This window comes from Malus sylvestris, chromosome 7 (genome assembly GCF_916048215.2).
Source record: "Malus sylvestris chromosome 7, drMalSylv7.2, whole genome shotgun sequence".
Taxonomy (NCBI): domain Eukaryota; kingdom Viridiplantae; phylum Streptophyta; class Magnoliopsida; order Rosales; family Rosaceae; genus Malus; species Malus sylvestris.
In genome coordinates, this window is record NC_062266.1 from 12,368,792 (window position 1) to 12,440,880 (window position 72,089).

At 38.1% G+C, this 72,089-nt stretch overlaps 2 protein-coding genes and 1 long non-coding RNA gene across 6 annotated transcripts; 1 reads left to right on the top strand and 2 right to left on the bottom strand.

Annotated features, from left to right (window-relative positions):
* The first annotated feature begins 4,754 nt into the window (after positions 1-4,754).
* Positions 4,755-7,140, top strand: LOC126629404 (squamosa promoter-binding-like protein 8). Of its 2 annotated transcripts, none has more exons than XM_050299439.1 (4): positions 4,755-5,059; positions 5,178-5,930; positions 6,455-6,630; positions 6,716-7,140. In XM_050299439.1, exons 2-4 carry the CDS (start codon positions 5,233-5,235, stop codon positions 6,883-6,885), a joined length of 1,044 nt encoding a protein of 347 aa, XP_050155396.1. In that variant the 5' UTR covers positions 4,755-5,059; positions 5,178-5,232; the 3' UTR covers positions 6,886-7,140. The 2 variants fall into 2 exon arrangements, with proteins under 2 accessions (XP_050155396.1, XP_050155397.1); XM_050299440.1 differs by having other exon boundaries at positions 4,755-5,049.
* Positions 7,141-22,391: 15,251 nt separating this feature from the next.
* Positions 22,392-26,726, bottom strand: LOC126629406 (uncharacterized). 2 transcript variants are annotated; one of them, XR_007625750.1, is made up of 5 exons: positions 26,574-26,726; positions 23,712-23,963; positions 22,941-23,161; positions 22,656-22,835; positions 22,403-22,499 (listed from the first exon to the last, which is right to left on the bottom strand). It is a non-coding gene; the product is annotated as an uncharacterized LOC126629406 (long non-coding RNA). The 2 variants fall into 2 exon arrangements; XR_007625749.1 differs by having other exon boundaries at positions 22,392-22,835; positions 22,923-23,161.
* Positions 26,727-57,886: 31,160 nt separating this feature from the next.
* LOC126629403 (squamosa promoter-binding-like protein 7) lies at positions 57,887-62,065 on the bottom strand. 2 transcript variants are annotated; one of them, XM_050299438.1, is made up of 3 exons: positions 61,102-62,065; positions 59,436-59,554; positions 57,887-58,563 (listed from the first exon to the last, which is right to left on the bottom strand). In XM_050299438.1, the coding sequence occupies exons 1-3, from the start codon at positions 61,773-61,775 to the stop codon at positions 58,127-58,129; spliced, it is 1,230 nt and encodes a 409-aa protein (XP_050155395.1). In that variant the 5' UTR covers positions 61,776-62,065; the 3' UTR covers positions 57,887-58,126. The 2 variants fall into 2 exon arrangements, with proteins under 2 accessions (XP_050155395.1, XP_050155394.1); XM_050299437.1 differs by having other exon boundaries at positions 57,887-58,611; positions 61,102-62,062.
* Between the last annotated feature and the right edge of the window lie 10,024 nt (positions 62,066-72,089).

A 72,089-nucleotide genomic window follows, 5' to 3' on the forward strand; every position in this document is an offset into this window, starting at 1 on the left:
ATTCAAGTGTGCTTTGGAACTTAATACCAGCCTCTATAAAAATCTGCACTTGATGGAGCTTCAGAAATCGAAGAGGCGCCTGCTCAGAAATCGAAAAGGCGTTTGCTTTCTCAAAAGCTAGGCTGCTCAGAGACCATGAGGGCCGATCTCAGGAATCGAAGAGGAGTTTGCTTTCTCAAAAGCTGGGCTGCTCAAAGACCACGAAGGTCGATCGCAGAAATCGAAGAGGCGCTTGCTTTCTCAAAAGCTGGGCTGCTCAGAGACCACGATGGCTGATCTCAGAAATCGAAGAGGCACCTGCTTTTTCAGCCTTGTCAGCACCTGTCACATGCACACTCAACTTTGCGGAAATTACGGGCATTCTGTCGAAGATTTCTGGTGAAGTAGAAAGCACGTGAATGTTACTGTTCAATCATCCACTTTCCACACGCAACATCAGCTCACGGGTACCATAGATAACTTTGCCAAAAATCTCTGACAAAGTTTAGACACGTGAAGCTTGCAGCTCCCATTACATCGCTATGACCAAGAAGGGTAAAAGAATAGCAAAGAAACAGCACTAACAAAGTTTAGACACATAAATTTTGAAGGTCTAGCTACCATATTATTACCCACAAGAGTAAAGGAACAGGACCACTGCTGGATAATTGGAAAGTCTCTGTGTGTCAACCTCTGTGCTCCGTGGCAAGATAGACTAGCAAACAGGCCTAACCTTTATTCACATTCGAGAAAACACTCCCAACAAGATTGCTTGCTTCAAGATCGAAGAGGCACTGTCCTCCGAATCTCAAGAGCCAGACTCCCAACATGATTACTTTCTCAAAAAGCGACGAGACACCGCTCTCCGAATCTCGAGAGCCAGACTCCTAGCAGGATTGCTTTATCAAAAATCGAAGAGGCACCGTTCTCCGAATCTCGAGAGACAGATCCCTGACAGGATTGCTTGTTCGAAAACCGAAGAGGCACCGCTTTCTCAACTCCGAGAGCCTCTTAGATAAAGCTTGTCTGTAATCCTCACACCGCTTTCTCAACTTCGAGAGCCAGATCTCCTTGGATAAAGCTTGTTTGTAATCTTCACACGTAACATCTGCTTTCCAGATACCACAGACCACTTTTTCAAAGTGCTCTGACAGAATTAAAACACGTGAAGCTGGCAGCTCCCACTACCGTGCTATGACCAAGCAGGGTAAAAGAATAGTATTACTCATTCTTGTTAGGGAGACTCCTATATATGTCGACCTCCATTCTCAACGGACAGGCAGACCTGCAAAAATGCTTAACCCTTCCTCATATCTGAGAGGGCACTCCCAACGAAGCCTCTCAAAATACTCAGCTTTCTTTCCCCCCGAGAATACCTCTGCAAACAAGCTACACCAGAGCTAGAATATCTCATATCATCAGGGTTAAAAGCAAGAGTATCCCATATCATGCTTTTTCCCTGTCTTTTCCTTTGACCTTGTTCTTACCTGCAAGACAAGGAGAAAGAGAGCAATCAGTCAGCACTTGGAATCAAGCTTCCAGTCCGGAACTGACTGCCTGGAGCCCCATTGCTCTCGAGTACTCATCTTCAACATCTTATGCTTCCCGAGAAGATACCACATCTGCCTGAGGAACAAATAGGGCAAGTGAGAAGGATACAAGGAAGCATGTGGAGACAAGCGCAACAGAACACGTGCCGATACATCCACTACTTTGTCAACAGCAAAAGTATCCCATATCAGCAGGGTCGAACGTACTCTAGATTTGATGGACTTGTTTTGACCCTCAAATTCTTCAGTCAACCTTATACTCTGGCGGAAACAAGAAAACCCTCTAGCCCAGTTCAAGAATAAGCATGTGGAAAGTTACTTCTTCAAAAGCAAAAGTATCTCATATCACCTTTTCTCCTTTTCTTCTCTTTATCCTTCATGCTACCTGCAAGATAAGGAGAATGATAACAATCAGCCGGAACTCGAAATCAAACTTCTGATTTGGGACTGATTGCTTGGAGCTCTGATTGCTTACCTTGTCTGTCACCTCTTTCAGCAGATCCCCTAGCTCGGCGACTTGGGGGACTCCTACTACATGGTTTGTATCGCGCTTGACCAAGCCTGAAACTACCAGTAAGCGTCAAGTGAAATTGATACATTACCTTGTGCATCTCCACCAGTTAAAGATACCACCCCTGGATGGAGGAAGAGTACTTTCAAAGAAGATGCCACATCTACCTATGAGACAGATAAGGCAAGTGAAGACGATACCACACTTCGGTACTTAAAAGTTTCGTGATTACGAGATCATTCTTCCACAATATTTGTACTAAATCATTCACTTGTACTCACTAAATGAGAGCTTGAACCTATATACTGTGTAAACCTTTCACAATTAATGAGAACTCCTTTACTCCGTAGACGTAGCCAATCTGGGTGAACCACGTACATCTTGTGTTTGCTTCCTATCTTTATCCATTTACATACTTATCCACACTAATGACCGGAGCAATCTAGCGAAGATCACAAACTTAATATTTAAGATGATATTTTTTGGTGTATGCTTTTCGCAAACGATATAGTGTTGATAGATGAAACGCAGGAAGGGGTAAACGCGAAGCTTAACCTTTGGAGAGAAGTGTTGGAATCTAAAGGTCTTCGCCTAAGCCGATCAAAGACAGAATATATGGAGTGCAAGTTCAGTGCAAACGGAGGCCAAAATGAGTTAGGGGTGAGGATCGGAGATCAGGAAATACCAAAGAGCGACCGTTTTCGCTACCTATGATCTATCTTGCAAAAGAACGAAGAATTTGATGGAGATCTCACCCATAGAATACAAGCTGGATGGATGAAGTGGAATAGTGCATCCGGCGCGTTGTGTGACAGTCGTAGGCCACTGAAACTCAAGGGAAAATTTTATAGGACGGCAATAAGGCCGGCAATGCTGTATGGCATAGAATGTTGAGCGGTGAAGCATCAACACGTAGGTGTAGTGGAGATGAGGATGCTTCGTTGGATGTGTGGGCACACGAGAAAAGATAAGATTAGGAATGAGGATATCCGAGGTAAAGTAGGAGTAGCCAAAATTGAAGGAAAGAGGAGAGAAAATCTGTTACGGTGGTTTGGACATGTGCAAAGAAGGCCTACTGACGCTCCGGTTCGAAGATGTGACCACGGGACAGAGGTTCAGGGCCGAAGGGGTCGAGGAAGACCTAGGAAAACTTTGGAAGAGACCCTAAGAAAAGACTTAGAGTACTTGGATCTAACGGAGGACATGACACAAAACCGAGCGCAATGGCGTTCTAGGATTTATATAGCCGACCTCACTTAGTGGGAAAAGGCTTTGTTGTTGTTGTTGTTGTTGTATGTGTATCTGCCACTCAGGTTGGACTGAATCAACGATTAAGATTATTGATAACAAATATGATGCTTTTTCAGCGTATTTTAGGAGAGAATATTTCTGTTTGTACATAATAAAAAGAAAGTTAGTAACATAATTTGGTATTAGTTTTGTGAATGTGTTATGATTTAGAGGCACATGTTAGTTTTGTTTAAGTGATGCACAAGGCATGCTAAGTAACATCACTAATGTTTAATCAATACGCAAAGAAAAATAATGAAAAGAAAAGACTTATCCAACATCTATCTAAATACATGAAGAAGAAGATATTTAGTCTTTATCAACGCAAATTCATCCATATCAGTTTCAGCATACATGCATGCATATCCAGAAACGGACGATGTTCCTCTTCGGATTCTCTTTGTTAGGATCTTTAGGATATTCATATTCTATTCGTTTATTGTACATTGTGCGACAAAAAATCTTTAAATACTGTTTGTGTTTAATTTTAAATAAAATAATTCAAAATGATTTCTGAACATATAATGTACGAGAATGAACGAATAAAGGATCTAGATGGAATCTAAATCCTCACCAGAAACACAATTTTCTTTTTTAAATTGTTAAATTAATGTATGTGTACAATTTTAAGATTTGATTTTTTTTTCTTCCAAGAATTGAGAAACAAAAATCAAAAGCCTCATCAAAACGAAACAAGAAAACAAAACAAATAAAAAATAAAAAAGAAAGTAAAAACAAAGGATAAAGGGGTGGAGAGGAAATCCCGCAGATAAAAGGCGATGATGATCCTCTGCGCCAAACTGATGAAAACTCGACAAGGCAAAACAGATAGTGGGTCCCCTCACTGACTTTATTACCACAACCGCGTTACAGAGAGAGAGAGAGGGAGAGAGACTGACTTATTGCCCACGAGTCCACACAAGTACTCACTCACTTACAAGCAAGCACTGTTTGAGGCAAGGGTTCAAACCAAAGTCCAAACAAGTCCTCTCGTCCGCCTATCTAACTCGTAACTGGTTGGGACTTGGACACAGAATTCCATTGCATTTTGCAACCATATTTGCCAAAAAATTTATAGGCGTTTCAGAGCATAGAATATTTCGAGATGTATTTCATACTTTAGAGCACCGTAAAAAAAAGTCAACATTTTCAACGACTTTCAGTTAAATTACAGCTAAAATTTCAAAAACAAGTTAACAGCTTAGTACTAATCAAAATGGATATGTGAGCAGCCAAATATGTGTGTCAAAAAAATCCTGAAGCAATTAGTGAATGAAACGAATCAATATAAGAGGAATTTAACTAGACAAGATTTTGGACGTGGGACATACTTGAGAAAATAAATAGGAAGGGGACAAAATGGTAATTTAGGAGAGGAGAGCTGTGTGCAAGTGTAATATATTAATCTCACACTGTTGACTTACCCACCAATCAAAGTCTGCTGCAGCAAGCCGCCTCATAACTCTCCTTCTTCACTCCCCCTTTCCTCCCCTCCCCTCCCCTCAATTCAATTCCCCTTCCTTTGTTTATTTTTACCTTTTAGGTACCCTAGCTAGCCTTTAACCAAACTGGGAATTCAACTCAAATCCCACCCATGAATCCATGAATCCATGATTCCCATTCCCATCAGTAATGTCACGATTCCAGACCAAAGAGTAAGTGGAGGCGGAGGATATCGACAGCCACCGGAGATATCGACAGCCCCCGGAGAATAGTAAGGTAGCTACTGGTACGTACTACCATTCTCTCTCACTTTCATTCATTCATATGCTCAAAATTCAAGAGAGAGTGTGGATGTGGGTGTTTATGTTTGATCAACTGACGCGTCTTCTACCTTTTTGTTGCAGGTTTGTATTTTTCGAAACCACGTCCAACAACAGGATCATCAGCAACCCTTACGAAATGCTGGACTACGAATGGGGAAACCCCAACAACGTCGTCATGCTCTCGCCCGACACCGACTCCGATTCCATCCACGGATCCGACCCTACCAGACACCACCACCACCACAATCACGCCAGCACTTTTCTCGACCACTATGCGTCCTCGCAAGCCTCCGCCTTCAACAACCTCGTCCCCGCTCCTCCTCCTCCCCCGCCGCAGCCTCACCACCAAACCTCCACCTTCGCCAACCATTTTAACCCTACCCACCATCAGGCCCAACAGCTCCACTCCATCTACGACCCCCACGCCTACGCCAGCGCGTCCACCTACGCGCCTCCCCACCACCACCACCAGCACCACTCCATGCTCGGGCTCGACCCAGTCCACGGCGGCGCAGCCAATGGGCTTATGCTGATCCCCAAGTCAGAGGACATGTGCCCGCCCGTAGACTTCGCCTCCAGGATCGGCCTCAACCTTGGCGGCCGGACCTACTTTGCGTCCGAGGACGACTTCATGAACCGGCTTTACCGCCGGTCCAGGCCAGGCTCCGAGATCACCTCGACCCACTCGCCCCGCTGCCAGGCCGAGGGCTGCGCCGCCGACCTCTCCCACTCCAAGCACTACCACCGGCGCCACAAGGTCTGCGAGTTCCACTCCAAGGCCTCCACCGTCATCGCCAACGGGTTGACTCAGCGATTCTGCCAGCAGTGCAGCAGGTCCAACAATTACCCCTCCCTCCAATGGCAACGGCTATATTTGAAATGACGAAAGTGCTCCTTGGTTTTGCGCTATTTGTTCTCCCCATCCCCGCCAATTATTGGCGGTTCGTACCCCGTACACGGGGTCTATCCCGAGGGCATTTGCGTCCTACACTATTCCGTTTCCGTTTAAATTTTGCTCGTGACTGGCGAGCGGGGTTTTCTTTGGTCCGAAAGGACAAGAATGCCCCGGTCCTTCTGTAGTTTGACGATAATGGCCATGGGGGCGAATCATGTTGGGGTGCATGACCAATGATTGGGGGGGGTCCGTACGTGTGGAAATCCCGAGGGCATTTGTGTCCGTGCGAAAATATTTGACTCTTCTTGATAATTGCACTTTCCATTTATGGACTCTGTGGTTTACTAATTACGTACAAAGCTATTATTTAATTAGACAGTTAACCACCAACTAATTAAACAATTATTATAATTAGATGCTGTATTTTGATTATGTTATGTGATAAATGTTGTTGTTCTTGCAGATTCCATCTTCTCTCCGAGTTTGACAACGGCAAGCGCAGCTGCCGGAAGAGGTTGGCCGATCACAATCGCCGACGGCGAAAAACTCAGCAAACGATTCAAGAACATCACAACTCACAGCATCAACAACAACCACCGCTGGAAAAGGCCCGGAATTCATCCTCAGATAATGTTGCAAGTAATGTACCTTTCAATCTGAATTATTCACTAATTAATCCGTGCATGCATTCTTTGATTTGGTTTGTTGGGATCTGATTTTGTAGGTTCTCCACCGGAGTCGGCTGCTCTTTCTGTATCCTCGGTGACCGTGGCAGTGTCGCCGCCGCGAATGACGTTGGATTGTTTTAGGCAAAGAGCACCGTACCAAAATGCTGCCGCTACAACATCTTCAGGCTCTTCAGCTCACTTTTTTTCTCAAGTTGGTCAAATTTGAATAGTATGAGCTAGCTTTCCAGGAAGGAATAATCAAGACTTAATTTTCAGTTAATTAACTAGTTACATACGGAATTAATTAGTTAATCTCGACGTTATCTATTTTAAATCTTTCCCTAAAATTTCAGTCTTAGTCTGGATGAGTTTTAGTCACATTATATTATTATTACATGCACTGTTGGAGCATGAATTGGCCTATATCTATATATATGTTATTTGGAAAATGATAATTATACACATCATTTTTAGCATCTTATCCACCTCTGTTTATGCATATATGTTGTTTCCGTTTAATTTATTTAATTCGATGACCATAAATAAAGAGAAATGTGTAAGATGCTAAAAATGATGTTTGTTAGGATAGCATTCCTTTTACTTTCTATGCATATAGAGTTTTTAGTTATGTTTTTTAATACAAGCGATGTTGTATGCTAAATTCTTCAAAAGGAGATTCGTAATTGAGTGTAGAAGACGAAACACACTGCTCTAGTATCCTTAGTTACTGAGGTTTGTGTATGACTTTTTACTTTTTATTATTATTTTTAATGGAAAATGTCAATAAACAAATGCTTACCATACACCTAATTTATTTTCCATGTGTCACACATTAGATGTTGTACTTTTTCAATTTTGAAAAAAATTAACCAAAGTTAATTGAAAGGATACGTGTTAGATGATTAGATGTATGGTAATCATACACCAAAGTTTAGGGTGGTGAACAAAAATGCTCTCCGTAAATTTAGGGAAAGCAAGGTTGGTGGAAATGAAAATGGAAGATTCCAATACATGGGTGGTTCTGTTTGGCCACAGAGAAAGCTGTGGAATTTCCACAAGGGTACTAGTGGGTTTTGAGTGTGGGATTTTGTCACGGTGCTGGAATTTTCCGGGAAAATGCGGGAAAGGTAGAAAGGAAAATGACTGGTAGATCAGTTGTACTAAGATATATACGGTTTAAACTGAGGAATATGATGAAGGGATCGGAAGGGAACGTGAAGGCGTTAAGCTGTCTCCCAAATGGAAGCTGTAAAAACCAACTTAATTATTTGTGACCTAGCAACTTAAATTGATCAAAATCAATCCAATCAAATGGTCCCAATTACAATTTAATATATCTCTCTCTCTCTCTCTCTCTCTCTCTCTCTCTCTCTCTCTCTCTCTCTCTCTCTCTCTCGGATTAGGATCCCATCCGGATCCTTTTGTGAGGATCCTAACATCCTATCTATTTATCGTACATTATGCGGTTATACATTATTTTGAATTTTTTTTAATTAAACACAATCATTACCTAAGAATTTCTGGCCGCACAATGTATTATGAACAAATAGAATATGAGGATCTTAAGAGAATCATCATCCCTCTCTATAGGGCTTGGGACCTACTTAAGCAAGGGTCACGTTGCAAATTTTGAATGATGTCGTGCAATTATTTACCATAATATGATATATCTCCTCCGACATAAGGACATTTACGACAGTTTTTACTGCATTAACAGCTGTTTATTTCAAGTAAGTTTTCTAGAACCCTCTGCTCCAATATAGAAATATATTGAAACAAACCCTACATGACTAGTTAACATACACGTGAAAAATTAAAATTTGCTAGTTTCAGAGTTCAATAGGTTGACACGACGATATCTTGAAAGTTCATGTTAAAGGTGTGTGACTTACATTTTGCATTTGCACCGTCTTGAATTGTTTATTTGAATAGAGCAGTGTCGGCTATTGATGCAAATGAGTTTTAGATCACATCAACGGTCCATAATCACGTACACATGCTTAAGTGATTGATGCTAGCATTTGAAGATAATTGACGCTCTACAATGAAACCAATTAACAAAATGAAGAGTAAAGCGATTATTTTAAGCACATGCAAGACCCCTCTCGTCAAAGTAAAATTTGACACACTCGGATCCGGATATCTAGGTGGATGCCAAAATCCAAGCATGCTGGTCGACATCTGGAAGCTGACGAAGCCATGATATGCACTACAAAACTAAGAAGAAGTAGAGGCATTAGTTTTGCATCTATTAGATGATATTAGGGGCAAAAAATGAAAAAACTCTGCATCTAATAGTAAAGAGGAGTGGATTATTTAATTGCACTTAAAACTAGTGTTGCTAATAATAAATAGGGGCAAAAAGGTATGTATATCAACCCCTAATACTCTCATTACCAAGTCCGCCCCAAACATGTTTTCTGCATTCAATACTATTTATTTATTTATTTTTTTAAAAGGGACAACTGGTGGCAAGTCATAACTATCCATCATTTCCAAAACCTAGTTATGAGGGAAAATTATGCCACAATGCATCGGCATCAAAAGTTCCAAAGCCTACTAAATCCTGAAGAGGTGCAAAACAAAAGGTGAGAGTGGGCAAAAATAAAGATTTCTAAAAATCATTTATCTTTTTTTAACATACTTGCTGAAAAAATTTGTATAATAAACAAATTCGTACCACACCATAAGTACGAAAACCAAGGCAATAGTGGAACATTATTTAATCGAAGTAGACGGGTAAATCATGTAAATTCTCAATATAAATTCATTCGGAAGAAACCTACAGTTGTAAATCACGAATTTTAAAAACTTGTCTAAACCGTAATAACTATGAAATACCATGGCATCAGTGAAAAACTAATATTCTAAGTAAGCAGGTAATCACAAATCATCAATAAAACTGATATGGTTTGGTCATCAGATAATGCAAACACATGAGCTTATGCAGAGATATCTTGACATGAACAGGCTAAGTGTATTTACACTCTAGTACTACATATGCGTGCAATTGGCGTTTAGCGCTTCAGATACAAGTCTTAGTTGCCTAATGCAGACTAGTACAGGTTACCACCTACAATGGATTTAATGTGAGTGTAACGATGCATGTGAACATACATGTGAAGTTAGTCATCGCCCAAATATTACTATAAACAGGTTATATATGATGGTCGGATAAATCATATGAAAACATGTCATGCATAATCTCTCAAATCAATAGTGTCACACATCATAACATCGCATAAAGAATTGCAATTCCAAAAGTAATGCACAGTAGAAAAATGTTTCCCAAGAAAGGTTCTCAAGCTCATAAATCACATCGTCGTCATCGGATTTTAACACTTGCATATTCTAAGTAAATGCAAAGCATGATATAAAAGCATCACATAAAACTAGTTTCGATTACACACACACACACATTATATAGTTTAAAGCAAAAGTCTACTCACAGATACTTTGTATGGTCGTAATAGCCTTACCTTGCATGCTCTTTGTAAACTACGAGATATTTCTTCTAAAGTAAAACAATATTTACTTAGTAAACTCATCGAATACTATGAAGATTACTGAAAAATGATGATCGAACTACCATTTTCGGTGTCCAAAACCCATCGGCATTGTAGTATACCTCCATGCGCCGGCACATGGCTTCACACACAGGCTGGAGGTCGGCATGCGTCTCTACGCGCTGATACACGTCCAAAAGGAGAGGGTAGGCCTTAAATTAAATTACATGTCCGTCTCAAGGAGTCCTCATATGTCTCTACATCCATGGCATATAAATGGTGTATCCTAAGTAAGCATAAGATCACTCAATTTGAGGGTAACTTCAAATCACAAGTCCATGAATTATGTTTCAAGGTTCACAGTCATGTTCTTCATCAAGCTCGTGGAGGATCACCAAGCACAACAAATACACATGCCGGTTCATCCACATTAAAGCCAAAGGTCAATCGCCACATGAAACTCCTCGTGGTCCCATTTCATTCAAGATCAAGCATCGACGACCCTTGAAGAAATCACAAGTTTGATTCAAGATCAAGTGTCTTCCACCCTTGGATCAATTTTGACTCCAGAGAAATGAAGCAAGGCAAAACCTTTGGAGGAAAACAGAAAGCTCTCTGGCCAAAGCAAACACTAGTGTTCTTCATCAAACTCATGGAGAGTCAACAAGCACAACAAATGCGTGCCGATTCATCAACTACCAAAGTTGAAGCTCACTAACCACAACCACGTGAAACTCCTCGTGGTCCCGTTTCGTTCAAGACTAAGCTTCGACCACCTTTGAAGAAACTTCCAACCCAATTCAAGATCAAGTCTCGACGACCTTGAATAAACATCTATGTTGAGGGACTTCAAAGCATAGTGGTCAAAGTACAATCCCTATGCGGAGGGACTTCAAAATGCACCTTCTACACATGACAAGCACATGTATATGCCACGCCTTGAAGTGGGGGCATTTGTAGACATTGAAATTTCGGTGAAATAAATGTTTACCAACACATTAAATTTTGACATGCCAAGCTTATGTAGCATGTGCCGTGTGTCTCACAAATTGTACACATGGCATGTGACTCATCAAAACCGAACAAGTCTAAGGGCGTCACTCGACGACATTTAGCGGAAAATAATTAAAGAATTATCTTTACTAATTCTTTAATTAATTTTAATTTAAATAAAACAAATTAATTGATTTAAATTAATTGATGGAGTCAAATCATGAACCAAGCCTCAAATTAAGTCCTGGTTCTTTCGTCAATTAATTAAGGCCAAATCCATCCGTAGGCAAAACTTAGAGAGTTTATAAATACAAGGCTCCAAGACAAACAAAAGGGTCCATAAAATCATTCTCACACCTCAACTCTGAAGCTCTAAAGCTCCCAAAAACCTAAATCCCCAAACACTTAAAAGACTTAGAAAACTCTCTGCGTTCTTCGTTAAACATGTGAAGAATTGTCAAGCACCACTACACGCGCCGATTCTTCCATCGCCACAAGTCAAACCCTTGAGGCATCCGTTCATCCAAGATCCAGTCATTGTGTTCCTTGGATCAACAACACACACACTTTACATCTTCGGAGATCGAATAAGAGGATTCAAGTTTTGTAAACAGAATTGTAACCCCTAAACCTACAAATTTATTAATACAAATATTATTTTGTACACATGTTCTTACCTCATTTGTCACATAAATTTAGTGTTTACACAAATACTACAAGAGTATGCTAAATTAATAAGTCATATGTGTCACAAGCCTAAAAAGTCCATTGAGGTCAACACTTTTTCTCTAAAAGCATTTTGATCATTTCAAACTCTTAGAAAATAAAATAAATAAAATTAGAAACGGCCGTAACAAAATTCATGCTCAACAGTACTTACGTGAAAGAGTTTCGACAACTTTATATAAGCATGCATGTCATGCAACGATCGACATCCTCGTTGTCCTTTTCCGGAATATGCATGCAATTGTGTGGGGGATGATGATATTGATTTGAAAGTTGCGAATAAGTCACATGACATTCTAAGATAATAATGTAATACTCCTCTTTGTCCCAATTGATGATAACAAAGCTGCTTGATGTTGAAATTTAATATTAATTATTAGCTAGGTTTCTTCCATCCTTGTTTCTTTTAGGAAAATGCGATGGAGTGAGTGATGATGGGTAATGGAGTTTCCTTTTTATTATTTGATGTGGAAGTGGAAGCCTCCTTGCACTTTCCTGGAAATCTATTGTAGGGTTTTTCTTATGTGTCTTTATTCATCCTACTTTTCATATATATAGCTTCAATTAAATTCATGCAATTTTTTGTTCTAAATTAAGACAAGCAATTGATCTCACTCCATTATTTAAAGATTTTTTGTCTTCATATTCTCTTTTATTTCTGACTTTTGAATTGAGTAAATCAAAAGAAAATTGAATGACAAAAATAACAAAAAATGTGTAGAATAAGAAAAATGATATATGAAAATGATATCCTTTATTTATGTGCAAAATTACAATTTATTTGGTTGAGACCTGATGGTGAACGATCACCTCAATAAGCATACAAATAGGACTGTAAACGAGTGAAGTTGAATGTGTTCAAGTTTGGCTCGTGTAATTTCTTCCGAGCTCGAGCTAAGGTTTGCTTGCTTCTTACATGAGCTGAGCTCAAGCGAGCTTAAAAAGTTTGAGGCCGATACCAAGCTCGAGTTGTTTTGAGCTAACACTAGTAGGAAAAACAACTTGCGCAATGAAATAATTTTTGTCTCATAAGAGGTACTTGTGCGACGAAAAAACATTATCGTCGCGCAAAAAAGGCAGGAAAGAATTTTATTTTATTTTTTGAGCGACTAAGGAATTAGTCGCGCATGAATACTTCACGTGATGAACATTTATTGTCATCACGCAAAGTCAGTAAGAAAAACGCAGGATACTTTTTTTGGCGTGAAAAACATGAGCGACGAAGCAGGGGACCTTTTTGTGACAAAGGATTCGTCATGCCAGTTATTGTCAGTTTTCAGTCAAACCATTCATTGCATGTGAATATGAGGAATCAATACTGTATTTATTACAAAAGTTTGCACGACAAAGACATTCGTCGCACAAAGGCCCTAACTTTCCTATAAATATGCACTTATGCTCTCCTTATTCTTCACAATTCTTCTGTTTGTGCTAGGATGAATGATAAAAGTTTGTGTTGGGATGGATGATAAAAACCGGGGTCAGAGCATGCTCGCCAACCAGTACGATTTGAGGCAACGTGTGGAGTGATCGCATGCAATAGGTGTAGCCATGCGGAATAATTGTCCTACTGTGGAGTAGCGTTCTTGGAAATATGTGCCCAAGAATGTGAAGAAGGCGGTGATGGATCAATTATTAGTTCGCGCATGCAATAGGTGTAGCCATGCGGAATAATTGTCCTACTGTGGAGTAGCGTTCTTGGAAATATGTGCCCAAGAATGTGAAGAAGGCGGTGATGGATCAATTATTAGTAAGTATATTGTTGATGGATGAATAATTAATTTTGTGACATTTTTTTGTTATATGTTGGAATTAATTATTTGCATATATGTGTAACATTGTAAGTATACTCTTGATGATGATACAAATGAAGAGTTGATGGAGGCGGCATTGAAGGGAGGTTACAAGCGATGGCGTGAAGATGTGGAGCAGAATGGATGACCATCAAAATTGTAGCTTTAAATTTATGTTTTTGAGGAAAATATTTAAATTTAAGGTTTTGTATAAGTTATGTATTTGGAATTAATTAGGCTTTAATTCCTGTTTGGTTTTTTAAATAATTGAATGAATTAATTCAATTTATTTAAGGTATTAATTATTTTTAGAATAAATATTTAACTGAATATTTATTTATAATTATAAAGTTTACGTAAACATAAATATCTATGTTTACGTAAATTTCATAATTACAATCATTCACGTTCGTCGCTAAAGTGATTGCACAATGACAATATTCGTCGCGCAAGAGTGCTTCGCGCAATGCAACACTAGTGTCGTCGCGCAAGGGCGCTTCGCGCGACGAAAAACCAGTGTCATCACGCAAAGTTTCACTAAAATGGTCAGATTGCGTTCAATGCTCCCATTATTGTGCAGTTATGACGCATTTTGCACGACGAAAGGTCCAGTTTGCGCGACGAATGGGTTCGTCGCGTAAAGTGTTCCTAGTTCTATATAAACATAGTTTAAGAACCCTAGTTTTCAAAAAAAATTTGTTTCAAAAGCAATGGCTGATTATGGAGAAGGCTCTTGCGATAGGAAGGTTGTACTGCGCTAAAGAGGTACCGACGTAAGCAAGTGCCCTACTTTGAAGACAAAAGTATGGCTAATACGTACGCCGAACTTAGGTGTGATATTCGGGGTTTGGTGTGGAGGAAATGTTTTGCCGAGTTTGAGTCATAGAAAAGGTCCCTGAGGAGTTGAAGAAGTTCATGCTAGGGGAGTTATCGGTAAGTTTGTATTAAATAATGTATAATTATTTTTGTTAAAAAGTAGTATTTTTTAAATTACTAATTTATTGTTATTGGCATTAATGTAGGTTCATTGGCATTATATTTATATTATGTTGTTAAATTTGTACATGACGTACAAATATGTGTTGTGATGTACGGAGTTAATTGTAATTAACTTCATACTTGTTTTTTTTTAGTAAAACTTAGTTTCCCATTTGAGGATTAGTAGGATTACACGCATGGATGCGAAAGCATGACTGTGGTCCAATTGATTCTTGAATTGTTCCATTATTTGGATAGTTTGGGAATGTACAGTTATGGCACGTAGTTTGTGGTTAAATGATTAGGTTTCAGTTGTGGAGATTTGGTGTCATCTCTGTACGTTCTTTAGGTGGCACATAGGTATTTCATATCTACGTCGTTCATCTGAAAAACTGTACCGAGATGCTGTCGAAATTTATCCATGTCTAAATCTAATATGATGTAGCAGTAAATTACGTGACATAACTATACATTCTCGAATGAGATAGGGCCTTTACCGGAGGCATAAAGTAACACTATCATTTGTATGAAGTTGTTGTGATTGTTGTATTGTTATTGTGGTTGCAGAAATTATCGACAAAACTTGGATACCGAACCCGAATAGATGCGGATACAGATACTTAGATGTAATCAAGGATTTTATTGACTTTGCACGTTTACACAACCCGGGTGCAACTAGAATCCGGTGTCCTTGTAGGAGGTGTAACAACACGTTAAGGGACACAATTGAAAATGTTCAATTTCATTTAGTAAGGAATAGAATGGTTGAGACCTATAATACTTGGAACCATCATGGGGAACAATGAGACAATGCTTCGTCTTCAAATGCCACAAGAGTTGACAATGTTGAACCTATTGTGGATCTTAATGAACAAGTCATGGATATTATAAATGATGCTTTTCCATTTGCATCAACAAACACCAATTAGGAAAGGGAAGATGACATTCCTACACCAATGGACAATGCAGAATTTGAACAATATGAAAAACTATTAAAAAAATTTCAACCAAGAGTTATACCCTGGGTGCTAGAGCTTTTTGGTTCTCATAGCCATTGTGGAACTAATGCACGAAAAAATAAAGTATCGTATGTCGAACCAGTGTTTCGATTACTTTTTGGGGGTTTTCAAGAGAATGCTTCTAAATGACAATTGTTTGCCGAAAGATCATAGACATGCGTAAAAGGTGTTGAATGGTCTTGGATTTGGTTATGAAAAAATTCACGCTTGTAAAAACAATTGTATTTTATTCTACAAAGAGAATAAAACATTGGATAAATACCTTGTATGTAATGAGTCGAGGTTCAAAATGACATCTTAGAATAGAACGACTAAGATCCCACAAAAGTCATGCGTTATCTGCCTTTGAAACCTAGGTTACAACGATTGTATATGTCAATACGGGTAGACGACACTGTGATGAGGCATCCTACAGATGATGAGGCATGGAAAGAGTTTGATCGAATGTTCCCCAAGTTTGATGTTGATCCCCGGAATGTTAGATTAGGACTTGCCACTAACGGATTTAATCCATTTAGGGTTCTAAACAAACACCACAACACTTGGCCGATTTTCGTATTTCCATATAATTTGCCCCCTTGGAAATGCATGAAAAAAGAATACATGATGATGACTCTTTTGATAACTGAGGATCCTGGTAGGTTAATCGATGTTTACTTAAGGCTGTTGGTTGATAAGATAAAGGATTTATGGACAAAGGATGTGCGCACGTACGATAAGTGCACTGGGAAGATGTTCACTTTGCGGGCAGTAGTTATGTGGACTGTGAATAGGGATGGGCAACGATTATGGCGGGCGGGTAACCGCGGTTATTTTACCTATAACCGTTTATGCTCATATCAGCATAACCATTTACCCGTTGGGTAACTGCCTAAACGGTTATACCCATACCCCTACACATAACCGCATACCCATTTAACCGTAACCGTTTAATACCCGTTTACCCATTTACCCTTTTTAATCCGTTTATCATATTTTTTTTTTTACCATTACCCATTTTTCACCCATCTACATGTTTTTTAACAACTTGAAAACTAAAAAAAAATTTGTCATAATTTTTTTTTGACAATTAAACACCGTTATAGGTACATTCATCATACATTTTTCTATTTTAATTTTTTAAATCCTTATATCATTCCAATAATTGAAATAATAGTTTACGGATGATATTTTTAATTGATATAGAATGAAAAAGCAAGAAAATTAGTTTTAAAAAACAAAATTGGAATATAGGATATATAAATTATAGTAACAATGCTAACAAAAGTGAGGGATTAGCTGAAATGGCAAGTCGCAACATGTTTGAGGAACATGTCTTGGGTTGAATTAAGTGAGTGGGGTTGAGGGGAATTGTTATTTATTTTCCTAATCTTTTGGGAAAACTTTTACTACTAATCCATGTTACCAATGAAAGTAATATAATATTTGTTAAGTATTCTTGGGTTACAAAAACTGCTTAGAAGACAATATTTCTGGGTTATTTAACCCATAATGTAAAGTATTAACATAATATATAACGAGCTACATTATATAATAATTAGCTATATAAACCATGCACTATAGTCAATAGCATTGATCTAAATTTTGTTTGATAGAGAACATGGTTTGTGTTAATTTTACATATATAAAATAAATAGGTAAACAATTACCCGTTTATAACCACGGTTAGTACCCATAACCACCCATTTAAATTTTACGGGTTAATAGTTATACCGTTTATTTATCTAAACGGTTACTCATAACCGAAACCGTGAAAGTTAAATGAACGGGTAACCGCGGTTACCCATAACCACTGGTATTTAATGATTACTAAACTGAAGCCATCATGCGATAAAAATTCTTATGAATGTGCATGAAGAACATGTAATTCTTTTCTTTTCTTTTCTTATCAATACGTAATAGAGAAAATTGAATCGTGGTAATAATTAGTTCGTTTTATTTTTATTTTTTTAAAAATGAAATCGCATATTATTTTTAGTTTTCTGAAAATTGAAAAATCTAAAATCAAGAACTAGACGCTACTTCTTTTGAGCTTTCAAAAACTACTCGACATGGTTTCAAACTCGCACTAGGTTTAGCTCATGTTTAGCTAATCGAAGCTCAGCTCAAAGCCAAGCCTGTTCGGCTTGATTAAAAAACAAGTCAAGCTTGAACATTAGTATGTTTGGCTCGAAAAGCCTGTGAACATCTCAAAATTGTTTACGAGACAGCTCGGAGTAGGTTTGAGCTCAACTCGGTCATTGAAGCTTGACACGTAGTAATATTAAAATAAAAAATAAAAAAGAAAAAAGAAAAACATGTCATCAACTCTTGATTAAATATGTTGTAAGAATTTTTTTTATTTTTTTATTTCTTGTCTAATGCGTATTTTGGAGGCGCAAATCCAACTAATTCATTAAAAAAAACATAAAGATAAACGTAGATATGATAATTTGATAAAATTTCTTCTTTTTTGTAGGATGTGGTAGAAATGGCCAAATAAGACTTCAAGTTGTCGCATAGAACTCTAGAACTCTAAAACATATTACAAAATTTGAAAAGCCAAAGTCTTATTGCCGAATTGTTCCTTGTTCCCAGTGCTAGTATCTACCTCAAAACTTTTTAGAGGTAAGAAATTGCTGTAAAGTTTTTCTTCTACATGTTGATGAATATTTTTTGCAGGATGTTTACTTGTATGAAGATGAAGTGTTGAAATATTGCTTTTGAATCATTGTATCCTTCCTTTTCTTTTTGCTTCTAAAGAAACTACAAGTAAAGTTTTATGTTTGGGTAAATTACACAAAACTACCTCAACTATGGATCAAATGACACTATTATACCTTATCTTTTAAAAACGACAATGTCATACCTCATCTTACGAATTTGTGCCAAGGTCAGACCTACGTCAATTTTTCTGTTAAGTGCTGACGTGACTAGAGACAGGGCCTACTCATTAATCCAACTGGATTTAAAAATAATTAAATATTAAAAAATTCAAAATAAATTATTTTTTTATATAAAATTGTGGGATCCACCTCTACAAATCCTTCCCACCCGTCCCCCCCCAACCTACCTCCACCACCCTCTCTCTCATCTCTCTCTCTCTCTCTCTCGCCTCTCTTTCTTCTCTCTCCCTACAACCTACATCCCTAAAATCCCAAAACCCTTCCCACCCGTCCCTCCCCCCAACCTTCCTCCACCCATCCTTTTTGATGCCAAGGAGGTCGACGATGGCTTCACCGACAGCTCCTCGAGCTAGTCCCTATTCATGTACCCAAAAAAAAAAACCCAGTTCGTTTTCCCCACCCGAGCCCACTCCTAAATCAGACACACCCCTTCTCCCCACCCGAGCCCACCCTCAAATCAAAGAAACTCTTCTCTCTCTAATCCCTAGCCCCCAATCAGAGACACTCCATCTCTCTCTCTAATAGAAAGTGGGCTCTGAATCAAGCCACGTCAGCATTTAACTGAGAAATTCACGGCCAAGCTAACGGAAGATATAACATTGGACCAAATTCTAAAGATGAGATATGACATTGTTAATTTTAAAATATGAGGTATGATAGTGTTGTGATACCCATAGTTGAGGTAGTTTTTTGTCATTTACCCTTTATGTTTTGTAGTTGAATTGTTTATACCTGTTCAGGGGTAAAATTTTTAAGCAATCAAATCAAAATGTAAAATTACACTACTTCGTTTAACTATTAGCGTGGCGAACACAAGTTGGTCACGCAACGTGTATTTCCGTCGCACAAACGTCTGAGCGACAGAAACTTTGTCGTGTAGAATCCGTCGCACAAAGATCGTGAAGCAAGACTTTGCGCGACGAACAATAGCATTGGTCGGAAAGAACACGACACGACGGTTTGGACTTCGTCGCACAAAATTTTTAAGAACAAATGTATTCATCACACAAAATGTCAGGATACATACATGGGACGACTAATATTCGTCTCTAAAAACTTTGTAGGACAATAGTTTGTTCTTGTGCGACGAAATCTTGTGAGTCGCAACAATTATGCACGACGAATATATTCGTCGTGTAAAAAGAAAAATATTTTTTTAAATATATTTTTTTGTTCTATTTTTTATTTTGTAATAAAATTAAATTGCAATTAAAAAATGCAATGAAGAGAAAAATAATTTATTTAAATAAATATAAAATGTATGTACAAGGAAAATGTTTAAAAAGTAAGGGAGTAAAAAAACTAAGAAAATAATGCAGAGTAATCTACGGGGTCATCATTCACAGGCGGCTAGATGTCTTGGGGCAAGAAGGTCTTGGGGTTGGGGACGGGCTCAGAGGTCGAAGGGGCAGAGTTCTGGGCATGCTCGGGTTGGAGGGGCTCGAACGTCGATAGGGGATGAATATCCGGGAGACGAACGCCGGATTGACTGAGGGTATGTACGATCAGTGAGATCTGGCTCTTATACGAGGCGAGCTCAGTCTTGAGGCCGACTACCTCTGCTGTCAAAGTTGTCACCTTGCCCTTCGACTGCGATGAGGAAGGGGCTCTAAGGTCCCGTCGCCGGGCATTCCCCATCCCCCTACAATACGTCCTCGGCCTCCACCCAAGAGTTTGATCCAATGTGTCTGTAACGATCTGAAACTCCGCATCCTCGGGGGATCCATAGACTCCTGAAGAACCAACTGCCTTTTCTACATCATCGTCGATTGTGTAATATAACATGAAATATTAATAATAACATTCAAATAATAACCATGATGCTTGAATGCATAAGATACTAATTACAATTGAAGAATACTTACATGAAGGTGTTGGAAATGTGCCCTAAAACCAATCATATGATGATACTTTACGGACATTTCACATGTTAAACTAATCTAGTTTAATATCAAGGGCATAGATTATTGTTTGAAGCCGTCTCATATAAATGTTATATGCTTAAACGATGAGTCCAAGGAATATGTAATTAGGAGAATGTAATTTAAAGAAGTTAGATTCATGAGACCATTCTCTTTCGTATACATATCCTAAACGTTCCTGATCATAGGATTGCCAATTAGGCATTGACAATCCGTTAAGATCAGTATGTGCTATGTCTTCTCTTAGTGAGAGTGACTGGTCTCGAGTCATTGGTGTGACTGACACCAAGACAAGTACGTAGGTGCTCAATAAGGAATGAGTTCACTGAACACGATCAACGAAGAGTTCTCATACTCATGTCACATGAGAACTCATGGTTGGGATAATGCAAAGTAGTCATTTGACGTGAGGCATCATAGTTGTCTTGTGGTTAGGTCCTTGATCTTTGATTATGTCAAAGTCAATCCATTCGCGGGTGTCTACGACATAGTTGGGGTTAAGCCACTTAGCCATGGAAGCAAGTGAATTCGCAACAAGGGATCTCTAACCTTCAAACCGTTTGAGGGAGAATACTCTATGATATGATTAAGAATCTCTGGCCAGAGTATGAATGAGATTTAGGAAGTTGTTCCAAATCACATTCAAAGTAATCATATAAGTAAATGAATCACATTGGATAGTAGACATGAATAAACTATCAAACCAAACAATGTGGTCAAGAGTATTGTATTAGAGAAAGACCGTATTGCATTGTAATCCTAAACTGAATAGGTTCTCCACCTCTTTTGATTAGCTTGGGCAACCATGACATACTGCTAGGTGTCACTCATGGTTTGTGGAAGCCCTAAACGTGTATAATCACTAAAGGGAGAATTGAAAGTAAGTTTCAATTCACAATCGATTTGAAAGAGTTCTAATCGCCCACTGCCTCGCTAAAAGGAACCTAATGGATCGTACACCGTGTAAGGTAGAGATTGAAGAAACAACGGAGATGAGTAAGGATAATTAAATGGTTTAATTATTTATTTATGGCTAGAATTGATTAATATGTTAATTAATCAAACGAATAAGTTCGTTATAGCCTAGGGTTAGTTTTGGGCCACAAGGCCCCATGAGATTTGAATGTCAAACCCATTAACTCAAGTTGTATGACAACTTGAATAAACAAAGGGCTTGAAAGCCCAATAAACCCTTAAGGCCGGCCATTTAGAGGAGGGTAGTGAACTTGCTTTAATTACAAGTTTGCCACTCCAATGAAGGAAGGTATAAATATGACTTTATAGTCAAAATTCATTTAGGGTTTTTTTTTGGGGAAAGGATGAGAACACAAGCTCTCTTTTCTCTCTAAAGAGGCCGGCCACCCTAGAGGAAAAAAGCTTGCAATCTTACTTCCTCTAGGTCACTCATTTCTTCTTAAAATCTTACCTTGGTGTGGAGACTTAGAGGTTCTCAATTTTGAGAACTTGGAGACACCTATTCTTCCATCCAAATCCATGGATCTAAGAAGCAAGGAATGAATGCCCTATCTCTTGGGTGATTATCCTTTGCTTTTGCAAAGAGGAATCTACAAAGGTATAAATTTCTCAACTCACTTTCTTTTGAGTTGAGTCTTGGTTCACCTAACTACTAGGCTTTGAATTTCATGGGTAATGTTTTGTTTTGAGTGCATGCAAGCATGATTCCGCCTTTAATTGTTAATTGCATGCTATAGATGTTGCTCAAATGAACATGTTTTTCACAAAATTTCCTTCAGAAGGGACTCAGCTAACTCATCCCCAGGTTGAACATAAATGTCTCCAAAGACAACGATCTTCGGGAATTTTGAACCCCCCTGAATAGAACAAGATAAGAAAAATGTTAGTACAAAAAAAAAAATATTATTGACATATTAAAAATTGAATATGAAAAGCTTTATTATTACTTGTCGCCACGCCTCCATCCTATATAAGAAGAGCCTCAAACCCGAATGGTGGAGAAAAGTCTTCTTCCCCCGATTGATCTTATTGGCTTTCGCCTTCTTCTGTTATACAAAAAATAAATGTATTAGTTCTAATTTAAATGAAATATAAAAAAAAATCAATAAACATTAGTAAGAAATGTATAATACTTATAGACTTAATATAAAAAAAGGTATCGCATAGTCGGGCTCCTGAAAATGACTATAGAGCCACACCCAATTATATTCTAGGTCCTCAAACTCCTTCGGACAACTCTTCTCAAGAGCGACCTGCAGATCATTAAATGTCTCAAAATATTGGTGTCGGTCGCTCTTCCACTGCTTGTACCGTTCAGTGAAGAGACTGTTGACGTACGCCAACATATCGTCGTTGATGTCGTCGAAATTGTAGTTCGTCTGCAATGTAACAAATTAATTACATACATTAAGTAATATAAATATAAAAAAATTAAAGGAAAAGCAATAAAAAGGCAGGATACTTACCGACAAATATGAGCCCACATTCATCCTCACCTCGTCTGGCATCGCCTTCCAAGACTTCCATTGCATAGGGTAATAGGTCTGAATGACATGACCAATGTCGTGTGCCAATGCGCTATGCTGCTCGGCCGTTGGTGCAGCCCGATACCGATCGTCGCATCCGATCGTGATACGTCCGTTGGTCACCCGAGTGACCTTCGCCGTTTTCAACTGGCGAAAAGGTCCTCGGGTATTTTTCTCTGCTGCAAAAAATAAAAAATAGTCAAACAAGCACAACAAATTATACCGAAATTTCAGCAAAACCTCCCCCAAAGTTATAACAATTCCCAAACCATGGACATTGTAATAAATAATATAAAATATCCAACAACAATCACAACAGTTGAATGCTTCAGTAGTGAATGCCAAGTGAAATATTACATAGTAGAGCTTGAGAATTTAAGCAGCAAATTGAAATGCTATTATGAATTGCTTCAACACTTGAAGACTAACGGCCTTACGCCTACCATGATCATTCAGATGACAATCCTTTATATAAATGACATGCAGAGATCAAACTTAAAGTAGCTCCAGCTCAAATTTTGAACAAAATTAAACTAGTAAAACTCGGAATTAAGCAGAAAAATTGAACAAACATTTTCAGAGACACGTTGTTCCCTACAAAGAACTAATGACTACCCTCCTAGCATCATTAGGCAATCCAATATCACATAGAACAATCTATATGGAGAAATCGCCAAGGCACTATAGAAAAAAATAGTTATCAACATGCAAGGCGTTGTTTAACTTTACCTTGTTATGGCCCCGAGGCATCAATAGTGGATGTTGATGTTGTGTCAAGCGTGGGGGGGGCAGTGATGACCACGCCTGGCGCTAATAGGTAGCGCCACTAATGAGGTTGATGACGTTGGTGCCTAGGAGACCCGAGGACCAACCGGATCAACCGGCCTGTAGTCCATTTCTGCTAGAGCATAAATTCTGAAGTAGGAGACAGGGGAATTGAACGAGGTGCAGTCATCACCGCCTGCCAACTTCTAATAAGGTCTGACATCTGCACAATTAGAAAGAAAAAAATTCATTAAGTATACATAAATCCCATCACATGCCTAATTATGTGGCATATCACTCACACCAACCCCACGCATAACTAAATCAAGCATTTGAACTATATATATACCGTTAAACATTAACTAAAATAATCCCTAAATCCCTAATCTGAAATCAAGCATAAAATCAACAATTAAACCACAAAGGCATATTGACCTATATGCATTTCATTAAAGGAGAAACAAAAAATCAATCCACTTACCTATATGCATTTCCCTATTCAATTAAACAAAAAGAAAACAAAAATAGATACGGTACTTAAAGTCAATTGGCTTGGGCAGCAGCTGCCTTATGTAGGCCTCCAAACATATACACAAACATATCCTTCACTAGTTTTTCTCAAATTCATATGAGTTCCCCTCCTTTCAACTGAGATTAAAAAAATAATAATAAAAAAAATTAAAAAAAAAAAAAAACTACGAATCTCTCTCACATGTGTGGAGAAACTGCACTTTCAGAAAAAAGGGGAATGCTAAGGACTTTTTCAAAAGGAAATTTTTTTTTATAGACTATTCATCATCTTATAGTTTAACGCTAAATTTATATTATTGTGTCATGAGAAGTCAGATGAAAATTTTGACTTTTGAGAGAGTCACACTACCATTTCTCTTAATAGAGATCAATGTTCAAGAAATCACCCTAACTTTATTATTTACTGCCTAATGGTAATGCTATCTACATTATTTATACCTAAAGGTTATATTGTCTCTCTATGTCCAAGAAGCCTGAAAGGAGGGGAAATGTATAAACTATTTGAAATGCTTTTCTATTTTTAAAGTGAATATATCAAAATGTCACAGTGGCGACGAACTAGTTCTATGTAAATCCTACTCCTAATTGAGGGGAAACAAGCACATATAGCATTAGTAGGAGGGTAGGAGCGCACGACCTCGTCATTAGTTAGGCACCTATACCTATGCAATTCCACTCGTGTCAATTCGCACCTAAGTGACTTACAATTAAATACCACAATAATGTAAACACATTTGATACTTTGACATAAAGTACTATAAACAAATATTGGCAACCACCAAATTATGATAGTATTGTCTGCCATTTGACCCCTTAAGTTTAAATATACACAGCTAATGATCATCCTAAATGCTTGTAACATTGCCTCTACATTATTTATTATCAACGTTTCTGCAAGGGAAATTTTCCTTGCCAAGAAGGTGTGGAAGGAAAACCAAAAGTTGGAGTGGGCTAGCAACTTGTGTTTGTAGTTCTTATGGTTGCTGGCTAGGCTCTTTAAATACTCGAAATATCTAGTCCAAAAGGAATACCAAAAGTCAGAATGGCAAGTAAACTAGTGAAGCATTCACATAAGGAACAATCTTTCGGACTAGATAGTTCGAGTATTTAGAGAGTCTGGTCAGCAACCATAAGAACTACAAACACAAGTTGCTAGCCCAATATAGCACAGTAAATGACTATTACTAAATGACAACACATTTCCTAATTAAAACACCACTTAAAAAAAATCAAGTTACTAGGAATATTAAATCAAATTTGAAGCATATTTCCTATTTTTCCTACTAGGATGAAAACTGAACCTAAAAGCAGCCTCTATTACTTGAAGGCATAGAGGGAGATTAACAAAAAAAAGAAACGGAGGAGCTCTGCTATAACTTATTCCTGTAATTATTCAATCTCATCTCTGATATAATATATATATGTACCTTTCTCTCTCTCTCCTTTCTACACCCTGAGAATTTTTTATATGAACAGATGCATATGAAAGAGCTCAACTAACAGCTGAGATATGCGGAATAACATTTTACAACCCCCTTTATGCTATCAATAAAAGAAACAAATGCCAATGTAGACAATCAGACACATTTGCTTGCCATTCTTTCTCCCATCAAGTAAAAAGAGAAAATAAGTATAACACAGTGTACACAATTCACTGCCTATATGTGTGTTCATACGAGGGGGAAAATAACCATTGCGGAAAAGCAATAACCTTAAGCCTGTGCGCAAAAGCAATAACCTTAATCAATAGAACTAATATCGTATAGCTACATTGTACCACATGTTAAGAGATCCAACAAGCATTATGCACACGTATAGAAGAATACCATAAGCCTGTGCACACAAAGTACCAGCCTTCCAATCCTAAATAAACTTGAAGTGCAGATTAATCCTGGTGAACAATGCCAGTACAAAACCAAACGAAGACTTCAATAAACACCAATTAAACTAATTCGAAGTCAAAAAGTGTCAAACATTCAAATTTCAAACTATCAACTAGAGGGTATAGAGTACAAACTAAGAGATTCACTAACTAGCGTGCAACCACCATTTGTTCACCTGAATTAAACTAAACTCACCACATCCACAAATACCCAATTACTGAAATCAATAAAATAACAAGAAATATTTCTGAAAAAAGTTCGGAAACTACAACTCAGACCCAAAAACAAAAATATCCAAGAATTTGCAAACAACTAACAAGCAATGAATTTGTATTACTACCCTATTTCAGAATTTGAACTTGACAGATTAGAACCCTAATTATAAAGAATTTGCAAATAATCCTAAAATTACCTTAGAGAGAGGGTTGTTGAAGAAGGAAGATAGAGGGTTGTCGAATGAGGAAGAGAGAGTGCGAAGGGGCGAGAGGGCGAGAGGGTGAAATGCCGAGAAGGAGGGTGACAGAGATTTAGTGAGAGAGAGGGTTGTCGGAGGGAGAGAGTTTACAGAGAGGAAGATATGAGGGGAAAGTGTTTGCGATTTCAGTTTAATCCCGAGGTTCTTGTGCAACAAAGAGAAGATATTCGTTGTGGCAAAAATTCAAATTTTCACGAAATTATTTTTGTGCCCACCCAGAAAGTCAAATTTTCAACTCATTGTGCGACGAAGAGTAATTAATCGTCGCGCAAATAGCATTCGCGCGACAAATAATATCATTTACTATGCGCAATGAGCTAAAAATTTAATTTATTTACCAGGGTAAATTAAATTTTCAGCTCATTGTGTGACGAAGAGTAATTAATCGTCGCACAAATGCTATTTGCGCGATGAATACTATCATGTTCGTCGTGCATTGAGCTGAAAATTTAATTTACCCGAGTCAAGTTTTTTTAAATTTATATTTATTCAAATAAAAATAATTTATTTATAACATAAGATAAATAATTACACAAAAATTCTTTTAATATGTTTTACATAGCAAGTCACAAATAAATTGCATTACCCATCATTTGAACTAGAATAACTTTCGCTATCATCACTTTCGGTATCCCGATCATCTTCCTCGATAGGTACATCACCGTCATCATTTGGGCCCACTGCATCATCGTATCATGGAAGATTACTGAGGTCAATTGTAATTGACTGAATCAGTATTTCGATTGAAGTCACTTTTTGTATCTGAAACGGTATCTTAGATAAGATTTGAATCTCGAAGTGTTTCCGCATCATTTTCCATTGAAGATTTTAAATGTTGGTCAGCGACGTCGTCGTCAGTAGGGTCTTGTTTTGGGATAGCATCCACATTCCTCTTATCCATCTTTTGAACAACTTTCCAATCTCTCCCGGCTTTAGGGTCATATAGATACACAATCTGTTTTGCCATGTTTGCCAAAATGTAAGGGTCATCATCGTACCAAGTTATGTTAGTGTTTATAGATAGTAAGCCATGGTTGATTTTAACACTTCCTTGCCTATTTGGGTTTGTATCAAACGATTGACACTTAAACATGATCACTTGGCATCGGTCTTTGTAAAGCAATTGCACGACAGTTGTTAGTTTGTCATAGAAATCAATGTCCGTACTTTCGCCTCCACCTGGGACATGGACATCGCTGTTTTGCGTACGCAACTTGTCATCTCATGCATCCCCCAAAAACTTGACGCCGTTAACATGGCAACCTGAGAACAATACAACGCGAATCAGGCCGAATGTCAAGTTATATAACTCTTCACTGTAAGTGGGGGAATTCGATGCTTTCAATTTATTCACATAACATTATAAAAAAAACATACACCTATTAGTTTGAGAAAATTAAATACTACAATATATATGTCAAACACAATACACTTATAACTTACATATTTGAGAAACCACTGTGGAAACAATTCTCGGTGTTTCTTGGCATACAAATGTGATGGATGTTCTCGCTTCATCGTCTCTTCATGCTCATCTAGGTATGCCATTATCTCATCATAATTTTTCAATACGAACCAATGTGCTACCTCCATGTCATTTTTGGAAAATGACTCGCCTCGTACAGGATCTCCAAAGGGTTGTGCGCATTGGGCAAAAACATAAAGTTTCTCATTTCTCACATCCCTGTCATTACTGCTCTGAGAACGATTGAAAGACGTCTCCACATCTTTTAAATATATTCCATAAAATGTAAGCGACTTATATTGAACCCAAGCTTCTATAATTGATCTTTCAGGCCTTGCCTTATTACGTACACTTTTTTTCATCTCCCCAAGAAGCCTACCAAAATAAAACGATACGATACAAATTAGTAAGCATGGGTTAATGATGAACAAACAAATGATGAGGATTATATACCTTTCTATTGGATACATCCAGCAATAGTTGACAGGACCAGCAAGCAATGCCTTTTCGGGCAAGTGAACCATCACGTGGATCATACTTGTGAAGAAAGCTAGAGGGAATATCATCTCAAACTTGCATAGGACTTGGACAATGTCATGGTGCAACTAATTAACGTCCATCTTTCGCAACGTTCTTGCTGTCAATTGGGAAAAAAATCTGGACAATAACATGATTGGCTTCACAACATTTTCTGGCAATAGGTGTCAAATACCTATAGGAAGTTGGCGTTGCATAACCACATGGTAGTCATGGCTCTTTAGTCCAACAAATTTACTCCCGTCAACATTCACGCAACGCGCGATATTAGAAGCATACCCATCAGGAAACTTTACAGACAATACAAATTTTAAAAACTCTTTTTTGTCATTTAGTTTCATGGAGAAAAAAATGCAAGATCCCTTATGGCTTTATCACTGTCCTTATTCATCCATAAACCCCTCCATATGCCCATTTTTTTCCAAATCAAGACGAGCTTTGATCGTATCCTTTGTCTTGCCCTTGATACCTATAATGGTGCCCACCAATGTGTCAAATACATTTTTCTCAACATGCATAACGTCAAGGTTGTATCTCAATTTTAGTTTTGACCAATACGAGAGCTCAAAAAACATAGGCTTATGCGTCCAGTTCATATGTGTAAAAGGTCTGGTCCTACTCACTGTTTTCCCAAATGAAGCAAAATCCAGATGGTTAAGTTGTTCCAATATTTGATCACCAGACCATTCTCTAGGTCTGAGGCATGCCCTGTTTTCCCGTTGAACTCTTTATTCTTTTCTCGCCACTCGTAGTCCCATGGCAACCATCTCTGATGATCAAGGTAACAAACTTTTCAGATGTACCAACCAGATGTTACATTATCCTTGCATACAGGGCATGCCATATAACACTTAGTACTCCACCCAAATTTCCGTCGTCTCTTCCTAGACGAAAATGCACATACAAAATAATAACACCTAAGATTAAGGTCAAAAGCCTCACACACCCACGATGAATGGGGGTGTCTTTGGCCGAAGAATATCCGATGCCAAATTTTGAATTCTGAAAAGAATGTATTTAGGTGTTTGTGGGTAGCAAATAACTTAGCCTTTTAGTGGGATGAGTTGGGTATTTATAAGAGGGTGGCCGGCCCTTTGGGTGGAGAGTGGCTGGCCATATATGGTGGTAATTGGAAAATAATTGCAAAAAAGATATTATGTGAAATAATATCTTGCAATTAACATGACAATTACTCCTAATTTAAATAGGAAGTTTTGGGAGTTACCTTTTGAATAAAATCAATAAGGGATTGATAATGAGTGATGAGAGGGATTTGAATAAATACCATATTGATCACCTTTGATTCTTCCTTGATTGAGCCGTTATTGCCCGTTGCATGCGAGTGGAAATACCAATGTGCCTAGAGAGTAATCTTGTCTTTTTGACCAAAAAGTCCACATGTCACCTCCATGATTTTTTTGGATTATTTTTTGCTTCACAAATGCCCCTACACCTGCTGGGTTGCTGGCAGGAAATAGTAGTAGGTGTAGAGATCTTCCCTTGCTTTTAGGAAACATAAGATTGTTTCTTATTTTGATGTAGATTCCCACTTTGATTGGAAATTAAATCCTTCTAGGAAATGGAAATTAGATCCTTCTAGGAGAGGGAAATAAATTACCTCCAAAGTCTATTTAAGTCTACCTAAAGTATATGATTAAATCAACTTCCGAGAGCAATTATTTAACCCTACAAGAAAGAGAAAGATAGAGGATATGTGTTCCCCCTCCCTTAGTAATCTTCTTCACTTACCTGTGCAATGTCTTTTGTTGTTTTCTTAGTCTTCAGGCCGCACCAAGGTAAGGAAAATTAATTTTCCTTGTCTTCTTAATTTTTTGGAACCTCGGGGCTTGAAATTTGACTTGACGGGGGTCAAAGGTGTGTCAAAAGTGTGGCTAGGAGGCCACGATGCTGTTGTTGTGGGGCAGCTGTTATCGGCTCGATGCATCTACTGGCTTAGCACAGGCCGATGATTGGCTGCAACGGCCTAGGCCAAGGATTGGTTGCAGCGGCGTGGGCTGCGAAGGCGAGCTAGGGCTCGGCTTGGGTCATCAATGGGATGCATTGAGCTTGGGCTCGTACGAGATAGATACGAGAGTGAGAGAGAGGCGTAGGGGCGCCAACCCCCTTATTTTAGACTGGATCGCGAGGCCTATGGGCCGAAAGAAAGAAAGCAACGGCCTATGGCTTGGGTTTGGTGCACTGGGTCTGTGGGGTAGCCAGCTGGGCTTCGTCCTAGCATACTGTTCCATGCATTTTTTTTTGTGCAACCGTCTTACAATTCTTTCTTACGTCTTTGTAGAATTTCTTCGAGCATGTCTTCTTCTAGCCACAAGAGTAATGATGGTGTGCCGCCGTTGTATTGTCAAAGTAAGTCTTTGAGTAAAGTGGGCTACTTCAAAGCTGCTTACATCAAAATTAATTTCGATGACTTGTTTAGAGATTTCCTTGAGGCCTACCGGTAAGCCATTCCAACTAGAGTACGTGTGAAGTGTGTCAATGAGGGTAGTCGCCGTAAGTTATATAGTGGGGCTCGAAGAGCTATGAAGTGTGGTCCGCGTGATGGTGGGATTTCTCAATTTGAGCCAATTCTTTGACTTGTATCTAACTATCAACGAATTATGGTACTTCTTCGATATAGGCCATATTGATGGAGTTGGGCAGCTGCGATCCTGGCATAGGCTCTTTGATCATTCGAGCAAGGGAGATCATGACTGGGCCAAGGAGACTTTGGAGATAAGTGGAGAGTGAGAGTCTGATTCTTCCCCTAAGCTTCGCGTTCCAATGATTTTCATCACCGGTAAGTAAATTGCTTGATCTTTAAGCTACTTTGTACTTTTGCTTAGCTGTTCTCTGATTTACTGATTATCCTTCTCTGTCTATGTAGATTCAGAATTTAGCTCAACTCCCACGACTTCTCCAGATATGAAGAAAGTGCACATTGATTTAGGTATCTTATTGAATACCGTGAATAGCGTTGGCTACTTAGTCCTATTCGCCAGGAAAAATGTGGGCTGCCCTAAGATATGAGATAAAGTGGATCAAGGCAGAGTCATTGGCTCATCTGACCGTTGTCATAAAGCCTGTTGCAAATGAAGGTGGAAAAAAGAGACATTCCCATCATGTTCAAGAGATGCTGATTGAGAAAAAATTGAAGACTTTCTTTGCTGCTTGTGAGGGTCCACCTACTGCCGATAAGCTTGTGATTGACCTGACTTCTTCCAAATGGAAGAAAGATGAGGCTGCTAAATTTGAGCATGTAAGGCATGCCATGCCGAAGATGGCTAGTACGATTGTTGATAAGATTGCTCAGCGTGTAAGTTCCATCGTGCCCCTAGTGCTGAAGTTTATACCAATACGTCTATTGGGAGCTGAGTTTGGTTTACCTTTGGAGATGCTTACTACTATGAAGAGTGATAAGGTGGACTCTACTGCTAAAGTGGCGCCAAGGCCTATTCCTTTTGCTGCTGAGACTGGTTCGCCTACTGAGAAAGATAAGACTGCTTGTATGGGCAGTTGTGAGAAATCCACCAAGCCTGTTTCTAGAAAGTCTGTTGAGATCTGTGCACTTTTAAAGCCTGATTTGCTTGAAGACATGGACACGTATGCTAGACTTATTGATGGCATCAGAGTGGTTGTTTGCCCAAGTTCCTTTGTGAAGCATACGACCCAATATAGGATGACTACTCTGGTTGCCATGATGTAGAAAACGGTAATTTTGGTTGTCGAGTCTATGTTCCTTAACCAAGAGAATACCAAGGCTGCCAAGGAGATGTCAACAACTATGGCAGCTGAGGCTTATTCTTCTGCCAAAAAGATCAAAAAGTTGAAGTATGAGCTCGTCGCTTTGAAGAGGTCCAATATCTTTGCCCCTACTTTTCTGCAGCTTGAGACCGTTCACAAAGAGATCGTTGAGTTGAAGACTAGGCTTGATGCGATCCAAGTGAAGTATGATAGTGTAGAGAAGGAGATTGGTCATTACATACCTCAGATTCAAGACCTTGAGCGTGCCATTTCAGGGTTTCATTTTGTTGCCTTCGCAAAGGATGAAAAGTTGATTGTTACTTATAATCAAGTAATCCATTTCAAGAATATCGCAGATAAGCTTGAACACCAAGTGTTGGAACTCCAAGGTGTGCAAAAGATTAACAAAAGTCCGAAGAAAGAAGTGGATGAGTTGCAGCGTGTCTGTGTTGGTTTGCTTGAGAAGAAAGAGCAGCTGAAGTGTTACAAGGTTGGACTCGAGGCTTTGCTTGTTTAGTGTTAGGCCGATTTCTACAAGTTGGGTTATGTAGATCAACTCTTTAGTAGGCCGTTTGACTTTGAGTTTGCTAGGAAAGACTTCAAGACCTTCTCTATTTCTCCGAAAGCCTTGTTTACCTTTACTTTCAAGGCTTCAATTGGTGAAGTAGTTGGAGAAGTTGGTGCCTAGACTGGGGCAGCCAGGGGTGAAGAGCTGGACGATGCCGCTATTGAGAGTGTGGCGGCTGCTGAAAATATGGCGACCGAGTAGTTGTGCGATGTCCAAGTTGCTAAAGAGTAGTATTCTAAGTAGCCTTTAGGATTTTCTTTGGTTTCCTTGTTGCCTTTTGCTTTGTTTGAACGTCATCGACCTTTATTATTTGTTTATCAATTTTGCTAGAAAATTTAATAAACTTGTTTCCTTTGCTTTTCTTCATCTTCACTTCTTTTGTTTACGCCCAACCTTTGACCTTTAGACCAGCAACAGTCGTGCTGTTTTTTTTATTAAGCAAACATGCCCACATAGCCTATGTAGCCTTAGGTTTTGGTATAGAACCTTTGGAAAGCTGTTAGCCATAGGGTTAGGCAGCTAGACGCCTTACTTATAGAAATAGGTGAGTCCGCATGACTACTTGGCTTTTAACTTTGGCTTTCTTCAATCCTTTGAGCTGTGTCGCCTACATCACAACATACTAAAGATTTATGGTGCATAAAATTTGCTAACCTTTCATACCAAAAGTATGTGGTTGTATGGAATTTCGTGGGCAAAAATCTGAAAAGAACATTTTGCACTTTATGTAACTAATTTCGTGGGTTGCGTAGCAAGTATCACAACACTTTAGGAATTAGTGTAGATCTAAATGATCATTCCGCGCTTGGTAGAGATGAAGCTTATCAACTGTGTAGCATGTCGATAGTGGATAGAGCTTCGTATATGCATGCTAACTATTAACCTTTCACAAAAATGTGCAGTTGTATAAGTTTGGCTCAACTTATTGCTCGAAGGGCAAGTTGTAGGCAGTTTTTTGGAAACCCAAGGCTACCTTAGTGCACTCGGTAGCAACTTTAGGGTTTTAGGGTAGCTGTCCATATGGAGTATTGCGTAATGTGCCTCCTCCGCCTTTGAGGCCTAGTTCCCTGTGGATTAGGCTAATGACAAAAAATCTTTCAATTAGCTAAGCCTTTAAAAAGACCATTGTGGTTGATTCTAAAAATCCCGATATAGGCTATCGTGCACATAGTTACACCAGGGCAGTCCGACCCATTTAGAAATTTGAAGTGTATAGTTTAACCTTTCACATTGAAGAGCATGGTTGGTCCCCAAGGGTTGCAATTCCCGCGATAGGTCCCAGAAAGAGCGCGATCTTCATTGAAGTGTAAAAATGATAAGTTGTTGTAAACATCCAGCTGAGCCAAGTTGTGAATAACTTTTGAATTTCTCATAAAAAACAAGTGAAATGAATGGAAACTTAGCTATAATATAAGAGTTGCATAACAAATGGATAGCCCTCGGCTTGTGAGGTGGTGCCCGTCAAGCTGCTTTGAGTCTTCGAGCTTTAATGTAGTGGGAGGTCATGCAAGGTACTTCATCATATTTTAGGCATTTCACTGATTTTTTGATCTCTTTGTCATTCATGGTGGCAAGGGTGGATCCATCTTTTTGGAGCCTTTTCTACGGGCAGTGGTGAAGGCTTTTCTCAAGACTAGATCTCTGGGCTGGAATTGCTAGATTTTCACCCTTTTGTTGTAACTGGAGATGAGATGCTGGTAGGCTACGATGCGAGTGATGACTTTCTCATGTTCATCATCTGTCAGATCTAAATTTGTGGCCATCTCCTTTTTGTTTTACTCGATACTTGGCAGTAGAGTGCTGATACTTGGCATAATGACATTGGGATGAATGATTGCTTCTGAACCAAATGCCAAAGAGAAAGGAGTCTCACTGATTGCTTGTCGTTTGGTAATGCAATACACCCATAAACATCCGAGAAGTTCGTTTGGCTGTTTTCCATTCTTGTCTGAAAGGGATTTCTTAAGGCAATCGAGAATCGTCTCGTTGGATGCTTTTGCTTGCCCATTACCTTGAGGATACCTTGGTGTTGACATGTGTTGCTTGATGTCATATTTTTTAGATAACTTCGCCAAATCTTTGCCTCCGAATTGCAGGGCGTTGTCTATGACGATGGATTAAGGGATGCGAAATCGGCATATGATGTTCCTCCATATGAAGCGCTTTATGTCCATTTGAGTTATGGTTGTCATGAGCTCTGTTTCCACCCACTTGGTGAAGTAGTTAGTTGCCACGATCATCATGCCTCTACCCATAGTAGTAAGTGACATTGGCTCTACCAGGTTGATTGTCCACTGCATGAACGGACAAAGACTCGTCTGAGGGTGTAGTTTGCTAGCAAGCAGTACTGGTACCGGCTTGTAGCGTAGGCAGCTGTCGCACTTTTGTACTAACTTCTTAGCATCTTGTTGCATAGCAAGCTAGTAGTAGTCTGCGTTAAGAGCCTTTTGTGCTAATGATCGACTTCCAGGGTGATTTCCATAAAAGCCTTCGTGGATTGAATTTAGAACCTTCAGGTCGTCGAGAGGCACTAGGCAGCAGAGATGTGGTTCGGGGTAGAATCTTCGAACGAGAATGTCATTCCACATGTAGAAGCGTGTTGCCATCATTTGGAGTTTTCTAGACTCTAATCTTTCTACGGGGAGTGTACAATTGACCATGCAGTCTGTAATGAAATTTTGCCAGTTCGGAGTTGTACTAACCTATGCTTAGTTTTTCCAAATACTCCATTGGAATAGAACGTTTGAGTTGATAGTCAAGGGCAAAGCTTAGGGCAGTTAGCACGTTTGCATGTGCGTTGTTTGCCTGTAAAACTTGACTGAAGGTATAAGTCTGAAACGCTTCAAGCTGCTTTTGTACCTTCTCTAGGTATTGCGTCATTCTTGGATGATTTGTTATGTACTCCCCGGTTGTCTGGTTGGTGATTAGCTGAGAATCAGAATGAATTGCAAGCTTTTTCACCACAAAATCTTTTGCCATTCGAAGGCCTGCTTGTAGGGCTTTGTACTATTCTTCGTTATTAGATGCCTTGAAGCCTAGAATGATCGCATGCTCGAGCATAAAAAATTCTAAGGTGATGAGGACCACACCAGCTCATGAGCCTTTGTAGTTAGATGCGCCATCAAAGTGCAAATGCCAGAAGTCTTTGTTGGGCAGGCAAGCTGTTGCATCGCCTAGGCTCGGTATGAATTTTGATATGAAATATGCCAAGGCTTGGGCCTTTATCGCTGTGCGGGGTCAGTAAACTAAGCCGTACCGGCTAAGTTCCAACACTCATTTCATTACTCGTTGAAAAGCGTCATGACCATGTAGGATTGATTGTAGATGATATTAAGTTATGATGATGGCTGTATGAGCTTGAAAATATGGTTTGAGCTTCCGAGTTGCAACAACTAGCTCCAAAATCAAGTTCTCGATCTTCGGATATCTAGTTTCCACATCGAGAAGAGCTTTAGAAATGTAGAATACCAACATTTTAGCCCCTATCTCTTCTCGTATGAAGGTATAGCTCACTGTTACTTCTGAAACTGCCAAGTAGATGTAAAAGTTCTCCGTTACTTTCGGCTTGGATAGTAAGGGAGGTGATGTGATATACTTCTTCAATTCTTGGAAAGTTTTTTCGCACTCATCATCCCATTTGTCTTACTATGCCCTTTCGGTTGTTTTGAAAAAAGTTGCATCGAATAATGAATCGCGAAAAGAAGCAGTTGAGCACGACTGCTTTTCCAGTCAAGCTTTGGATCTCCTTTAAGGTCATTGGAGACTTCATCTCTAAGGTTGTTCAGATCTGCTTAGGATATGCTTTGATTCCTTGTTGGGTTACAAGGTACCCTACGAATCTGCCTGAAGATACTCCGAATGTGTATTTGGCGGGATTGAGCTTCATCTTGTACTTTCTAAGAATCTTGAAAGTTTTCACCAAGTTTTTGATATGGTCTGATCGTTGTTTTCTTTTCACCATGATGTCGTCAATGTAGACTTCCATGGTTACTCCAATTTGCTTCTTGAACATTATGTTTACTAGTCGTTGGTAAGTAACTCTGATGTTCATGAGGCTAAAAGGCATGACTTTGTAGCAGTATGTGTCTCATATGCGGTTTTCTCATTGTCAAGCTTGTGCATGGCTATTTGGTTGTAGCCAGAGTACACATCCAAGAAATTGAGCAGCGGGTTTGTAAAGGCTGAATCTACTAGCAAATCGATTTAGAGAACTGTATAAGGATCATTCACACATGCTTTGTTGAGGTCGGTGTAGTCTAGCAAGCTCTCTATTTGCTATTCTCTTTCTTCATTACTAACACTACATTGGCAAGCCATGCTAAGTGTGATACCTCTTATATGAACCTGACCACCAGTAGCTTGCCGATTTCCGCTTCAATAATCGCTACTCATTCGAGTACCAACTGTCTTCTCTTTTGGATCACCAGTTTGACAGCGAGGTCGACGTGCAGCTTGCTACAAGCTACCTTGGGGTCAATACTGGACATGTCAGAAGGTGACCATGTGAAGATGTCACGATTTTCCCTAAGGAAATCCGTGAGCTCCTCATTTTTCTTCGGGCTCAGACTTAAGCCGATTCTAGCCATCTTCTTTGGCTGCTTGGGATTAAGAATGCTCGACATCATCTTCGGGTTTCCATCTCGTCTCGTTTGCTTGTGTGTTGATTTGGACACCATCTTTTTGATCCGTCTACTGTATTTGGTATTTGGTAGCTTTGTCAGCCCTTTAAAATTCGGTTGTCTCTACGAGGGTAAATGACTTCTTCTTTGACTTGTTTGGTACTTGAATAGTGTATCGTCGAAAAGTGGCCTAGTCAGACTTGATTTCTCTGACTCCTCATCTCGGGATTCAAAATCAGATCTTTTGATACTTGATAGAGGTTATTGCATCCATCTTTATTAGCCAAGGTCACCCTAGAGTCCCATTGTAGGGAGACGAGTCGCTACTATTGTGAATGTCTGCTTTAAGACAATTGGCGGTGTTCTCACACCAAGTGTAATTTTGTCGATAACAATCGAGGTGTGTCTGTTGAATCTGGTGAGTATTTGACGTACGATTATGCTTTCAAGGCCTATCTTTTAAATTACTGAGAGCTGAAGTAAGTTAACCACATTTTCGTTGTTAACCATCATTCTGTCGACTATAGCATACGCTAGTTGGACATATATCATTAACGGGGTCGTCGTGTGGGAAGTCGATGCCTTCGGCATCCTACTCGGTGAATCCAATGATGGGACCAGGTCAGGATTCGACTGCCTTGATTTGAGAGACCAATAGAGCCTATTATATCTTTCTCTTCTTGGAGTTGCTGGTAAGCCTCAAGTGCTCGGATTTGGCGAAGATGTCATTGATCCAAATTGTCTTGGTTGGTGGTTTTTCGTCTGCGTCTGTGTTTCTTTTAGGCTATGCATCTGGCTTGTCCAAGTATCTGTTGACCTTGCATTCTTTCACCAACTTCTCCAGGCAATACCTCCAAGTGTAGCAGTTATCAATTATGTGACCAGGATCTCGACGGAATGCCTAGTACTTGGTGTGATCCAACTAGGAGGTGTTTCCATTCGATTGCTTCGGTAGCTTGAACCATGGTTCACTCTTGATGTCATGGAGGATTTGGTGGATCGAGATCAAGAACTTAGTGTAATTCTTAGGCGTCAGGCCTCCTTTAGTCGGGGATTAGTCCCTGTACTTAGCCTCCTGCTTGATTTTGTTGTGGTACTGCTTTTTATCATTCTTCTTTTAAGCTATTGCCGATTCTTTTCGAGATTGCTCAAGTGCCTTGTCTGCTCACTGTACCTCGTCCCAATGTGCAAGCTTTTCTGCCAAAGTGAATAAGTTTGCCAAAGTTAGATCTTCTCCTATGATCAATTCTCCGAATATGAGGTGGTGTACTGGGAGTCTTTTTGGGAAGTTGCACTAGTTATCGAGTCGTTGCATCTGACTATGTTTGCCTTCTTTGCTTTGAACCTCTTCACATAGTCGCATAACGACTTTTTTAGGTTTTTATTGATGTTGAATAAGTGGTCGGACTTCTTCTTGATCGAGTGATAGAATGAATATTCTTTGGTGAAAGCCAAAGAAAGCTCATTGAAACTCCGGATGAATTGTAGCGGCAAGGTGTGGAACCAATCTTGCTCATCGCCTTGCAAAGTTGTGGTAAATATCTTGCACATGATGGCGTTCTTGTTCTGATAAAGGATCATTGTGTTGCGATAGTGCTTTAGGTGCCTCTCTGGGTCTCCATCTCCCTTGAAAGATGTGAAATGTGGCATGTTGAAGTCGCGTGGAGGCTTAGCCTGCTTGATCTTGTTCGTGAAAGGTGACCCACTTATGTTGGTCATGTCTCATCAGAGCGCCTCGTTAATGACTTCATTGCACTGGAAGTCGCGCTATCGTTCGATCAGAAACCTCTCTGCTTTTTCATGAATTTTCCTTTGCTAGGGTAACGAAGCTTGCGGCTGCCCCCTGTCGTGACCTGCTGATCTAGGTTGCCCTTTCCTATGCTCTGCTCATCTATGTCTTGGCTACGGTGCATGCGGTACGTTCCTAGCAGATGAGTAGGTTACTAGGAGGCTGCTGGTTGAACTTGAGCCGGATTAAGTGACTGTTTCTCTCTGTTCGTAGTGTTGCCTACTTTGATGTGAAGTGGATGATGCTCTTTGTAGGCCTAACCACGAATGAACACTTTGCTTGGAAGGTTGTCTATGTTGATTATCGAAGTGTGGCCCCAACCGTGAATGTATGCTCGTCCGTGGGCTTAATCGGGAGTGCACGCTCCTCCGCGTACTAAGATAAAAATATACGCTATCTCGAGGGCCCAGACGAAAGTGTACATTGCCAGAACACTCGATTTGTGGCTAGTCGAGGGCTGCTTGCCGAGATGCTGCTAGAGAGGTTCATCATCTGCCCTTATGCTGTTTCGAGACACATCGTCTGGGGCACGCTGCATCTCGGTACGATGCAAAAGCTGATTCACCAAGGTTATCTGCTGCGCGAGGGTGGTCGTCAATTCTACTACTTGTCGGGACAAGTGTTGTTCGCCATGTGGGATGAAAGAACTTGGATGGTTGGTTTCTCCATGGGTGGTAAAAGTGTAGTGGACCCCAGACACGAGATTTGAACCAGGATGGATCAAATCTGTGAAAAAAAGGGTGAAAATATCCCCGGTTCAATCATCGATGTATAAATCAAAAGCCGGGACAGTTGAACCGGTCTTGGACAGATTTAGGCTGCTAGGTGGGCCACGTGCGTGGGCTGCCACGTATGCGGTGCACATGGGTGATAAGCATGGGCTCAGCTTTGGAGCACGTTAGCCTTGGGCCTACGAGTGCTAAGTAGCTCCATTTGCCATAGCTGCTTAGGCTTTGACAACTTGGGCCTGCACTACTGGGGCAACGGCTTGGGCTGCTTTTTGGGCCTAAGCCTGCTGCTGTTAAGTGGCATGAGCCTGGGCTTGTGGCTGCTTACTGCTCCCTGCTTATCGTGCCCTCGTTGCCATGGAGCTATCCCACTCCCCACTACCACGACAGTTGTCGTGGCTGCCATGGTGGTGGTGCTCCGTCGTGGCAAGGTTTCTCATTTTGCCATCGCGTTGAGCCTCATGGATCATTGTGCTAGGGCTACGTCTTGATCTCCATCACTTGGTCGAAATACTTGAACGTAGGAAGTTCCGTTCCTTGTGGTTTTCGAATTTCACGCCATTGTATTTTTCTCCTACATCTATTCATAGAATTAAAAAATTCTAGGAATAAGAACATACGAAAAAGTTTGTTAACGAACAAGAAATAAGAAACTTTGAATGCGAGAGTCTTTTTTGAGTGTGTGAATCAAACTCTCAATGAAAGCACCAATTTGTGGATGCAAATTTCCGTCGTCTCTTCCTTTGATGAAAATGCACATACAAAATAATAACACCTAATATTAAGGCTAAAAGCGTCATGCGCCCACAATGAATTTTTTGGGGGGGGGGGCTTTGGCCGAAAAACCTCCGATGCCAAAATTAGAATTTTGAAAAGAATGTTTTTAGGAGTTTGTGGAGAGCAAATTGCTTAGCCTTTTAATCGGATGATTAGAGTATTTATAGGAGGGTGGCTGGCCTTTTGGACGGAGAGTGGCTGGCCATATATAGTGGCAATTGGAGAATAATTGCAAGATATTATGTAAAATAATTTTTTGCAATTAACATGGCAATTATTCCTAATTTAAATAGGAAGCTTTGGGATATACCCTTTGAATAAAATCAACAAGGGATTATGAGGAATGATGAAAGGGATTTGAATAAATACCATATTGATCACTTTTGAATCTTTCTTGATTGAGCCGTTATTGTCTGTTGTATGTGCGTGGGAATCCCAGTGTCTCGAGGGTAATCTTGTCTTTTTCACCAAAAAATTCACATGTCACTTCCATAATTTTTTAGATTATTTTTTACTCCATACAAAACATCAGTGGTTTAAAAAAAACATATGAAATAATCCAAACATAGCTATAGTTATAAACCTCAAAAGTACTGGTAATTAACCTAGAAATTAATCCGGACACTACACTAATGAACCTCAAAATTATTCAAGCATAGGTAATTAATTAACTTCTAAGTTAATCTCTAATAATTAAAAGGTTTGTATAAAAAGTGGGGTGGTCCAACTCCAAACTTAGGTTAGTTGATATTTTCTGATTAGCTTTCAAGTATGAACATAGAGGATGGAGGAGTAGTAGTCGTCACCACTCACCAGTTAGCATTCAGTGGTCCAAACCGGCCCGCAAACAATCAAAATATTGCAACATCTTTATTAAAAGGGAAGTCAGAGAATAAATGGGGTACACATCTTGTTTCATTGTATAAGTGCAACCTCACCCTCAGCTCCCCAATCTCCAATGCTTCCAACTTTGTGGGTCGCAAAGTCCACATCTTTACTTTTGCAGTGTCACAAACAACTTACATAACATGAGTATAATATTGATGTATCTTATATTAATAATATCAAGATATGTGTACATGTTTGTCTATATTAGATTGAATTATTGGCAAGGGGACACTAAAATAGTGTTGCACCTGTGATTTGTAGTTAGTTGCTCTCCTTGAAGTGACCCTTATATTATTGAAGAAATTTGACGTTTTTATTTTAAAAATTAATTCGCAACGAGAGAAGTGGCTCAACCTTTTTAAGCATATATAAGATTCATTGATATTTTTTTTTTATGTGAAACAACAATCAACAATTTTATCAAATGGATAATCTCATAAAAATAGATAATGGTGGTGTTCCCTTAGGAACTTATTTGTCCCCCAACTAATGATTAACGCATTTTTACTATACAGAAATCATAATTTTCACTATACATTCTCTTTATCATCACCTAAAAATTATATTTATTAAAAATCATTCAATTTGAAAATCTTTTAGTCACTGATATGCTTCAAACAAATTGACGGTTCATCGTAAGGATGTTATTTGTTATCAAAACCGTTGATTAGTTTGGCACGTATGGATAACTAAACAATCTCAAAATCGAATGATTTTTTTTTTGTAGATATAATCTTTAGATAATAATAAAGAAAATAAACAGTTCCAATTATAATGTTCGTACAATAAAAATACGTTAATTATAAATGAGAGATAAGTAAATTCTCATATAGGAGAACACAAGCATGATCTTTAAAAATAGAGAACAGAAGGCCTCAGTAAATGAAAAAAAAAAAAACATAGCAAATCACTCGAAAAAATTTCAAAGCGAAAACAGAAGCATCAATTCCTAAAATTAAGCTCACTCAGTGTTTTTGTTCTTATAAATTTGTAAGGGTTGGTCTTAAAACTTGTGACAATGTAAAATTAAGTTGAAGGCTAAATTAACTCATTAGTTACCACTTTAACTAATCCACGTCTAGACCTAACTAACACTATGTCTTTTAATTTCTTGAGCACGTAATTTATAAACCAATCTTGCGTTCACAATGAATACTAAAAACAAAAATCTAACGACTAAAAAACTTGTGTTATTTCATATTGAAAAATATCATAAAAATATGCAATTAATTAACAATCATAACAAGTAAATGAATGATTGAAATTGAAATTGAAATTGAAAAGAAAAAGGAAACTTGTGATGGAGGGGATTTGAGGGACCCCACAATTTCACCGATCTTAATGCCACTGCCGCTGTGGCACAGAGCGAGCAAGAGCAAGCATACTTTTCAAACCCTGCACGTGGATACTTCTTTAGGCTCTAGTAGTTCTGCCACGTGGTGGGGTATGGTGGCAGGTTCATTCACGTGCCATGCACGTGATACGAGGAAAATGGCATTTCCTGTTCCTGGTAGATGTTGCCTTTTCCACCTGTCTTGCCCATTTGAAACAACAACAGCTGGAGAGAAGGGAAAGGTGTCTGCACATATTGTTACTTGTTGTGAAAGGCAAAATGGTTTATTTTTTATTTTTTATTTATTTATTGTTTTTAAGAGGTTGCACTTGGTGCAATGGCAAGTGCCTTCGCCCATGAGCAGTAGGTCTCGGGTTCGAGACTTGGGAGCAGCCTCTCCATAAATGGGGGTAAGGCTAGCCGACATTCACCTCTCCCAGACCCTGCGTAAAGCGGGAGCCTTGTGCACTGGGTATGACCTTTTTTTATTTATTTATTGTTTTTACTCATCCTCTTCCAATAAAGAGCTTTATATAGAGCCAAAAAAGTTATGGATATAGCCAATTTTAGAATTCCGATGAATCTCTAAGACTTTATAAAAGAATTTCTCTCCATAAAGTATATTTAATGGATTTTTTTTTGTTAAAAACCAATAAACGCGTTTAAGTCAGGAAAAATATATATGATGTGTTAAAGTTCCAAGGGAGAAATCTAAATTTTAGATTAATAAAAGTGAGCCTTTTTAGTAGAATAACTTATATCATTTTATGTCTTAAGCATTAAACATACAAACAAAATGTGGAAGGATTATTGGAACAAAAATATGTAAAAAAAAGAATTAATAAAAGAATAAAAGGAGAATATAAGTGTATTCGCAAGTGGAATGAGGGTGATAAAATTTGACTCACATGGGTTGCTACTCCTTTCGTGGGACCAACTATTTTTTGGAGTTAGATATAACCCAATTTTATGCTACCCAATAAAGGAAGTTGTTAACCCAAGTGGTGGATCTAACCTCATTTCCGGCTCATTGGGGATAAAATTTCTCACTAAAGCTTAAAATGTAGTATGCTCATAGAAAATAAAGCCTCCATTGAAGATGCTCTTATGATTATTTGACAACCTACTTCCTTCACATATGTAGATTGGAGTCAATCCATAACCCTTGACATATGTATAGGGTGATGATGTAGTTGGAAATCCCGTTTTGACAAAATAATATACAAATTATGATTACACGGTTTTCTTGGTAATTACATCGAGGTCTTTTAGAATAAAATCTCACTTTTTAATATTAAAGTTTATTATAAAACTACTCAATAAACTTATTAGTATTAAAGTTTACTGAGTTTCTCTCTGTATGAGAGCTATTTTCACCACTGTGTGAGTGACTTCTTTCCCTTTTCATGGTTCTCTCAGATACTGTGTGGAGTTCCGACTCGGGTGTTTACACTACCTCCTTTCCTCAGGGCGCCTTTGATGGCACTGCTGCTCGTGGGCTTCTTCCCACTGGTTTCTTTCGTTGGGTGATGGTGAACGATGCTATGCTCTTTGGAAGAATTTGGAGTCTTCCTCTTTCATTTTTTTGGGACTTTGTATGGTTTGATTTCAAATGTTAGCAGGGGATTTTGGTTTCAGATGGGTATAGGCGTCCAACATCGGCGTTGGTTGGAAGTTACTAGGTTGTTTCGGTGGTTTTTTTTTTTTTTTTTCTGTGTTGGCTCAAAAGTACGTTTTTGGGCTTCTTTTTGGTTTCTATTGGTGGTCTATATTTTGAATCTGTGTATATTGGGCCTCTTTCATTATAATTATTACTTTTTTCTCAAAAAAAAAAAAAAAAAAAAACTTGTGGTCCAATTCATCAATAGCCTGCCAAGAGAATACTCAAACTAGGCAAAATTTCTGTTTTGGTCAATTTCGCATGGTACGTCAGTCTTTTTACTTTACTATTTTTTTAATTTTTTTGGGTAACATACAATTCTTTTATTGGAAGTACGCCATTCTATCAGAAATTTTAGCCTAAGAACAACTCTAGCGTTGCAAAGGTCTCATAGGGCAACTTACAATTGAATCCTCCAGTGAACAGTAACTGCCTTTAATGAACAGTAAATGTCTTTTGCATCTCCACCCCTAAACTGACTAGCTATGACAATAGGCAATAAAATATTAGTATTTTTTATTTTATAAAATAATTTTATTTCAAATTTTGGATATGATTTTTAATCGGTCTCGTTGTACCACGCTTCATTAAATAAGAAATTACAATCCAAAGTATTTGAGAAAATATAAAATTGTGGTGTAAAGTGGAAGATAATGATAAGATATTTATAGAAAATTAAATTTTTTTTTTTAATTTTTAATTTTTTTTCGGATTTTTTTTAGTAATTGTTTACATTTAAAAAAAAAAAATTATTTTTTTAAATTTTTTATATTTATTTTATAAAGTGGCTGATGTTAGCATTGCATCATGTGGCCTCAGGCTCTCGGGCCACCAATTCGAGCCTGGCCTCTCACTCAGGCCTTCCTTGACCCCATTGCCTGCATGGGCTGGAGCATATTGCTGGGGCTATTGTGTCATTTTTGTCACCGGTCCATCGGGCTCCTACTCCCGCTGGAGTTGCTTTAATAAGACTGTGAAATCCCCTATGTCGCTGACTCCTACTTGTGGCCTTAGGGTTGGCAACAACCCTTCTTAACAATCATTTTTGGTTTTTTTTTCTCTATTCCCTTGCTCTTATTTAGTTTTTGATAACGAATTGCTGTCGTGAAATGTTGGGATAATGTTCGTCTTTTGGCCCACGCACACAACCAACACAAGATTTTGGCTCTATCACTTTAATTGTTGAATTGCGTCAAGTTAAGGTTTAGCCAATATGGCACTATAGGTTTAGTTGGTAAGGCACTACACACTTTTGAATGTCGGGAGGATGTGGAGTGGCACTGTTTTCTGCTCTTAGTTTTGATTATGTTTAATAATTTCTAGAAACTCACTAGGAGTTTGATGGTTTTGATTTCTTTCATTATGAGAATTTCTTTATTTTTTTTTTCATGTTGGTCTATTGGTTCTCTTTCAAATTTATGTGCGAAGGGGTGGAGCTGTTTGATTTGTTGGATGATAGGAGCATATTTATGCTACTTAGTTAGCTTGTTTCTTGGCATTTACTTAGTTGAATTCTAGTTATTTTAGTACTTTAAGCTATTTTCGTGTGTTTGTAGGTTCAAATAACAAAGTTAGCGACAAAGTGCTATTTGAAGCATTTTGGAGCATTTTTGGGCCAAGATTGGATAGTGCAAGCATGGAGACATGAGGATGGACGTTTTTGAAGATTTGAAGGCTAGAAATCAGCATATTTGCGTGCAAGTGTGTTGACCTACAATTACCAAACATCCATCCACTATACCTATTACATCCACTCATTACCAAACACTCACCCACTACACCCATTACATCCACTCATTACCAAACATCCATCCACTACACCAATTACATCCACTCATTACCACAACACTCACCCACTACACCCATTACATCCATTCATTACAACTCCATACACTCATCTCCCTAGCCTATAAATACATCCACCATTCACCATAATTTGGAGGGGAGAAAAAGATCCATCAAAAGACACTACATTCACATCTCACAACTCCATACACTTACACTTTCATTCCTTGGCCGAGAGAACACAATCCACCCATCCACCCTTCACCATAACTCACCTATATCCATCCACCACCATAATTTACCACTCATCCATCAAACCACACCTTGTGCCGCAACAAAGAGAAGAAGGAGGACCCATTGGACGTGCTTGCCATTCAAGTTGGATTGTTGGAGCGTTTTTAGGTGTTTTCATTCTTTTGTTTTCAATGTCTAAATTTGTTTATCTTTGCTTTGTGAGTATGAGGAACTAAACCCCCCTTAGCTAGGGGGGAATTCGAAACCATGTTCATGCTTGCAATATGATTTGATTACCTTCAGTTGTGATTTCATAAGTTGTGAATTCAATTTGTTTAACTGCTTGATTGATAACTTATTCGTGTATGTTTATTAAGAGTGCACACTTAGTTTGCATGCATGAATATGATGCTAGAGTATAAGGGAGTTTCACCTAATAGTTACAAACTTATATTCACAAATAGTGGATGTCGCTTATAAACGATCGCGTTAAATAAATTCTTGGCAGGAGTTTCATGCTCATCATAGTAATGAATGCCTCGTCAATACTTATAGTTTTCATAATGCTTAATGATCTTTGATTGTATCTTTATTGTGTTGTTCACGTAAAGAACTTTTGAAGAATGCTTGAATTGTTGTATGCGTTTTCCCATCCAATTCAATAACTTAAGGAGAACTTGAAGGTTAATTTAAGCGGACTTAATTAACCTGGGGTGTTGAGTTTCATGATTGATCGAAAGAACAACTGAAAATTTGTTTATGTGCAAGTATGTCATGTGTGGAGAAGAACCTCCTAGCTAGCCTTACATCCATTCAATTTACTCAAATTCGTGCAGATTTCATTAGTTCTTTAATTTACTTGTTTTGTTTTCAAATTCATCAAAACCAAAACCCCATTTACTTTAAAGTGTTTTATTAGTCAAAATCTGTTTTGATTTGTGTTTTTAGGTGTCCCAAAAGTGTGTTAGAGTCCAAATCTGCCCAGTTTGTGTTTTTAGGCAAATTTAAGCGTTTTTAGCTTGTTTTGAGTCCTTTGAGTTTGTTTTAAGTTCTTTGAGTCTAGTTTAGTGTTTTTAACTTTGTTTATATGTTTTTAAGTCAGTTTAGAGGTTTTAGCAAGCCCTCATAATCCCCGGTTTAGAACGATCCCTACTTGCATTTATACTACAATTTGACAAGAAGAGGGTTTAATTTGTGTGTTAAGTTAATTTTCGCATCAAATTTTTGGCGCCGTTGCCGGGGATTAGCAACTTTGCTAATCCCCCGTTGTTTCTTTTTCATGTCTTTTGTTTTAGTCACTGACTTTGTTTATATTTGTGTCTTTTATTTTTACTTATGATATTTGATTTAGTTTTGTTTCCTTGATTTCAGGTCCTAGAGAAGTAAGACATGGATTTTGCTACCATTCAAGCTCAATTGGCGAAACTTACTTCTCAATTGTCACAATATGCCAAAAGGACCACAATGCAAAGTGTCCCTACAGAAGGTATGTCCTATGGGCAAGGATATCCAACTCATCAATGTTCTCAATTCGCTGCGAATGAAGATGCTTGAGGTTATCAAGGCCATAGCCAATCATGGGACAACATATTTTCCAATGCTTACAATTCCGATTGGAGAGATTATACAGATTACATGTGGGGAGAACCTCAACAATTCCAACAAGATGGGTATTGGCAGCAAGAAGAGGAATTCTATTCAAGACCTATGCAGCCACCATAACAATCTGCCCAATTCAATTCAGGTACGTCTTTGGATAATGATATGTTTAATAAGTTACTCACCTCTTTGAACTAGAAAATGGAAACAAAGAGATGCAAAATCAAACCAATAAGACGGGAGAATTGGAAAAGCAAGTTGGGCAGATTATGGAGTTCATGGCACAAATTCAAGAGCAAAGTGAACTCTCCAACTCAACTATTGAAAATTTGAAGGAAGATTTTGAAATCCATGATGCTATCACTTTGGGAAGTGCTATGGAGGTTGGAGGTGAACCCAAGACATCCAAACCAAGCCAAAACATGGATGAACAGCTGCTGCTCGAAGAATAAGAGAATAACAAGGCCACGGCAAGGGAAGAACCACCCTTGCCGCAACCCCATATGCCATCTATGTCGTCCACTACAACCAAGGTAAACCTACATTCAATTTGTCCTCACCCCGTTTCACCAAATGTCCTTATTCCTTGCAGGATCATGCAATCCAAGGAAGAAAAAGGTGAGAAAGGCATATTCGAAACCTTTCCAAAGAATCAAGAGCAAGAAGCGGATGGGGAATGTCTAGAATTCATCAAAGAAAATACACTTGAGATGAAAATTCCCAAAGAAGTTGGATTTTATGACACGGGACAAGTCATAGCTCTCAAAACACCAAATCTGACCAAGTCCTATATCCCTGCAACCTTCAAAGATGTGGTGTTCGTAATTGAGTTTATGTTGGAGCAAGCAAGTAAGCCATCTTCTCCAATTTCGATTTTATTATATACTAACTTGCTGATTTTGATGATTCAGGCACCTACACTAGAATTTAAACCATTTCCAGATCACGTCAAGTATCGCCTTCCATTCAAGGATCAATTCCATGCTATAGGCCCTATCCAAGTTTAGAAGGAAGTTTCGTCCGGCTGGAAGACGTTAAAGCAAGCGCTTCTTGGGAGGCAACCCATGTATTCAAATAAGGAAGATTTTTGAATTGCTCCACAATCAGTTTTGCGTTTCTAAAAACCTTCCCTTTTCTGTAGTTTTATTTTGTCATGATTGTCATTTTTATTTGTTGCTTGTTTAATTGTTTTTGGTGTGGGTTTATTTTTGAAATACTGACAGTTATGCAAGGTATTTTTATATTCATAAAAAAAAGGAACATTAAGCAAAAAAAAAGCTACAAGAGGGAGCCTTCACAAAGGCTGCTTAGGAGAAGTCTCAGTAGTCGGCGGAGCCTCAACAGTCGGCGGAGCCCCAGAAGAAGGAAGCATCAGAGGTTGATGGTACAACCCCAGAAGATGAAGGCAAATGTTGTTGGAACAAACCCACAAACCTCTGATGATCAAGTAAAATCTGACCATCAGATTCCTGCATCTGGTCAATCTTCCTCTTCATGTTTGTAACATAATTATGTGCAAGCCTGTGCAACTGTTTATTCTCATGCTTGAGCCCTCTAATCTCCTGTTTGAGACTCATCACTTCAGCCGCCAATGATTCAACTTGACGGGTTCGAGCAAATAGGCGTTGGGCCATATTAGACACATAACCTGCACACTGCACACTTAGAGCCAGAGAATCCTTAACAGCCAACTCATCAGACCGTTTGGCAAGTAGTCTGTTATCTTTGGGAGTGACAAGGTTCCTGGCCACCACCGCAGCTGTCATATCATTCTTCATCACTGAATCCCCAACGGTAAGATGACCAGTAGGGAATATGAAGGATGGGCGCCATATGTTGTCTGGAGAAGGCAGGGCTACCTCTTCACCAAGGTTCAAGTCAAAACGACGGTCGAAGGGGCCAGACATTTTTAGAGGTGTTAAAGAAAGAAGAGGTCGGACAAGTCAAGATCGTAGAAGTGCAAGAATGGAGTTTCTACAGGCAGAAATTCAAGTGTGCTTTGAACGTCCTGCGTACCTCTATAAAAATCAGCACTCGACGGGATTTCAGAGATCGAAGAGGCGAGCTAAGAAATCGAAGAGGCCAACTCAAAAATTGAAAAGGTGCTAGCTTTCTCAAAAGTTGGGCTTGCTTAGAAACCACGGCCAATATTCTTTTCCAGATTTGTCCGCACTTGTCACATGCAACCTCTGCACTCGACGGGATTTCAGAGATCGAAGAGGCAAGCTCAGATATCGGAGAGGCATCTACTTTTCTAGACGTGTCAGCATCTGTTACATGCAGAGTCAGCTTTACGGAAATCACGGGCAGTTTGTCGAAGCGCCAATTCCAAATATCGGAGAGGCATCTGCTTTTCCAGACATGTCAGCATCTGTCACATGCAGGGTCAGCTTTGCGGAAATCACGGGCAGTTTGTCGAAACGCCGATTCCAGATATCGAAGAGGCATTTGCTTTTCCAGACGTGTCAGCATTTCTCACATGCAGAGTCAGCTTTGCGAAAATCACGGGTAGTTTTTTGAAGGGCCGATTCCAGATATTGAAGAGGCACTTGCTTTTCCAGACGTGTCAGCGTTTGTCACATGCATACTCAGCCTTACGAAAATTACGGGCAATCTGTCGAAGATCTCTTGTGAAGTAGAAAGCACATGAAGTTTACTATTAAATCATCCAACGGTTGCTGACAAGAGTGAAAGAATAGTACCGGTTATTAATTCCTATAAATGTCACCCTTCACCCTCCATTGCAAGGCAGACATACATAACCCTTTTTCTTTTCCGAGAATGCCTTTCCAACAAACCATCTCGAGTCACTCAGTGTTCCTTATTCCTTAGGGTACCTCTGCAAACAACTCATCCAAAGCAAAAGTATTTCATATCATGAAAGTTGAAAGCAAGAGTATTTCATATCATGCTTTCTCCATGTCCTTCTCCTTGTCGTTGTTTTGGGACAAAGAGAAAGAGAGCAATCAGCCAGCACTTGGTATCAATCTTCCGATCTAGAACCGACTGCCTGGAACCCCTTCCTGATTGCTTACCTAGCCTTGCTTTCGAGTACTCATCTTCATCATCTTATGCTTCCTCTTCGTCTACCACATCTGCCTGAGGAACAGATAAGGGAAGTGAAAATGATACCTCGAAGCATGTGGAGACAATTTGCCAATTCATCATCAGCTAGGGACAAGGAGAAAGAAAGCAAGAGGTGGGCACCTGGAAAGATTGAAGAAAGAAACAGACCGACACCTCTACCTCTTGCCTGCCTGCAGTGCAGAAGAAACAAGCAGAGAAGAATGCAGACTGCACAATCAAATCAACCCAGCAGAAGGAGTCTGATTTGAAACCAAGGAACTCTCATATTCCTCGCTCAGAATTCCAAAGCAGTTCGAGATCAAAGCTGTGGAAAGTCGCCAAGATCATCTATCTTCAAAACCAGATTTGCGTTCTTAAACTCTACTCTGTCTGGGTTTTACTTTACCATACTTGTCATGTTTATTCGTTGTTTGTTTGTTTGCTTGTTTTGTGTGAGTTTATGCTTGAAACATTGAGGACAATGTTTGATTTAAGTGTTGGGGGGGGTAACCAAGTTGTTTTGCATGAAATTTGTAGGAGTTTATCACTCATTACTTCTAGTGTTGTTCCTTGCTGTTTTTAAGCTATTTAGGAGTGTTTTAGTGTGTTTTGACTTAAAAATCCGAAAATCTCATAAAAATTTGAAAAAAAAAATTGTTTTGAAAAACCCAAAAAGAGTTGTTTTTTTGTGTTTATTTGTGTGTTAGGGTACCTTCCAACACAATGATGAGGATTTGGTTTTTAATTACATGATTTTTAAAAGAGAGTTATAAACATGGATGAAAATTGATTTACTCTTTGGTGTATGCTTGGTTGTGGTTATAATTTATGAATTCACATGCAATCATAAAGGAAAAATCAGTTTTTGTAACATGCTTGAAGGAAGGAACTCAAATGAACACTACAACCTTGTGAGACTTGAGCCTAAACATTTATTCGGAGAGTTAATAATCTGTGCATCATTGTTTTCTAAAGTCGTTGCATGATCTCATTATTCTTTGCTTGGTTGCTACTTAGAAGGCGTTTCATCATTTAGTTCCAAATGCTAGAACTCATGCCTATTTCATTCAAAGCATGCTATTGATTTGCATAACACATATTCAAGATGAAGTTGTGTAGTGACCACCAAAGCCAAATTGCTGTGCCCTTATTTCATTATGTGTTTAAGTTTAACCCCGTTGAGCCTTGTGTTGCCTATGTTCTTTGTTACCCACACTATCCTCACCTAGCCTAGATTAGGACCATCCATACCCTTGTTCTTGAAGCATAGTAAAGCATAATTTAGAAGGAATTCCTTTTGTTGAACTTTTGCAGAAAAACAAGTGTGGGGGAAGTGATTCTTGTGTGTGTGTGTGCCAAAGTCCTTCATAAGGCACGGGTAGAAAAGGAAAAGGAAAAGAAAAAGAGAAAGAAAAATTGGTGGAAAATAGAATGAAAAGAAGAAAAGTTGTGAAAAGAGTTGAAAAATTTATGAGAAAGAGCTCTAAAGTGTTGTTTGTTGAAGAAAGGGTCCAAAGCATTGAATTCGACCCTAAGTGTTGCATGAATCTTCCCTTTGTGTTTAAAAGTTGATTTTTGGATTCTAAAGTAAATTCCAAGTGTCGATTCCATTACTTTGCTTGCTATCACTTTAAGAACGTTTGTTATTCCTATCCTTTCTTTGTAAGCCATTACCCCCAAGCCTTGTTACAACCCTTGACTTCAATCTTGAGTGTTGTGTGTTTCAATTTGTGGAGTTTGAAATTGATATGAGCATATGGTGTCACTGGTTCTCGCATCTAAGTAGTAGCATTCCATTCATGAGATCATATATATACATGAATTAATAATTCCAGAAATTGCTTCTTTGTTGAAAAACATATGTGAGTACTAGTTTTCATGTTTACATCAATCTTCTCACATATACCTAGTATAGGGAGTGTAGTCAGAAATTCTTATGTGAAAATAAGAGTGTATCTAGTAAGGAATTGAGGAAATTCTCTAAAGCATGTTACTATATTCAAAATGTTGTTTTAATTGATTAAATGTGAGCTAGTGAATGGTGACTATGATTAAGTATGCTTGAGGGTAAGGAATGCTTAAATCTATGTAAGTGGTGATCTTTGGCATGTCATGTTTCATTGAAAATCACTGAGGCAAATGTTGGAAGGTTAGGTTGTGTTTTGTTTGTTTTGTTTGTTTTGTTTCGTTTTGTTTCTTTTGTTTTGCTCGAGGACTAGCAAAAGCTAAGTGTGGGAGAATTTGATAGGAGCATATTTATGCAACTTAGTTAGCTTGTTTCTTGGCATTTACTTTAAGCTATTTTCGTGTGTTTGTAGGTTCAAATAACAAAGTTAGTGACAAAGTGCTATTTGGAGCATTTTTGGGCCAAGATTGGATAGTGCAAGCATGGAGACATGAGGATGGACGTTTTTGAAGATTTGAAGGCTAGAAATTAGCATGTTTGTGTGCAAGTGTGTTGACCTACAATTATCAAACATCCATCCACTACACCCATTACATCCACTCATTACCAAACACTCACCCACTACACACATTACATCCACTCATTACCAAATATTCACCCACTACACCCATTACATCCACTCATTACCAAACATTCATCCACTACACCTATTACATCCACTCATTACCAAACATCCATCCACTACACCCATTACATCCACTCATTACCAAACACTCACCCACTCATTACCAAACACTCACCCACTACACCCATTACATCCACTCATTACCAAACATTCACCCACTACACCCATTACATCCACTCATTACCACAACACTCACCCACTACACCCATTACATCCACTCATTACAACTCCATACACTTCTCTCCCTAGCCTATAAATACATCCATCCTTCACCATAATTTGGAGGGGAGAAAAAGATCCATCAAAAGACACTACATTCACATCTCACAACTCCATACACTTACACTTTCATTCCTTGGCCGAGAGAACACAATCCACCCATCCGCCCTTCACCATAACTCACCTATATCCATCCACCACCATAATTTACCACTCATCCATCAAACCACACCTTGTGCCGCAACAAAGAGAAGAATGAGGACCCTTGGACGTGCTTGCCATTCAAGTTGGATTGTTGGAGCGTTTTTAGGTGTTTTCATTCTTTTGTTTTCAATGTCTAAATTTGTTTATCTTTACTTTGTGAGTATGAGGAACTAAACCCCCCTTAGCTAGGGGGGAATTCGAAACCGTGTTCATGCTTGCAATATGATTTGATTACCTTCAGTTGTGATTTCATAAGTTGTGAATTCAATTTGTTTAACTGCTTGATTGATAACTTATTCCTGTATGTTTATTAAGAGTGCACACTTAGTTTGCATGCATGAATATGATGCTAGAGTATAAGGGAGTTTCACCTAATAGTTACAAACTTATATTCATAAGTAGTGGAGGTCGCTTATAAACGATCGTGTTAAATAAATTCTTGGCAGGAGTTTCATGCTCATCATAGTAACGAATGCCTCGTCAATACTTATAGTTTTCATAATGCTTAATGATCTTTGATTGTATCTTTATTGTGCTGTTCACGTAAAGAACTTTTGAAGAATGCTTGAATTGTTGTATGCGCTTTCCCATCCAATTCAATAACTTAAGGAGAACTTGAAGGTTAATTTAAGCGGACTTAATTAACCTGGGGTGTTGAGTTTCATGATTGATCGAAAAAACAACTGAAAATTGGTTTATGTGCAAGTATGTCATGTGTGGAGAAGAACCTCCTAGCTAGCCTTCCATCCATTCAATTTACTCAAATTCGTGCAGATTTCATTAGTTCTTATTTACTTGTTTTGTTTTCAAATTCATCAAAACCAAAACCTCCTTTACTTTAAAGTGTTTTATTAGTCAAAATCTGTTTTGATTTGTGTTTTGAGGTGTCCCAAAAGTGTGTTAGAGTCCAAATCTGCCCAGTTTGTGTTTTTAGGCAGATTTGAGTGTTTTTAGCTTGTTTTGAGTCCTTTGAGTTTGTTTTAAGTTCTTTGAGTCTAGTTTAGTGTTTTTAACTTTGTTTATATGTTTTTAAGTCAGTTTAGAGGTTTTAGCAAGCCCTCATAATCCCCGGTTTAGAACGATCCCTACTTGCATTTATACTACAATTTGACAACAAGAGGGTTTAATTTGTGTGTTAAGTTAATTTTCGCACCATTGGATCTGCTTCACTTGGTGTTACAAAGTCATTACGGTGATTATGTGATGCAGTTAGACCCATGGACATTGTTTTCTTTGTCCCAATACAATTTAAGAGTTTTTATAATCTTGTGGTTCCTAGTGAGCTCAGCTTTCAACAAAGTGCTTGACATATACTTATTGCTTCGCAATAGGTCTACATTGTTATAATTTTTTGAGATCTAATTTGCAAAGACCCTTTTAGAGTTGAAATCTTCTTGAAAATGTCTCTATAATTGTCCTTATACAAACTGAAGAAAGTTGGTTTTCACCATAAAACCTATTGGTAATATGGGGAGTAACTTAACTACTTATAAGCACATGTAAGGTCCTTCCTTTCATCATTGTGGGATTCATTCTCAACATGCCTCCTCACGTTTGACGAATTTTCAAGTCTAATACGTGGAGCACGTGTGGCCGTAGGGCTTCACACATGGGACAACCTACTCTAATACCAAGAAGAAAGTTGAGGTTCCACCATAAAATCAATTGGCAATATGGGAAGTAGCCCAACTACTTATAAGCACATGCAAGGTCTCTCCTCTCATCAACGTGGGATTCATTCTCAACACAAACCTTATAGGCAAAATTTTAACTTTGTGTTTCCTTGTTTAATTATGGTTGGGTACTCATTTTAAAACCTTTTAGGATTTGTTTTTAACAAGCTTTTGATCTTCTTGTTATAGAGTTTCGGTTGCATGCTAATGTGGGGGAAAAAAGTTGGTGATTATACTACCCTTGCTAAGGAAAGTAGTTGGCTACGGATGCTATATTGAAGCACTGGCTACACTATTTAGACACCATGCATGCATGTACAAAGCTCTCTATGCACTTTTTCCACTAGTAAATTTCAAACATCTGGTCAGCCTAGTCATGTATGCCAGTATTAGTAAGTATAGGACGACCCTTGTCAACTTTGGAGTTGCTGGTCTTGGACTTTGATGAGAAGGAAGGGTTTCTGAAGATAATTAATGATTAAAAGCTTTGCTTGTCTTTGCCAAATGTGTGTAATCTTGATGTCTTGCAGACATGGTGTGCATGCTGACTCCAATTTCAACCTGATACAATCTAGATGATCATTCCATATGTCGACGAGGATAAAAATAAGATTTACTTTAAGGTCCATTTGGATGCATAACGTGATTTGTCGACGATGAGTTGGCTTGTCCTTGCATGTATAGTGGTTTGTTTGTTTAAAGCGAATCAAGTCATGCAAATATGACTCCACCTTAATTATATAATTACGTACGAAGTTCTGAGGTGTAGAATTGACATTGGGCAACGTTGGTGCGGGACTTGAATGGATGGATTTCTTGATGAGATTTTGTTAAGGAATTTATGTACAAGATTTGGACTGTTACATTAGACACTCATAATTGAGGGTGTTCAACAAATACTCTGCAACGAGATATAAATGGAGTAGATGAAGGTGATGAAAGTATAAACTATGTGTTCTGTTCTAGGCCTATTTTATCGAGGGAAAAAGAGAGGGAGAGAACCGGCAGCAAGGAGAAGAGAGAGAAGTGCTCGAGGAATTCATGAGTGATATTCCTCATGCCTTGTGCCTTTATTTAAACTAATAAGGAAAGGAGAAACTTGCTTTCCAAGTAATACGAGTTGTACAAGGAAATCTTCTAGATCTCATAGGAATATAGGATTCCTATAATCAATCTACTAGGATTTACACAATCACACTCCAAACGAAATTACTGTAACACTCCTTCTTGAGTCCACAATTGTTCCCTTGAATCCATTGTGAAAAGAGGGTCATTTAGTATCTTTACTATGGATGATATAGAAATTCAATTCCCCAATGAGTAGGCTTGGAAAAATGTACTTGTAGGCACAAAATCCTTACGACAAGTAAGGCGATGTATTGTACAGTACAAGACATCATATCTCGACCTAAGTGCCCTAAATGGTCGTGCCAAAGCAAGTAAACAACTTGAATCACACGGCTTTTGGTGGGCCATGCTACTTAGTATGCCCAATACAGGGTATATTGGCTCCTAAATACGCTACTTTTGGTTAATTGTTGATTTGAATTTGAATTTTAACTATATTTAATAGATTCAAAACCCCAATTGTCTGTTTACTTATTTGTTTAGTTTTATTTATTAGCAGCCCTTTTAACCCCGAAATAGAATCATCCTTATTTACTCGTACTATGATTATTTCTGCAAGGTTTAGTTTGAGTGTTAATAATTAGCGTATCAGAAACTGAGTAAAATGTATCAATCTCCATCAACAAATGAAGGAAATATACAACTCTACAATGAATCAGCTTTATCGCTATGTCATACGATATGATAGAAATTCATTCAAATTACAACACATGCTAAGTTTATAGTTTAGAATTTAAACTGTTTGCCAAAACACCATGTCGTTATTCCACGAGATATTACCAGCCGTCACACTGAAAAAACTCTGCCCTAATTTGTCCAGTTGGCTAATTGCCATCACACTAAACAAAGCAACCAAAGAATCACCTAACTTTTAAAAATTTCAAATTTAGACCACACTAGTTCCCTGAAAGGAGTTCCACAAGTCACACTCTTGATCTTCTTCAGCCTTTGTTTTGGCCCTTTCAGACATAAATCCGTATGCTTGACTCGGAGGCCGCCTGAGATCGAGCGTTAAATGCGCCCCACTACTTTCATGGAACCTGTCCCAACCATGTTGATTTTCAGGAAACATCTGGTGCTGGTGGGGCTCAAGTGAGTTAGACCATGATTGTCCATGATCACAAAACAAGTCTTCTGTTGCATTGTTGTTATGGGATGATGAGTCCCAGTTTCTGTCCGACGACATGAGCTGGCGAGCCAAGTTGGCGGCGCGGTTTTCTGCAATGAGCTCACGAAGTGCAGTGCTGGACCTTGAGGAGAGATCAGATGTAGATACCCAAGAGTCAAGCGTAGTCTTGGATGACAGAAGAGAGAGAGCACGTCCTGTCATAGAAGATAGGTATTGAAACCTCCCAGTCATCAACTTCTTGTCTGTTAACAAATTAAGAAATCTCCATTGTTATCAATATGCGGGTAAGTACACAAAGATAAATGTTGCGGGTCGAGATGCATCATGTGATTAGCAACAGGATTTCGATCGACAGATGAATTAATCTCAAAATTTCAGTGAGCTGGAGTTTCTGCTGTAAATATTGGACTGAAATACTCTACAATTAGAGCTATATCCCTACCATGTCCAACTCTTTGGAAACCTACTTATAACTATAGTCTTCTTTTCTTTTGGCGAAAAACTAGACCCTTAATGACAAATGACAATGTAAAATACTATATAGTGTGTTAGAAACATTCAATGAGCCTAAACAAAACAAAACAACTACCGTTTCTTTCAAGATAATACTTCTCTCATTCCCAGTAAAGAGAAAAGTCCTCATTAATTTCCCTCTAACGTGGCATTATTTCACTGTATCAACATCATAATTAAAACCATATATTCTCTTTATCATCTTCTCTAGAAATTCATTCCATTTGGAGGTTGTTTAACTATTCATATGTGTCGAACAAATCGATGGTCATAATAACGGTCTCCAGATGATATGAACTTTTCTAATGATAACCTTTAGTTGATGATAAAAAGAATGAACAATTCAAACTACGAGGATACAACACTAGTGGAGAATGAGGACTTTCCTGCTTACTGAGCATGAGAGAAATATTATCCTGAAAGGTAAAATTAAAAATAAAAAAACTACCATTTGAGCTGTACGCATCTATACTCTCCTACTTTTACTTACCAAAATGAAAAATTAACCACAAAAATAACAAGAAAAGAACGTAATAAGGATGAATATACACACCTTGAGAAGAGCTTCTGGCAAGAGGATCATTAGAGCTCTTTCTTCTTCGCTCATTGTGCCCTGCTAACCTCCTCCTGCAACTCCTTTTCGACTCGTCAAACTCTGACACTACATGGAACCTATAAGAAACAATTTAACCACCATTAGAGTTTAATTAAGTAAAATATGATTCATCATATTTCTTTTTAATATAGTTGTTATAGACTTTTAAGTGAAATTGTTGAAGATCAGAATATTTTTGGACACCAACGTTAAAGAGTTGTGTATAGAGTTGGCTTAAGCCCAAGGCGAGTTAGTCACGACAACAGCGGGTACATGAAGTATGTCACTTCCTTCCCCTTCCTTCTTCTTCCCTGCTCGCTTTTCCTAAATAGTCTGATTTCAACTACTTATTAAGTTAAGAAGTATTTTTTGTTTTAAGTTCGCCAAGGCGAATTCACCCGCTTTCAAGACTAAGTTTACCCGGTCGATCTTAGAGTAAGGCTTTCCGTGAGGTGTATAAACAGAACTTCTGTTTATACACCTTATTTTGCTTATTCGGACTCCAGACGATGGTCTTTGAACCAATGTTAAAATTTTCATTATAGTATCTCTCTTTTATTATACGAAAAACTAATGAAAATAGCTTGAAAACTTTAAATTTTAATAAAAAAAACAAAAAAATATTGTAAGTAAATAGTACTATGAGTGACTTTTTATAGTAAAAATGTAATTTTTCGTTAAAGTGAATAGTACTGTGAATGTTTCGTTAAAACACTTTTTTTTTTTTAATCTAATTTTTGTGTTACAAATCAACCCGCACGTTTTTAGTTTTATCTCTAAACTCCAATCATATGAGAACTCTTAAGAATTGTATTACACGACAGTTGGAACTTTCTAATGTTAGCCAAATCCCTACATTTGGAATGCCTCCATTCAAACGCCACTTAGTTATGAATTTTTTTATACAAAATATCATTTACCATACCCATAAGAATCACTTGAACAGAAAGAATCACTTATAAAAGTTAATAGAACCAAGAGCAATTTATAACACTAGCTATATTTTTGCTAATTGAATTAGTTTGACTCACAAAATTATTTTGACTACTCAGTTTAACTTTGCATTTTCAATATTACTAGCTATTTTTCACAAACTCTGAATATCTTTTTATTTTTCTAAACATTGGATGATGGAGGGTGGGCCTAAAAGAGAGGGCAAAGAGTGAGTTTTTATATTATTTAATATTTTAAATTTAATTAAAGTCTCCCTCATCCGGACTAAATTTAGTGTAACAACCGACACAAAACTAGTTTAACTTGAAGCGTAGGCAGTCTCTTAAAAGTTAAAACGTGCATGAAAATTGGAGTATGTCAAAAAGGGATTGGTTCAAAGTTTTCGATTAGGAATCACAAATTTGAAGGAGTATTATTAAAATTTAAAACGATCATATTATGGAAACATATGTAAATCCTTATACTTAATTTTTTTTAATACACAGTAGTAGTTGGGTAATTTTAATATATTAAAGTGTGCTTCTAATAATATAATGTATAACTTTATCTAAAAATTTAATTAATGATATGTAATTGAACTGTTTAAAAGACGATTCTTCTTCTCAGTTTTCCATGCATAAAATGGATACGAATGAAACCGAGTAGACAGTGGTGATGAGTTACTACTGACCTGCTGCACTGCTGACAGAAACGCTGGTCTTGTCCCAAGACGGTGACCCTGGAAGCCTTGGAGTGCATCGCACACACTTTGTGCCTCCGGTGGTACTCCTTCGCGTTCAACAGCGCCACGTGGCACCCCTCCACCTGACACCGTGGCACCACCTTCAACGCCAACGGCTGCGCAGCACCATACAACTGCGCTGCTGCTGCCGCTGCTTTGCCTTTCTTGCTCATCATTCCCACTGGGAATCCCGCTACGTGCCGCTCATCCAGAGGCGGAGCATGATTTCCATGATCCTCAAAGTAGTGCCTCTTCCCCAGCTTCAAGCACATCAGGTGTGGATCCTGGTGGAAGTGGGGCCCGCCTCCATGATCTGCCCAACAACTGTACATATTAGAGAACTGATGATGCAAGGGATGACCCGTGAAGAGAGCGTGACCACCAGTGGTAGAAGAGCTAGAAGCCTCCTCCCCGATGGCGGCAACAGTGACGGCTGTAGCCGCCGTGGAGTACAATACGTGGTTGTTGTTGTTAGTGGGAGCAGCAGTAGTATGACTAGTAGTTGTAGTATCCCATATACCCCAACTATTAGGAAGTTGTGAGTTATTACTACCATTTTGCCCTCTACTGCTAAAGTTGTTAACATCATGGCTTAACATGTCCATGTTCCCACCTATTTCCATCTCTATCTCCCACAGTCTCTCTCTCTCTCTGCGTGTGAGTGAGTGTGTTAATTCTGATTGGAGTAATGGGGGTTGTATTTTTTTGGGTGGAACTATTGGGTACAAAGAGTTGAGCTCAGAGAAAATTGTCACAGAAATGGGGGGAGGAGCAGGATGCAGCTCTTCCTGCTGGGTATCACGTATAAAAGAGGAAAGGGGTGGAGAGAGAGAGAGAGGTGAAGGGTTGTTTTCCTATTGGTTCCTTTGTTCTCCACCAATGGGGTTAAGGTGCCAATACAAAAAAGCCTGCAAAATTAAGTTGGTGCAGTGCAGACATAGATAGATGGAGGGAAAGCCAATTGAGTGACACGTGAGAGGGAGTGGGAGCGCACGTGGGAATAGTGGTAAAGGTGGAGCCAGCTGCTATGCTCTGGAAATTGATTTGATTGAAGAGTCCTGCTATGATCAGTATATGAATGAGGGAGAGGGAGTGAGGGGAGAGAGAGAGAGAGAGAGTTAAAATTGTGATTGGACTAGAGAGAGCGAGAGTGGGAGCCTACATCTTTTGATATTTTGAAACGAGTAATGTTAAAGAGATTAAATTTGTAAATAAAATTTTAAAAAGTAAAAAATATAAAAGTTGATGATTGAATTATTATTTAAACGTTGACAGACGTGCTTCATCTATATTAGTAACACATTATTTAATTTGTAAATTTTATTTATAAATTTAATCTCCCTAATATTACTATTTTCATATATTGTTGGGCATTACCCGAAAGCATTTGGTTTGTTATTTTGTTGGTGCTAGTGCCAACAGCCAACAAATTAGAATGATAAGTAGAAATGAAACTCGCACTTTTTAGATGTTTTTTAATTTTTTAATTTTTTTTACACTGATTGTATAGACATCATTACTTTTTATTTAATTTTATTCTTTATTTATGCTTGATTTGTTTACTCATATGATATAAAATAATGATCTAGGAAAAAAGTTAGTTATGATTAATTCCGAGTCTCTTTGTGTGAGAGGAAAAAAAGAGTTAGGGTTATGTGTGAAAGTACGATGGTGGCAACTTGGTCGACGCTGTCATGGAGAGTTTTCTTCGGCTGTTTTACTCCATGTTTCAATTGAATGATCAAGAGGGGTTGGAGGTGAAGATTAGTGATATGGCTACGGAACGATTGCGCTGTTCCAAGTTCTTCCTGGATGGCAAAGTGTTGTCGTGAAGGGTGCCAAGAGCCAACATAATGACGGGTGCGAAGGCTATGGCAATTAGGGACAATCATATTTTGTTCTATTTTAATACGGAGGTTGAAGTGCAGTGTGTGTTGCGTGGTAATCCTTGGTACTTTAGTAAAACCCTATTGATTTTGGCGGAGGTTAAGGGTCTAGATGTGCCCGTGGACTCCACATTACAGGAACAAGTGTTCTGGGTGCGTGTATATGGGCTGTCTTCGGCCTTTATGCCAAAGTGAATGAGGGAGGAACTGGGGGCGGCAATGGGGAGATTAGTGGCGGTAGATTTTGATAGGGATGGTAAGTACGTGGGTGAATTTATCCGTATCAAGGTGAGCATTAATGTATTCCAATCGTTGTGTAGGGGTATACAATTTCGCCTACCAGCTTCTGAAGGGGGTGGCCTGATTAGGGTTCTTCTCCAATAAGAACGACTGCCAGTGTATTGTTATTTGTGTGGTAGGTTAGACCACAAAGGGGTGTATTGTATGCACTATTACGGGTACCATATTGATGAGTCGCCTTATGGAGAAAAGGATCCTCGCTGGATCCTTTCCTAGGGATTCTAGGAATCCTGTGATCTCATCTGTTCATCGTACATCGTGCGGTTAGAAATCATTTCAAAATTTAAAATTTAAAATTAAATATGAATAGTATCTGATGAAAACTGATCGTATAATATACAATGAATTGGTAAGATCACAGGATTTCTAGAATTCTTAAGAAAAACATTCGACGAAAATCCTTTTCCATAAAATGCAAAGAACAAAAAGTAAGAATGATAATTTGCACCCTCCCACTTTCCCATTAACCGAACCCGTACTATAGGAGGAAGTAGGTACACAAAGACAAGAAATAAATAACAAAAGAAACCGGTGCCATTATAATCTTGGAGGTGCCGATCATTCCTTGGTCATTTCATCTACTATTTGAACTAAAAAAGCAAAACATAGCCCCTGCTAATTTGTACCATATTTTTACCATGAAATGCATGCACCACGTGTCAGACCAAAATTAAAAAAATAAAACAAAGACCGAACACATTTTGATGGAGAATAATATGAGAAACAAGGACCTTCTCTCGTTAAACACGACACTAGAAATTAGGTAAACTCTTCATATACCCAGCTAATGATCAATTACAAGGTTTATACTTTCAATTTTGCCGGCCCTGTAAGCTTGGGATATTACAATATCTTCCTAATAAAACAAAAAATCTATAATTAAGAAATGCTAAAATAACGCCGTTAATCGTAGAAATAATTCTATAGTTACCTCACACACATTTAAATTGTTTAATAATTTTTGAGAGTGTGTCTGAGGTAAAATGAATGTAAAAATCGAATTTGGATAAAAAGACTTACATGTATTTAATATAATCATCATCTCGACAGCTATACAATGATTGATTACGTACATGTGTTCACATGAATTATATCGGACCGTTAGATGAAGATTGATTACGTACATCTCTTAAAAATCACCACCTTAATTATATAAAATTACATTAAAAAAAAACTATTAAACAACTGAAATGGTATGTGTGAGGTAAAATGGATTATGTGAAAATTCACCAACTTATATATAATTATATGTGACTGAATGTTTTTTTTTTATTTTTATATGTGACTGAATGTTAGCTAGACGTTTAATGTGAAAGTCATATTAAGGAGATATTCTCTTATGCTACTAACTTACCATCACCCGTCAATTGTTTTTTGAGTAGTGCTACACTTATCATATTTTTACCATCATTCGTAACATCTCTATACTAGAGGTAGTGGCGGATGCATTGAGGGCAAGGGGGTTAGTTGATCCCTTGAACTTCGGTGAACATGGATACCTTGGGTGCTGACCCTCCGAACTTCGGTGAATGTCCATGGATGGATACCTTGGGTGCTACACTTTTGAAGATTGAGTTGGCTTCATACATGCCCTCCAACTGATTTTAGGCCTACCAAGACTCGATGAATGTCCATAGATACCTTGGGTGCTACCCTTTGCATACATTAATAGGTGTGCAATATGTCTTTCCAAATGACTTTAGGCCTACTAAGACTTGATGAAATGACGATATGCATGCTATTTCTGGTAAAAAAAAAATTGCGCAGTGTGCACACTATTCTTACTCACCCCCCTAATATTATTTCCTAGATCCGCCACTGACTAGAAGTAGAGTCTACTAAGACATGTGACTCCCATTTTCATTAAAGAAATGATACATATAGATGGTAAGAATAATATTTTTGTTGTTTTTTGGACGGATATTTTACCTTTTAAACACTGGACAAGTATCTTACACAGTTACGTTATTAAAACTAAATCTTAGTTGTGTGAGAAAATCTCTCCGCATTAATGGTCTAAGAAATGATGATATCACATGCAATAAAATAGAATTCATGTGTATATCCCCAATCAAACATTCTCTCTCTCTCTCTCTCTCTCTCTCTCTCTTCTGTTCAATACATTCTCTCTATCCTTAAACCTTCGCACATTGATCAATTAATTTATGATTTAGTGATATTGCTCTTCTTAAATTAAGTATCACCACCTGTCATCATTATGTTAGGAATTTGGCGATGAAAGCTTGAGGAAGAGGACTTATATAGAACAAGTTCACCATTATGTAATGTCATAGTTCAATGTGTCATATGTAATTTTTTCTTCACATCATAACAATGCATTAATTATTAAATGGTGACGCTACAGTGGCGGTTAAGGTTGCCCTCAAAGATGAGAGCTAGCTTGGTTATTATTATGCAATTAATAACATGGATACTTATATATATATATAAACCACAATCGTATTTTTATCTTTAAGAAAATATGCACAAAAATGTTATGAATATACCTCACTTTACATCCAACATGATTAGGAATGACAATTCTAATTGTCAAACATGATAATTGTGGATAACCGTTCGAATGAAATGGATTTGGATATGGAAGTTTGAGTATATTCTGGATATGGGGAAAAACCGTTTATTATTCGTTTATGATTTTGGATATGGTTATAGAGGTCCCCAAACCGTATCCATAACCGAATCCGACCCGATTAGTAAATAATATAATATAATATAATACACGCACACACATATGTATGTATTTGTATATCCATTAGTAAATAATATAATATAATACACACACATACACACACATATGTATTTGTATGTCCATTATTCACCAAATCATTACCTTGAGAATACAAAAATTGCATTGTGTAAGAAAATAAAGTTTTGAATCAAAATCAGTGCGAACTCAATGGTGCTTATGGGAGATATCAAAGACAAGCTAACATCATCAATGTTTTAATTTTTATACTCAAATCAACAAGATCCATTCATTGGATCATTTTATACATCAAATGTTTAATGACGAAATTAATATTTACTAACGTATAATGTCTCAACTGAACGAATATATTTTTTGTATTGACAAAGATGGGTATATCCGTTAACTGATGGGGAATCCGTTACCCGGTGGGTATGATCATGGATAATATCCAATGATTAATTTGCGGTTATAAATATGGTTAATTTTCGTGGTTATGAGGATGAATATAGCATTTTCGTCCCCAAACCGAACCGTTGTCATCCCTAAACATGATAAGCTTCTGACACACATTATAATAGTGTGAAGGAAAATGGTATATGATGCGAGACTCAATAATAGAAGCTTAGGATTCAATGTCTCACTTCCTTATAAAACAATTTGAAATACATTATTTTGGATTGAAAAGAAACACACCTCTATCCAGTAGGCCCCCAGTGTGTGATGAATTCAGCAGCTAAACTTGCAAGTTTTTCAACTTTGCAACAGGGACTGTAACGTGACGTTTAAAATTAAATTTGGGTAGGCCAATGCTATTACGTTGGTTGTCGTCGATGATAGTGGGAACTGGGATTCATGATCTAATCCCAAAATTCCAAGATCTATCCCCAAGTGCTCCGCCAAATTGGTTGATTGTGACCACTCCTCGGCCTTTTTTTGAATGGTCAGAAAGATATTTTCAACTTGGAAGACTGTGTTCTGCTGAAAAAATGGTGGTTTCGAAACCAAAGTTTAGTCAAGCAAATCTTTGTGTTTTCTTTTTCTTTTTCATTTAGCAGAAGTTATTTTATTGTTTGTTGTGTCTTTAAAATATCACTTATTTTTTAAATTTAAAATGCGTCACTATATCTCTTAAAACATAATTTTCATCTTACTTTGTCCTTTATGTTAAAATTTTAATTTATTTTTAGCTACGCCCCTGAAATTCTATTTTAATCTAACTTTACCCTATATAATTCAAAAGTCACCACTTTACTCCTTAAAACTCAAAATTTGTTCCATTTTGACTTGTGTAATCTCTTTTCTCCCTAAAACTTAAAGGTCACCTCCTAAAACATATATATGAGACCCAACACCTCAACTATGCCACATGTGCAATAAATTTGATTATAAATCCCCATTATGCTTCAACATTCAACAATCGTAGAATATTAAGTTTAAAAGAAATTGAAGAGATGAAAAAAATAAAAAAGAAATTGATTAGCCTGACTCACCCAAATCAAACCTACTTAAGAAACTAACAGATCTAAGGTAATTGGGAGCAAATTTTGACTTTTATAGAGACGATTTTCAAGTTTCAGGGGACAAACTGGGATCAAAATCGAGTTCTAGGGGTAAAGTGAAACGAATTTTGAGTTCTAGAGAGTAAAATGATGACTTTTGAGTTATAGGGAGCAAAGTGAGATAAACATTGAAATCAAGGGGGCTTACCTAAAAATAAGCCTAAAGTTTTTGTTAATATTACGTTCATATGGATCTATATTAACAAGGTCAGTTATGCTACGCAGTATGCACCCTTCTAGTTTTCAGTTTAATCCTTCCAAAACTGAACTTGCATCCAACAATATTTTCTTTTAAACCTACGTACTCTTGTCCGAACAAAAATAAAAAATAAAAAACCTACGTATTCTTGGGTACACGCAAATAAATAGAGAATAGAGAATCAATAAAGATAAATATTTAGTTCCACTAGTACTTTTATGCCTCCCCACCCTAGGTTTTGGCCACTACGGGTTCTCAGGCATGGAGATGGATCATGGAGGAAAAGGTTTTGAACTTATTGCTCTCAATACAGACTATTTATACATTTTGTGTAATTAATCATGTGAATTTCCGATGTGGTTTCTCTTCTCAACGTAACAACACAATTGATCAGTTACCAAATTCCAGACATCAATCGTCACAGATATTCAAGGAAAACGTAGTAACAGCAACGGATCGACGTACGATATTGAACAGCTGCCCAAAATGGTACTAGCTCTTGGGCACTTATTAATTACTGCCATGAGCAGATATGGAACTTGTAGTTGAAGAGAAAAGAAAAAAGATATGGAACTTGTCAGCTCTTTATCTTATTTCTTTCTTATTTTGACTCCTTGTCAATTTTTTAACAATTTAGTTATGTGTTTGAAATTTTCACAATATGCAATTTTCGTTTTGAGGGACGTACGATATGCAATACAGAATATTAAAATCGTATTTTCAATGATTTTATTGAAGAGAGATGATGCGGAAATTATCACTGTGTCTACTTGGCCAAATGGGTGCTTTACACGTGTCCAAAGAAAACCAGGGTTCAAAAGGAATGTACTCTAGATGGGCATGCAATGCAGCGGTGTGTACGAGGCAAGGGAAGCATGAGGCTACGTTGTTTCTTTTAATGAAACACCAAGAAAGATCACAAAAGAGATGAAGAAGACTAGCAAGTAGTAGTGCGGGACCATACCTTTGTTCATCTTTAAGGGTGATATTATAGGTATAAGAGGGGACCATCAAACCATGTTTTTCAAGTTTACTAGGAGAATTTTGTCTAATTATTGTACGAGAATTCAAAATAATATTTTAGATTTAAAGGACGAGAATTTAATTTGAGATCAACAGATAGATATATTGTACAACCATATGCATCTCTTTCCTCTATTTTTGTTTCTAATTCTGCTTGTAGTAATTCAAATAATTCTTACATGTATATCAATTCTTTAGTTTTGGTGATTTATCTCATCACTTATCAAGTTATTACATAATCATCATATATGATGAGAGAGATAAAAACAAAATGTATGTACATCCGTGACATAAATTTTTTTCTTCTCAACTAAACACTCAGCCACCACCCAAATAACTTTAGACCCTAAATAGCATTATTGTATATATTTAGTTTGTCCAATAACTGAAGTAGTAAATTTGCAAAGTCCTCATTTATAGAGTAGTTTGAGCTGATTACTTTAATCTTTATCAAAGTTAACAATAATGCATAAACACCTCATATCATATGATCGTATCGTAAAGAAAAAAAATATTCATCCTCTTTTCTGAAAATACAAAATTTGGGCTGGTAAAAGTAAGTTAAAAGAGAAGATAGACTTGAGACCTTTCACTGCGAAAAGACTATTTCATATGAAATATATAAAAGGGAAGGAGGGAAGAAATCAATTAAAACCAAAGTTATTCATTTAATAATTGTATCTATAGATCTAGATAGACGGTTTGTAATACTTCAATTGACATACTTGCTATAATTGATTGACTAAACGACCTTAGTTTTATTGACTTTTTGCATGTATGATATTCTTTACAAATCAAACCCACATAAGAAATTGCAAATCTAAGCAGTGTGGATCGAATTGACGATTTTCAAGTTTCATGGGGCAAACTAGGATCAAAATCGAGTTGCAGGGGGCAAAGTGAAACGCATTTTGATAACTGAGAGTAAATTGATGACTTTTGAGTTATAGGGAACAAAGTGAAATTAAAATCGAATTCCAAAGGGCGTAGCTAAAATTTGTTAAAATATAGTTATTTAGATTGTGACACTTGTCATAATCTTACTGTAGTAGTTAGTTAGTTAGTTATCTGCAGCTCTATATAAGACTATCTCATGTAATGACGTATTCATTAAGAAATATATCAGTTAGTTCTTCTTCTTTCTCTAGCTTCTCTCTCTAGTCTCTCTCTATCTCTTCTGTTCTTGATTCAATATACAAGATTACAGTATATGTTTGATCATTTGATATAGCGTAACATGGTATCAATTGCCATTGTTGCTTACGCTTGAAGTTTTGATCCTCTATTGCTTTCGCATTCTCTGATTTAGATCGCGTTCTTTCTCTGATTCGATACTTTGTCTTCTCCAATTTTTGCTCTCTTAAATTTCTAGGGTTTTTGTGTCGATCTTCATTTCTTGATCGATACTTTCTGTATTTTGCACACCTAGTGTTTGTTATCTCACTGACAAGTTGATCTTGAAATCACAATGGTGACTGCTTCGCAACTTCAGCTGCTTCAATCTCCAATTACGACTCTTATTTTCTTTATTTCTACGTCGGTTAATGTCAAGCTTGATGATTCAAACTACCTCAATTGGAACTTTCAGATGCAACTTTTGCTTGAAAGCAAATGGAATCATAGGGTATGTAGATGGTTCGATTTCCTGTCCATCTTAACATGTTTCGAACTTCGGCGAATCTGGTATCAATTCTTCTGTTAATCTTTCTTCTTCTCAGACTGATGAATATATAGTATGGAAAATGTATGGTAGAGCTATTATGCAATTGATTACTGCAACATTGTCACCTATTGCTATGTCCTGTGTGATTGGTAGCACTAGCTCCAAGGATATGTGGATTAGGTTAAGGGAACAATTTTCCACTGTATCTAGGACTAGCATTTTTAGATGAAATCTAATTTGCAAACAATTAAAAAAGGTTCAGATTCGATATCTCAATATCTTCATGGCATTAAGGAAGCTAGGGACTATCTTTCTGCTGCTGGGGTATACTTTGCGGATGAAGACATTGTCATTCTTGCTTTGGATGGATTACCTGCCGAGTATAACACTTTTAGATGTGTTATAAGGGGACGTGAAAGTGTGATTTCACTAAAAGATTTTCGATCACAGTTACTTGCAAAGGAAACAATTGTTGAAAATTCAATTAATACTCCTCTTATGACAGCTATGATTGCTAACACAGGTTCCACTTACACAAAAGGGGCTATTTTTCAGTCTCAGGGTTTCTCTCCTAATCATGGTCAATCTCAGGTGGCCACTGGAGGTTTTAAACCTTATAATGGGAACAAGAACAAGGGTAAAGGCATATTCAATCAAGGATCTAGATTTTATAATTCTCGACCAGTGTTTTCTCATATGGCACATGTGCTTTCCAACTCTAATCTTGGAGTTCTTGGTCAATCACCTGGTCAACAGTTTGGAAGTCTTTTTGCACCTATGATTCAAATCTGTCAATTATGCAACTCTGAGGGACACACTGCCCCATTTTGTGGAGCTTCTTCTCATGAGAAAAACAAATGTCACATCTGTGGTAGAAGTAATCATACCACCTGGTATTGCTTCTATAATGATAAGGGTCCAAATTACACTGGGATGCATACCACTACTTCATATTCTCCACAATCATCTTATTCTATGCAACCATAACATATGCAGTACACTTCATATCAAGCTTTTCTTCAGCAATCTTCATTCACACCTTCACAGTTTCAAGTATAGTAACCCTTGCATACACACAGTGCTCAATACTACATCTCAGTCATCAAGTTCTTCAGGTCTTTCTCAAGTGTGGCTCATTGATTCAGGTGCCACTAATCATATGACAACTGATTTGACTAATCTGTCATTGGCCTCACCATATCCAACAAATGAAACAATTAACACTGCAAATGGTAAATGTTTGAAAGTATCTCATGTTGGTCATTATACTATTCATACATCAGTTTCTCTAATCAAATTGAACTCTATGCTCTATGTTCCTCAATTAACTCAGAACCTTTTGTCAGTACATCGAATTTGCCTTGACAATAATTGATGGCTTATATTTGATGCCTTTTGTTTTTGGATTCAGGACAAAGCCACATGGAGGATCTTTTACAGAGGCTTGTGCAGTAATGGACTGTCTCCTATCTCCTTGTCAACTTCGAACTCACAGAAGACTTATCAAGCTAAGGCATTTCTTAGACAACTTGTTTAGTCTAATTTGGGGCACCATATGTTAGGTCATCCTACAAATAATGTTGTTTCTTTGATGTTG

Excerpts from the sequence above, each read along its gene's own strand:
- LOC126629404 (XM_050299439.1), top strand. The coding sequence starts at position 5,233 with ATGCTGGACTACGAATGGGGAAACCCCAACAACGTCGTCATGCTCTCG. Across the intron at positions 5,931-6,454 it reads TTCTGCCAGCAGTGCAGCAG|ATTCCATCTTCTCTCCGAGT; the intron begins GTCCAACAATTA and ends TTGTTCTTGCAG. Across the intron at positions 6,631-6,715 it reads ATCCTCAGATAATGTTGCAA|GTTCTCCACCGGAGTCGGCT; the intron begins GTAATGTACCTT and ends CTGATTTTGTAG.
- LOC126629403 (XM_050299437.1), bottom strand. The coding sequence starts at position 61,775 with ATGGAAATAGGTGGGAACATGGACATGTTAAGCCATGATGTTAACAAC. Across the intron at positions 59,555-61,101 it reads TTCTGTCAGCAGTGCAGCAG|GTTCCATGTAGTGTCAGAGT; the intron begins GTCAGTAGTAAC and ends TGTTTCTTATAG. Across the intron at positions 58,612-59,435 it reads TGCCAGAAGCTCTTCTCAAG|ACAAGAAGTTGATGACTGGG; the intron begins GTGTGTATATTC and ends ATTTGTTAACAG.